The sequence below is a fragment of the Manihot esculenta genome, chromosome 10, assembly GCF_001659605.2.
Source record: "Manihot esculenta cultivar AM560-2 chromosome 10, M.esculenta_v8, whole genome shotgun sequence".
Classification (NCBI taxonomy): Eukaryota; Viridiplantae; Streptophyta; class Magnoliopsida; order Malpighiales; family Euphorbiaceae; genus Manihot; species Manihot esculenta.
This window is the reverse complement of record NC_035170.2, coordinates 9,289,848-9,361,936: the sequence shown is the minus strand read 5'-3', so window position 1 is coordinate 9,361,936 and position 72,089 is coordinate 9,289,848. Positions and strand designations below refer to the sequence as shown.

Genomic DNA, 72,089 nt, shown 5'->3' with positions numbered 1-72,089 from the left:
TGTATTATTGGTTGTAAGTCATTATACATATGATCCTTTTTGAAAAATGTTCTATTCATTGGTGGTCTTTCAGACTCATAATATTGATCACTTGGTTCTCCTATATCATTTACTTTGTTCCATTTATGTATTTTCTTTTCTAAAACATTTAATCTATTTTCATGAAAATATTTTAAGTATGTAAAAAATGGTATGTTTGTTTCTACTTGTTCTAAGAATTTAAAATATTTTTTCTTAATTAGACTTTGTTCTTTTCTTGAATATGTGTGTAAAAATACATCCCTTTTCCCCCGGTTTTGATCTGACATATAGTCAGCTTGAATTTGGTCTTTATCAATAGTAAAACTATGTATCAGAGTATTCAAAGTAAAATTACTATCTTTATATGGTTGACTAAACTGTCCTTGTCTAAAAATGCCTTCTTGTATTTTTATACCTTTTGTTGTAGTTTGTGGTTTAGTCTGTTGGTCAAAGGTTTCTTCTATAGGTTTGGTACCAGATGTTTCTCCAAAAAAGGGTCCTTGGTATGGGGGAACAGTTGATTCCTCTGAAATACTAGTATCGATTTTTATCTCTATATTTTGTCGTCGTCTTGAGGATTCTAAAGAATGTCTAGAAGGTTGGTAAAGGTTTGGATTGGTTTGCCTAAAAGAATTTGATCTTTTAAATTTTAATTTTACTGAACCATCTTCATTTTGTATAATGTAATCTATTTCTTTATTTTCTTTGAAAGGTACTTAGGTATTGTCTTTACTGGATATTTCCAACTTTCTGGTAAACTTACATCTTTCCATTGTATAGTTTTAGGAATTGTTATATTTGCTTTAGATTGAATAATGATAAATTAATTTTTAATTAAGAATATTAAAATAATTATAATAATATTAAATTAATATGGAACAAGTCTAAAGTTAAAAAATTAAAATTATAAAATAATAATTAAATTGATTATAATAATTTTAAGAATCAACTATCAACTATATATAAAATTTTTTCAACAATTTTAAAACTTCTTTTATCTAATTATAAAAGATTAATAATTTTAATTGTATAAAATTATCATATAATACAATGAGTAGTTGCTTTATTTACAAGTGGATAATAATTTTTATTATCTCAATTTATTTAAATAATTAAATAAATAGTTAAATTATGATATATATATAAATATTAAAAAGGGTAAAAAAATTAAATTTATATCAGCACAAATTTATTTTTAATATGTTAAATTAAATTTCAAAATAATCAAAATAATTTATTTATTATTTTTATTATTTTCTATACATTTATTTATTCTAAAAATTTTTAATATAATATTTTAACTTATAAATATTAATTATTTTCATCATGATTTTATTTTGTTTATATTTTTATAATTAATTTTTAAATGACATTATTAATATAAAAAATAATAATTAATGTATAAAAATATTTTCTATACATTTATTTATTCTAAAAATTTTTAATATAATATTTTAACTTATAAATATTAATTATTTTCATCATGATTTTATTTTGTTTATATTTTTATAATTAATTTTTAAATGACATTATTAATATAAAAAAATAATAATTAATGTATAAAAATATTTTCTATACATTTATTTATTCTAAAAATTTTTAATATAATATTTTAACTTATAAATATTAATTATTTTCATCATGATTTTATTTTGTTTATATTTTTATAATTAATTTTTAAATGACATTATTAATATAAAAAAATAATAATTAATGTATAAATTATTTTTATCAATAATTTGTAATTTTGACTAAAAAACTATAAAACTACTAAATTTTATTATTATTTCGATTATATGATTTAAAAATAGATCCAGTCAATTAAAAAAAATTAATATTAACTAATTTTAAAGTAAATATTATATTTTATTATAAATTATATTTTCATATATTTTATATTTATTTGATTATTATAGATTTTATAACAATTACTAAATTTTATTATTATTTCGCTTATATGATTTAAAAATAGATCCAGTCAATTAAAAAAATTAATATTAACTAATTTTAAAGTAAATATTATATTTTATTATAAATTATATTTTCATATATTTTATATTTATTTTATTATTTTATTTTGTTTATATTTTTATAATTAATTTTTAAATGACATTATTAATATAAAAAAATAATAATTAATGTATAAAAATATTTTCTATACATTTATTTATTCTAAAATTTTTTAATATAATATTTTAGCTTATAAATATTAATTATTTTCATCATGATTTTATTTTGTTTATATTTTTATAATTAATTTTTAAATGACATTATTAATATAAAAAATAATAATTAATGCATAAATTATTTTTATCAATAATTTGTAATTTTGACTAAAAAACTATAAAACTACTAAATTTTATTATTATTTCGATTATATGATTTAAAAATAGATCCAGTCAATTAAAAAAAATTAATATTAACTAATTTTAAAGTAAATATTATATTTTATAATAAATTATATTTTCATATATTTTATATTTATTTTATTATTATAGATTTTATAACAATTACTAAATTTTATTATTATTTCGCTTATATGATTTAAAAATAGATCCAGTCAATTAAAAAAATTAATATTAACTAATTTTAAAGTAAATATTATATTTTATTATAAATTATATTTTCATATATTTTATATTTATTTTATAAATTGTGGTTACTGATTTTTTGTTTTTAAACATTTGTTCAATATCTTCAAATTTTGTTGGAGGTTCAGTTTCTTATTTTATTTCTTCATTGATTAATTTGGTTAATTTTTTAAACATTTTACGTTTCATATTAGAATCTTGCACTTGTTCTATTTGTTCTATTACTTGATGGTATTCTGTTAAGACATTTATTTTATTATTGCAATTGCAAATTTCTCCTTTACAACTATGGTTACTCTCTGTACTGTTTATTGTGTCTGATGAGTTGTCACTATTATATTCATCATCTAGTTCGGAAGAAGATAATTTAATCTGGTCAATTTTTTCTAATAATTGATCTATATTGTCAATTTTTAATTCTAAACCTAATTCATATATTTTCTTTTTAGCAGGACATTCTTTTGCATAGTGTCCTTTCTGATTGCATAAATAACATGTTATATTATTTTTATTATTTAGTCTTTTAAAATTATTTTTTCTAGTATAATTAGTTCTTTTAAATTGTTTTCTTCTAAAGGGTTTCTTATCTATTTGTTTATTATATCTTTTATGTTTGTAATTGTATTTTTTATAAATCTTATCAGTCTTAAAAGATCTATATCTCTTCTGTTTATGTTTCTTTATAGATCCGAAACCAAATTGTTCACACCAGTTTCCTAGTTCTTTTCTAGATTGTCTATTTTCTATTTTTAATTTCTGATGTAATTTCATATCCCTACATAATCTTATTCCTGTTAAATTTACACATGTTATTAGGTCTCCATATGTTAAATCATCGTATGATATTTGGCCAAATTTTTGTTCAATTGTCTCTTTTACTTTTGTTGCAAATAACCTTGGTAGTCCTGTTAAAAACTTTTCTTTCCAATGATATGCATTAGGGTCTGCTAGAGCATAAACTCTTTTGAGAAAATTATCTTTATACCATCTAAAATTTTCTAGTTTTCTGCATTTTAAATTTTGTAGTATTTCACTGTTTCTTTCTGTATATAAATCTAAATCTCCTATAAAATGTGATATAATATTATAGACTAGATATGCTAAGGTAAAAGATTGTGGTTGTCCTGTTGTTGGGTCAATAACTGGTTCTCCTGTCATACTATCAATTCTTCTTGCTGTTAATATATTAGTTTTTATGTCATTACTTAATAATTTGTCCCACCAAGTTCTAAGTTCTCCTGTGAATCCTAATATTAAATTTTCAGCGGCATCTCTTTCAGTAATGCCAACCCTTTGTTTATAAATATTTCCTACGATGACCATTTCTTTTGTTATTTGTATTATTTCTGTTTCTGATAAATCATCTATGTTCCATTCGTAAATATTTTTTGCATTATATTGTTTTTGTTTTCTATCTAATATTTTTAAATCATCTGGTCTGTTATTTTGTCTTTCTATGGTATTTATAGGAACAGTAATATCTTGGTCAGAATCAGAGTCTGATGCTTCTAAGGGATTGTATATGGTTTCATTATCTGAAGAAGAAGAAGTTTCATTATATTCAGTAAGGATGGTTATTTTTCCTTTATCTTTAGTAGTACTTGGTTCTTCTATTTTTATTCCTCCTGTTTTGTTAGTTTTTGGAGACATACTTTGTTATGTTATTTTTATTGTTGGATCTTCTAAAATTATTTTTCTTGTAAGTATTTCTTTTAAATGGTCTCTTGATAAATGGTTTTCTAGTAGGCTGTTTATCATATTGTTTCTTATAAAACTTCTTTCTAGGATACTTATATTGTCTATAGATTTTGTCTTTAAAAGGTTTATTTCTTTTATATTTTTGTTTCTTTATTGTTCCAAAACCAAATTGTTCGCACCAGTTTCCTAACTCCTTTCTAGATTGTCTATTTTCCATTTTTAATTTTTGTTGTAGTTTCATATCTCTGCATAATCTTATTCCGGTTAAATTTACACATGTGATTAAGTCTCCATAAGTTAAGTCATCATATGATATGTGTCCGAATTTTTGTTCAATTGTTTCTTTTACTTTTGTAGAAAATAATCTCGGTAGTCCTGTTAAAAATTTCTCTTTCCAATGATAGGCATTTGGGTCTGCTAATGCATAAACTCTTTTTAGGAAATTGTCTTTATACCATCTAAAATTTTCTAACTTTCTACACTTAAGATTTTGTAATATTTCACTATTGCGTTCTGTATATAAATCTAAGTCGCCTATAAAATGTTAGATAAGATTATAGACTAAATAAGCTAATGTGAAGGATTGTGCTTGTCCTGTTGTTGGGTCAATAACTGGTTCACCGGTGGTACTATCTATTCTTCTTGCTGTCAATATATTAGTTTTTATTTCATTACTTAATAATTTGTCCCACCAAGTTCTTAATTCTCCTGTGAATCCTAATATTATATTTTCAGCTGCTTCTCGTTCAGTAACTCCAACTCTTTGTTTATATATATTTCCTACAATTACCATCTCCTTGGTTATTTGTATAATTTCAATTTCAGACATATCATCTATATTCCATTCGTAAATATTTTTTGCATTATATTGTTTTTGTTTTCTATCTAAGATTTTTAAATCATCTGGTCTATTAGTTTGCCTTTCTATGATATTTATAGGAACATTAATGTCTTGGTCAGAGTCTGATACCTCTAAGGGGTTGTATATGGTTTCATTATCTGAGGATGAAGAAGTTTCATTACATTCGGGTAAAATAGTTATTTTATTTTTATCTTTACTGGTACTTTCACTTGGTATATTACTTGGAGTTTGTATGGGTTCATTTATTTTAATACCTCCTGACAGTTTAGATTTTGGTGAATTATTTTGTTCGCTTATAATCTTTTGTAATAATTTTGACATATTATTTAACTCTGTTTTTGGTTTTAAAGTTGTTATATCTATGGGGTTTTTCGAAGGTGGTATCATTTTTGTAAAAGGTTTGTTTACTTGCTTTTTAGAGGGGTCTATATCATATGGTTTTGCATTACTATATCTTTGAGATAAATATATAGTATTTGGTTTAGATGTTATAGGTGATGGTGCTTGTGGTGTTTCTATATGTTCTATATTTATAATTTCTTCATGATTTCTATCTATTTTTTCTTTCATTCTATCTAATTGTTGTCCTATAATATGTAATGAGACATTGGTCCAATTATTTTGTAAGATCATATTTTTCTGTTCACCATCCGGTATATGTGTAGTATTTACTATTGGTTGCATTCCATGAGCAATTTGGTTCTTCTTAAAGAATATTCTATCCATTGGTGGTCTTTCACTCTCATGACATAGATCACTAGGTTCTCCTGCATTATTCACTTTGTGCCATTTATGTATTTTCTTTTCTAATATATTTAACTTCTTTTCATGGAAATATTTTAAATATGTAAAGAATGGTATAGTTGTCTCTACTTGTTCACAAAATGCAAAGAATTGTTTTTTAAATAAACTTTGTTCTTTTCTTAAATATGTTTGCAAAAATATGTCCCTATTCCCCCGGTTTTGATCGGACATGTAGTCAGCTTGAATTTGGTCTTTATCAAGAGTAAAAGTCTGGGTTAAGGTATTAATAGAATAATCACTATCTTCATATGGTTGACTAAATTGGCCTTGTCTAAAGACACCTTCTTGTATTTTGATACCTTTGGTAGGTTGTGGAATGGTTTGGTGATTAAATGTTTCTTCAACAGGTTTAGTTCCTGAGGTTTCTCCTACAAATGGTCCTTGGTATACAGGAATAGTGGATTCTTCAGAAATACTTGTCTCTGTCTGTATATCAATATTATGTCGTCGCCTAGAGGCTTCTAAGGAATGTCGAGATGGTTGGTATATACTAGGAGTAGTTTGTCTAAAAGAATTGGATCTTTTAAATTTTAATTCTACTGTTCCATCATTATTTTGTATAATATAATCTATTTCTGTGTTTTCCTTAGCAGGTAAACTTGGCATGGTTTTGACTGGATATTTCCATGTTTCTGGTAGACTGACATCTTTCCATTGTATGGCCTTAGGTATATTTATATTAGCTTTGGTTTGGTCAATTTCCCAAAAAATTGTTTCTCCTGTTTGTCTATTATGATTAATGGCATTAGGACATAATCCTGTATTCATGATTTTATAGTTTAATCGATAAAATACTTCATAAATATGAGATCCTTTTAACATATTATAATTATGTGTTAAGATATCTAATGTTAATATTTTCATTATATGAGGATCAGTTAATGAAATTGTGAAATTAGGGAAACAGTTTGAATAAATTGGTCCATTTGTTAAACTAGTTTCAAATAATCCTAGTAAAGAGTCTTTGTAATTAAGATGTCTACAGTCTCTTAATGCTACATGCATACTAGTATTTAATCCTTCTACCGTTAATGGTTTTATTGCAATTTGTACTAATCCTATATGCATGAATTTATATCCTTGACCTATATATTTTAATATTGTTTTCTTACTTAGTAAACTCATTGATTGGTTTTCAGAATATAATGGAACTACTTTTTCTTTAGTTTTAATTGCTCTAGCTGCTTTAAAATCTAATATACCTGTTTTATATATTATATCTATTGGTGTTTTGGGAGGTTTCCAATTTGTTAATTGTTGACTATTCCAAATACTTTCTCTAGATAGAATTGTTTTACTAGAATCTGTATTAATATTTAAATCATTTATAAGTTCGTCGTCTGGTTGTCTGGACCTAGAAGATCTAATTCTCCTAAACATATTCATTTTAAAATTCTAGGGTTCACATACACTTCCTTCTCTACTCACACTGCAGGCCTTACCTCTCTGCCTGACTTACGGTTTTCGTGACACAGTTACAATCCTAAATTTCTAATTTGAATAGTTTAAAATTCCTAGAGACTTCACAGGCTCTGATACCATTTTTCGAACCCAGGTATGATTTAAATATTTTATGATTAAACAGTATATCTAGATGTTATTATCAGCAAAATACCAATAATTGAAACATAATTCATAAAGTATACATACAATGGTCCATACATACAGCATACCAGATAAATATAAAAATACATACATGGTAGTATACATGATTTAAAAATTATTATTTTGTAATAATACGTCCAAATACATGATCATACAATTAAATAATTCTAATGTTCTTTGTGTTTCTCTACAATCACAGAATTCATTAGTATGGTTTGATACATGCCAATCCATAACATAAGTTCCTTGTTGAATTAAACAATTTTTAAAACTTATTACTTCTTGTCTATTGGTTAAATCAATTAGACTTAAATTTTCTAATGCTGATTTTATAAATCTCATCTTTGTTTAATTAATATATTCGTAATGAGCATATATAATAACATATTCTGTTCTTGTTGAAATATAATATTTAAGGATATATCCATTTGGTAATTCAATATGATCAAATAAAATAACAAACATATTTTTATTATTTATGCAATATTTAGAGTACAGTAAGGATCAATAATATTAACAGTGTAAAAACATTTACATTCATAACAATAGTATTCAATATAAAATTGGTTACAAATATAACAATAGAATATTCCTAGTTCAATTATCATGGTGAAGACAATTTCTGATGTGCCAGATCAGTTGATACTGCAAGCACAGAGCATACTTATGTTGGTCAAGGTTCTTGCAACGTTAACCTGGATCTCAGAGTTAACTCAGATTGAAGAGCGAAGAGAGAAAGAAATAGTTGCCGTCAACACGGACTTATACAGTAACAAGTGTATGAAATACTTTGTATTAAAGTACTAAATAGAATACAACTTACTTTGTACAATTAAAATATAAAAACTGCTACGTTCCAGTTGTAGTAAACTTGGAACTCCTTAAATTGTAAAGATAAAAGCTAAGCTAAACATTGAGAGAGAAATTTTCTTTGCAAAATTTTCGGTGTGTCTTCTTCAATGGTCTTCGTCCCTTTTTATAGCCTCGGACGCCAAATATTATGAAATGGCGTTGAGCGGTCCGGACTTGAAGAATTCTTTGTATTCAATTGAGCGGTCAGTGCTTCATGGGTCCCATACCTTCGGTCTTTGTCTGCCACTGATCATTTGTGCGAGGTGAGTCATTTGTCTCTTAGTGGTCCGTGAATTTTGAGTGAATGGTGGGTCCTTGTGTCTGTGTCGGTGTCGGCCATTTGTCTGAATGTGTCTTTTCTGCTTGCGTCGGTTATTTTGATGTTTGTAAAACCTTGTCATGTAGGGTCTGTGTAGGGCCTACATTTCTGCTTGTGTGAAGAAGTCATCATTATCATCTGCAAGATCAATTGGTGATGGTGAAGCCGTTGAACTCCTAGTTTCTTTCAGTTCTTCTACTAATTTGTCATACTCTTTTTCAGAGGTACAGGCTGCCATTTGTGCCATTAACTGTTGTTTTCGGGCTAGGAAAATCTCATGTTTGGTTATAGTAGATGGGCTTGGGGCCTTGCTGTATTGTGGATGGTCAAGGAAAAATTGTTCTATGGCTTTTGGGCCGCAGGCCAGCAGATTGGTTTTATTCCACCATTTAATTTTATATCTGCGAATCAAAATTGGGATCTGGAAATTGTCAAGAGTTTGGTCTTTTATTTGATATTCTATCATGAGGATCCACGGGATATGGAAATAGTGGCAATAAATAGCCCATTGGGGTGAATATATAATTGTATCAGGTAATTGGTTTTGCTCAAAAAATTGGGTTTTTGCTATCTTAACTTGGTCAGGAATTATTTCTTCATTTATTCCAAATTTGTTCCACCATTGATGGAACCAATATGGTAATGGATATGTGAAAGTGTCTGCAAAAAAGAAAAAGAAAGAAACTGATAATTGGTCGTTTTGCTTCAAGAAAGTCCTTTCCCAAGCAATTTGGTAATCATAATAATTGTATTTAATATTTTGTCGCATTTGTCCGTTTGTCTTGACCATCTCTCTGGTTTTATGGGGCTCTTGTCCCCAATCTGTGAGAGTCCATATTTTTAATATTCTTAACTTACAATATCTCAATTTATTTGGGATTTGGGGATCAAAATTATTATAGATAATAAGAGAATTGGTATTAACTAGAATGGCTTCATAAAATTGTTGGGATTTATGGAAGTTATCTGGTATATAAAAGTGAGTTTTAGGAAAGATAGTATCACAAAGTTGGTATTCATTAAGGTTAGGATTCTGAGCCCAATACTCAGGTTCAATGGTGAGAATATAGTCTTCAATGGTTTTGTACTTGTAATCTGTCTGGGATTGGTCTTGAGACATTATTGGGCTTGGATTAGATGAAGAAGATCCTGTAACTGCTTGTTTAAAAGTAGAGGGAGTTATGAGGGCAGGAGGAGTCTTTAGTGGAGTGAGTGGACTGAATTTGTTTAGTGAAACAAAATTGGGTCTTGGTGACCTGGGCCTTGGGTAAGTTGGTTGAACAATTAAAGCACTAGAGATTGGACTCATTGGTCTATGCATAATGCTTGAAGTACTGGTGTATAATGGTCTAGTAATAGAAGTTTGTCCAGAAGTAAATAATTTTGCATTTGTCAGATTTGTTTTCGGAATATTTGTTTGAGATCTTAAAGAGATCTTTTCAGGCTCCTTTCCTTTGTCAGTCATTTTTCCTGCAAAAATTCTCTGATTAGAAAATCAGCAATAGAATTATCCTTACCTTTAATATGTATTATTTCAAAATCAAATATTGATAAAAATGCCTGCTATCTTGCAAAAATATGTTTTGCTGCTAAATTTTTTACATCTTTTGTTAAAACATCTTTTGCAGCTTTACAGTCAACATGAATGGTAAATTTTTGATTTAATAAATCACTTTGAAATTTTGTTACACATAAGACTATTGCTAAAATTTCTTTTTTAATGGTAGAATATTTTTCTTGTGTAGGGTTCCATATACCAGAGTAATACCTAATAATATGGTTTTTATTATTAATATGTTGTTTCAATATGCCACCAAAACCTTGGTCTGAAGCGTCTGTTTCAACAATTTTAGGAATGTTTGGATTACAAATATTTAAACAAGGTAAAGTTTTCACATGTCTCTTTATTTCTTGTATTATTCTAGTATGTTCATCTGTCCATGGTTTATGATTCTTTTTTAATCTATTGTACAATGGTTTACATAGTATTCTTAAATTTGGTAGAAAATCAGCAACATAATTTAAAGAACCTAAAAATCTCTGTAATTGATTTTTATCTTTGATTTCATCGGGAAACTTATTAGCAAATTCTATACTCCTTTGAATGGGTACAATAGTATTTTGATAAATCTCATGACCTAAAAATCTAATCTTTGTTTGAAATAATTTCATTTTTGGTTTTGATAAAACTAAGCCATTTCTTTTTACAGCTTTATAAAAAATATTTAAATATTTAATGTGTTGGTCTATATTTTCACTAAAAATCAAAACATCATCAATATACGTGATTATAAAATTATATGGATTAAAAATATCGTTCATTATTTTTTGAAATTCACTTGGTGCATTTTTTAGTCCAAAAGGCATAATATTCCATTCATATTGTCCAAAAGGTACTGTGAAAGCAGTTTTGTATTTATCTTGTTCAGCTATTTGAATTTGCCAAAATCCTGATTTCATGTCAAATTTTGAGAATATTTGTGCTTTGTATAATCTATTTAATAAATCTTGTTTATTTGGTATATGATATCTTATCCATTGTAAAGCTGTATTTAAGGGTTTATAATTTATGACTAATCGGGGTGCTCCCCTTTCAATCTCTGCATTTTTCATTACATAAAAAGCTGCGCATGACCATGGTGATTTACTTGGTCTGATTAATTTTTTAGCTAATAAATCTTGGATTTCCTTTTTGCAGAATTCTAACATTTCTTGGTTCATCTGGATAGGTCTAGCTTTAGTTGGGATATTTTGTTCATTAAATTCTGGCTCGTATGGTAGGGTTACTATATGTTGTTTTCGATCCCAAAAGGCTGTTGGTAAATCTGAACATAAATCTATTTCAAATTTTTCTTGAATTTCTTTTATTTGTTGTTGAATAATTGGTTTTTCTAATTGTTCTTCTATTTTGATAGAATGTAAATCACTTTTTAAAAATTTTATCTGATTTTTTAAATTATTTATTTTACTTACATTTGTTTGTTGAAATACATTTACATCATGATAATTAATTGGTGTTATAAATTGAAAAATAATATCTTGTCCTAACACATTTGTTTCTAATTCTGATTGAGTGACCTTAAATGGATACAACATTTGTAAAAATGGATTTCCTAAAATAATTTGTGTATTAAGATTTTTTATTAACATAAAAGTAGTTTTAAAACAAATTCCATTATTACATCTATGTGCACTTGGTATTTTGTAATCTATTTTTACCTTTGTTGAATTTGCGGCGGACAAAGTTTGTTTCGTTTTATGAAAATATTTACTTGGTATTATGCCTTGGTCTATACAATTCATGTCTGCCCCTGAATCTAACATGGCTATGGTTTCTAATGTAAAGTCTTTAATTGTTAAATTAATTTTTACATACCATTTTTGATACTTAATTCTAGTAATATCATTAAACTTTAATGGTTGTTCTTCTTCTGTGTCTTTTTCTATTATTTCTTCTACTTTTGTCTTATATTTTCCTGAACTCTGTCCTATACTTTGATTTTGTTGCATGTGTTGATTTTGTTCTAAATAATCACACCTTAGTTTTAATTGTCTTACTTCTAGTTTTAATGGTCTTATTTCAGATTGTAAGTCCATGGAAGAAATTGTTGTCACTGATTTTTTATTTTTAAACATTTGTTCAATATCTTCAAATTTAGTTGGTGGTGCAGTTTCTTATTTTATTTCTTCATTAATTAATTTTGTTAATTTTTTAAACATTTTTCGTTTTATATTAGAATCTTGTACTTGCTCTATTTGTTCCAACACTTGTTGATATTCTGTTAAGACATTTACTTTATTGTTACAATGACAAATTTCTCCTTGACAATTATGATTACTATCTGTACTATCTATTGTATCTGATGAATTGTCACTACTGTATTCATCCTCTAATTCTGAAGAAAATAATTTAATTTGATCAATTTTATCTAATAATTGATCTATATTATCAATTTTTAATTCTAAACCTAATTCATGTATTTTCTTTCTTGCAGGACATTCTTTGGCATAATGCCCCTTTTGGTTACATAATATTTACGAATGGAATATAGATGATATGTCTGAAATTGAAATTATACAAATAACCAAGGAGATGGTAATTATAGGAAATATATATAAACAAAGAGTTGGAGTTACTGAACGAGAAGCAGCTGAAAATATAATATTAGGATTCACAGGAGAATTAAGAACTTGGTGGAACAAATTATTAAGTAATGAAATAAAAACTAATATATTGACATCAAGAAGAATAGATAGTACCACCGGTGAACCAGTTATTGACCCAACAACAGGACAAGCACAATCCTTCACATTAGCTTATTTAGTCTATAATCTTATCTCACATTTTATAGGCGACTTAGATTTATATACAGAACGCAATAGTGAAATATTACAAAATCTTAAGTGTAGAAAGTTAGAAAATTTTAGATGGTATAAAGACAATTTCCTAAAAAGAGTTTATGCATTAGCAGACCCAAATGCCTATCATTGGAAAGAGAAATTTATAACAGGACTACCGAGATTATTTTCTACAAAAGTAAAAGAAACAATTGAACAAAAATTCGGACACATATCATATGATGACTTAACTTATGGAGACTTAATCACATGTGTAAATTTAACCGGAATAAGATTATGCAGAGATATGAAACTACAACAAAAATTAAAAATGGAAAATAGACAATCTAGAAAGGAGTTAGGAAACTGGTGCGAACAATTTGGTTTTGGAACAATAAAGAAACAAAAATATAAAAGAAATAAACCTTTTAAAGACAAAATCTATAGACAATATAAGTATCCTAGAAAGAAGTTTTATAAGAAACAATATGATAAACAGCCTACTAGAAAACCATTTATCAAGAGACCATTTAAAAGAAATACTTACAAGAAAAATAATTTTAGAAGATCCAACAATAAAAATAACATAACATGTTATTTATGTAACCAAAAGGGGCATTATGCCAAAGAATGTCCTGCAAGAAAGAAAATACATGAATTAGGTTTAGAATTAAAAATTGATAATATAGATCAATTATTAGATAAGATTGACCAAATTAAATTATCTTCTTCAGAATTAAAGGATGAATACAGTAGTGACAATTCATCAGATACAATAGATAGTACAGATAGTAATCATAATTGTCAAGGAGAAATTTGTCATTGTAACAATAAAGTAAATGTCTTAACAGAATATCAATAAGTGTTGGAACAAATAGAGCAAGTACAAGATTCTAATATAAAACGAAAAATGTTTAAAAAATTAACAAAATTAATTAATGAAGAAATAAAATAAGAAACTGCACCACCAACTAAATTTGAAGATATTGAACAAATGTTTAAAAATAAAAAATCAGTGACAACAATTTCTTCCATGGACTTACAATCTGAAATAAGACAATTAAAACTAGAAGTAAGACAATTAAAACTAAGGTGTGATTATTTAGAACAAAATCAACACATGCAACAAAATCAAAGTATAGGACAGAGTTCAGGAAAAGATAAGACAAAAGTAGAAGAAATAATAGAAACAGACACAGAAGAAGAACAACCATTAAAGTTTAATGATATTACTAGAATTAAGTATCAAAAATGGTATGTAAAAATTAATTTAACAATTAAAGACTTTACATTAGAAACCATAGCCATGTTAGACTCAGAGGCAGACATGAATTGTATAGACCAAGGCATAATACCAAGTAAATATTTTCATAAAACGAAACAAACTTTGTCCGCCGCAAATTCAACAAAGGTAAAAATAGATTACAAAATACCAAGTGCACATATATGTAATAATGGAATTTGTTTTAAAACTACTTTTATGTTAATAAAAAATCTTAATACACAAATTATTTTAGGAAACCCATTTTTACAAATGTTGTATCCATTTAAGGTCACTCAATCAGGATTAGAAACAAATGTGTTAGGACAAGATATTATTTTTCAATTTATAACACCAATTAATTATCATGATGTAAATGTATTTCAACAAACAAATGTAAGTAAAATAAATAATTTAAAAAATCAGATAAAATTTTTAAAAAGTGATTTACATTCTATCAAAATAGAAGAACAATTAGAAAAACCAATTATTCAACAACAAATAAAAGAAATTCAAGAAAAATTTGAAAAAGATTTATGTTCAGATTTACCAACAGCCTTTTGGGATCGAAAACAACATATAGTAACCCTACCATACGAGCCAGAATTTAATGAACAAAATATTCCAACTAAAGCTAGACCTATCCAGATGAACCAAGAAATGTTAGAATTCTGCAAAAAGGAAATCCAAGATTTATTAGCTAAAAAATTAATCAGACCAAGTAAATCACCATGGTCATGCGCAGCTTTTTATGTAATGAAAAATGCAGAGATTGAAAGGGGAGCACCCCGATTAGTCATAAATTATAAACCCTTAAATACAGCTTTACAATAAATAAGATATCCTATACCAAATAAACAAGATTTATTAAATAGATTATACAAAGCACAAATATTCTCAAAATTTGACATGAAATCAGGATTTTGGCAATTTATCTTTACAATTTAAGGAGTTCCAAGTTTACTACAACTGGAACGTAGCAGTTTTTATATTTTAATTGTACAAAGTAAGTTGTATTCTATTTAGTACATTAATACAAAGTATTTCATACACTTGTTACTATATAAGTCCGTGTTGACGACAACTATTTCTTTCTCTCTTCGCTCTTCAATCTGAGTTAACTCTGGGATCCAGGTTAACGTTGCAGGAACCTTGACCAACATAAGTATGCTCTGTGCTTGCAGTATCAACTGATCTGGCACATCAGAAATTGTCTTCACCATGATAATTGAACTAGGAATATTCTATTGTCATATTTGTAACCAATTTTATATTGAATACTATTGTTATGAATGTAAATGTTTTTACACTGTTAATATTATTGATCCTTACTGTACTCTAAATATTGCATAAATAATAAAAATATGTTTGTTATGTTATTTGATCATAATGAATTACCAAATGGATATATCCTTAAATATTATATTTCAACAAGAACAGAATATGTTATTATATATGCTCATTACGAATATATTAATTAAACAAAGATGAGATTTATAAAATCAGCATTAGAAAATTTAAGTCTAATTGATTTAACAAAGGACAAGAAGTAATAAGTTTTAAAAATTGTTTAATTCAACAAGGAACTTATGTTATGGATTGGCATGTATCAAACCATACTAATGAATTCTGTGATTGTAGAGAAACACAAAGAACATTAGAATTATTTAATTGTATGATCATGTATTTGGACGTATTATTACAAAATAATAATTTTTAAATCATGTATACTACCATGTATGTATTTTTATATTTATCTGGTATGCTGTATGTATGGACCATTGTATGTATACTTTATGAATTATGTTTCAATTATTGGTATTTTGCTGATAATAACATCTAGATATACTGTTTAATCATAAAATATTTAAATCATACCTGGGTTCGAAAAATGGTATCAGAGCGTGTGAAGTCTCTAGTAATTTTAAACTATTCAAATTAGAAATTTAGGGTTGTAACTGTGTCACGAAAACCGTAAATCAGGCAGAGAGGTAAGACCTGCAGTGTGAGTAGAGAAGGAAGTGTATGTGAAAACCCTAGAATTTTAAAATGAATATGTTTAGGAGAACTAGATCTTCTAGGTCCAGACAACCAGACGACGAACTTATAAATGATTTAAATATTAATACAGATTCTAGTAAAACAATTCTATCTAGAGAAAGTATTTGGAATAGTCAACAATTAACAAATTGGAAACCTCCCAAAACACCAATAGATATAATATATAAAACAGGTATATTAGATTTTAAAGCAGCTAGAGCAATTAAAACCAAAGAAAAAGTAGTTCCATTATATTCTGAAAACCAATCAATGAGTTTACTAAGTAAGAAAACAATATTAAAATATATAGGTCAAGGATATAAATTCATGCATATAGGATTAGTACAAATTGCAATAAAACCATTAACGGTAGAAGGATTAAATACTAGTATGCATGTAGCATTAAGAGACTGTAGACATCTTAATTACAAAGACTCTTTACTAGGATTATTTGAAACTAGTTTAACAAATGGACCAATTTATTCAAACTGTTTCCCTAATTTCACAATTTCATTAACTGATCCTCATATAATGAAAATATTAACATTAGATATCTTAACACATAATTATAATATGTTAAAAGGATCTCATATTTATGAAGTATTTTATCGATTAAACTATAAAATCATGAATACAGGATTATGTCCTAATGCCATTAATCATAATAGACAAACAGGAGAAACAATTTTTTGGGAAATTGACCAAACCAAAGCTAATATAAATATACCTAAGGCCATACAATGGAAAGATGTCAGTCTACCAGAAACATGGAAATATCCAGTCAAAACCATGCCAAGTTTACCTGCTAAGGAAAACACAGAAATATATTATATTATACAAAATAATGATGGAACAGTAGAATTAAAATTTAAAAGATCCAATTCTTTTAGACAAACTACTCCTAGTATATACCAACCATCTCGACATTCCTTAGAAGCCTCTAGGCGACGACATAATATTGATATACAGACAGAGACAAGTATTTCTGAAGAATCCACTATTCCTGTATACCAAGGACCATTTGTAGGAGAAACCTCAGGAACTAAACCTGTTGAAGAAACATTTAATCACCAAACCATTCCACAACCTACCAAAGGTATCAAAATACAAGAAGGTGTCTTTAGACAAGGCCAGAGTCTGATGCTTCTAAGGGATTGTATATGGTTTCATTATCTGAAGAAGAAGTTTCATTATATTCAGTAAGGATGGTTATTTTTCCTTTATCTTTAGTAGTACTTGGTTCTTCTATTTTTATTCCTCCTGTTTTGTTAGTTTTTGGAGACATACTTTGTTCACTTATTATCTTTTGTAATAATTTTGACATATCATTTAATTCTGTCTTTGGACTTATTGTTACTGTATCAATTGGGTTTTGTGAAGGTGGTATCATTTTTGTGAATGGTTTATTAGTTTGTTTCTTTGCTGGATCTATATCATATGGTTTTGGATTACTATATCTTTGGGATAAATATGTAGTATTTGGTCTAATATTTACAGGTGATGGTGCTTGTGGTGTTTCTATATGTTCTATATTTGTGATTGCTTCATGGTTTTTATCGATTTTTTCTTTCATCCTATCTAATTGTTGTCCTATAATATGTAGTGATACATTGGTCCAATTATTTTGTAAATTGATACCTCTTATTTCATTACTCTGTATATTTTTTGTATCTACTATTGGTTGCATTCCATGAGCTATTTGGTTCTTTTTAAAGAATACTCTATCCATTGGTGGTCTCTCACACTCATGACATATATCACTAGGTTCTCCTGCATTATTCACTTTGTGCCATTTATTATTTTCTTTTCTAATATATTTAACTTCTTTTCATGGAAATATTTTAAATATGTAAAGAATGGTATAGTTGTCTCTACTTGTTCACAAAATGCAAAGAATTGTTTCTTGATTAAACTTTGTTCTTTTCTGGAATAGGTTTGTGATTAAACTTTGTTCTTTTCTGGAATAGGTTTGTAAAAATATGTCCATTTCCCCCCGGTTTTGATCAGACATGTAATCGGTTTGAATTTGGTTTTTATTAATTTCAAAGGTGTGAGTTAAGGTATCAAGGGTAAAATTACTATCTTCATAAGGTTGACTAAATTGTCCTTGTCTAAAAACCCCTTCTTGGATGTTGATACCTGTGGTAGATTTTGGTATTGTTTGTTGATTAAAGGTTTCTTCAACAGGTTTGGTTCCTGAGGTTTCACCTACAAATGGTCCTTGGTATTGAGGAATTTGAGGAATAGTGGATTCTTCAGAAATAATTGTATCTGTCTGTATATCTATGGTATGTCTTCTACGGGAGGATTCTAAGGAATGTCTAGATGGTTGATATATACTAGGAGTGGTTTGTCTAAAAGAATTAGATCTTTTAAATTTTAATTCTACCGTTCCATCATTATTTTGAATAATATAATCTATTTCTGTATTTTCCTTAGCAGGTAAACTTGGCATGGTTTTGACTGGATATTTTCATGTTTCTGGTAGACTGACATCTTTCCATTGTATTACTTTTGGTATGTTTATATTAGCTTTGGTTTGATCAATTTCCCAAAAAATTGTTTCTCCTGTTTGTCTATTATGATCAATGGCATTAGGACATAATCCTGTGTTCATGATTTTATAATTTAGTCGATAAAATACTTCATAAATATGGGATCCTTTTAACATATTATAATTATGTGTTAATATGTTTAATGTCAATATTTTCATTATATGCGGGTCAGTTAATGAAATTGTAAAATTAGGGAAACAGTTTGAATATATTGGTCCATTTGTTAAACTAGTTTCAAATAATCCTAGTAAAGAATCTTTGTAATTAAGATGTCTACAATCTCTTAATGCTACATGCATACTAGTATTTAATCCTTCTACTGTTAATGGTTTTATGGCAATTTGTACTAATCCTATATGCATGAATTTATATCCTTGATTAATATATTTTAATATAGTCTTTTTACTTAACAGACTCATAGATTGATTTTCAGAATATAAAGGTACTACTTTTTCTTTTGTTTTAATAGCTCTGGCTGATTTAAAGTCTAATATACCTGTTTTATATATTGTATCTATTGGTGTCTTGGGAGGTTTCCAATTTGTTAATTGTTGATTATTCCAGATACTTTCTCTAGATAATATTGTTTTATTATTATCTGTATTAATAGTTAAATCATTTATAAGTTCATCATCTGGTTGTCGGGACCTAGAAGATCTATTTCTACTAAATAAACTCATCTTAAACGTCTAGGGTTTTCGCATACACTTCCTTCTCTACTCGTTCTGCAGGACTTACACCTTTTGCTTGACTTATGACTTTCGTGACACAGTTCCAACCCTAACAGTTTAATTTAAATTTATCCAAGAAAAATAAAGCCTTCACTGGCTCTGATACCATAAATTCGAACCCAGGTTTGATTTATATTATTGTTATTTAAAAATTATTATTTCTTAATAATTGATCTAAATAGGTTATAATGCAATTAAATAAATCTAACGTTCTTTGTGTTTCTCGACAGTCACAAAATTGGTTATGATTGGTTATATGCCACTCGTACATATGTGTTCCTTGTCTTACTAAACAATGTCTAAAAATTTCTACTTCACTTTTATTTGTTAAGTCTATTAAGCTTAATTGTTCTAATGCGCTTATTATAAATCTCATTTTAGTGATGGTATATTATAATGTCTAAGACGGAATGGTAAAGTAGATAAAGAGATATGCCATAATAAACATGGTATTCAGTAACATAGCCATTCTCAGATTCATAAACATAAATGAGAATTAAATATTCCATTAATGGAATTATACAATATTAAGGGTACAATATGGGTCATTTATATTTATAGTATAAAAACATTTACATTTATAGCAGTAATATTCAATATAGAATTGATCACAAAGATGACAATAAAATATTCCTATTTCAACAATCATGATTTCTGATGTGCCAGATCAGTTTGAACTGCAAGCACAGAGCATACTTATAATGGTCAGGGTTCCTGCAACGTTAACCTGGAATCCCAGAGTTAACCTGGAATCCCAGAGTTAACTCAGATTGGTAAACGAAGAGAGAGAGAGAAGATTGCCGTCAAAACGGACTTACACAGAAGCAATTGTATAATACAGATTGTATAAAATATGAAATAAAAGTACAACTATAAACTTACTTTGTAGATACAAACTATTTTAAACAAATACTGCTACGTCTTGGTTGTAGTAAACCATAGACTCCTTACAGATTGAACATAAAACTATTCTAGAATACATGAGAGAATTTGGTAGAGAATTTTCTTCTGAATGTTTCGGTGTGTCCTTCAACTGGTTTGAAGCTTGTTATTTATAGTGTGCGAGCGGACTTCAAATTGTTATACAATAGGGTTGAGCGGTCCGGACGCCAAGAGGAAATTCATTCTGATTAAGTAGTCTTTCGAGGTGAGTGCTTTTGTGGGTCCCTTGTCTGCCATGAGTATCTGTCCTTTTGTCCGTTGAGTGTGTTGTTGAATCATTGTGGGCCATAATGTCGAGCATTGTGTCTGCCAGTTGTTGAGAAAATGCTGTGTGACGTCATTGCTTGCGTCGCTATTTTTATCTTTATTGGTCTTGGTCAAATTGTAGGTCTATGTGGGTCCTACATTTCTGCTTGTGTAAAGAAATCGTCATTGTCATCTGACAGGTCTACTGGTGAAGCTGTTGAGTTTTTGGTCTCATTCAATTCTTCTATTAATTTCTCATACTCTACTTCAGAAGTACAAGCTGCTAATTGAGATATGATCAATTGTCTTTTTGCCAAAAATGTCTCATGTTTGGTTATATGAACTGGGCTTGGGTTTTGACATAATTGTGGATATTTTAAGAAAAATGGGTCTAAAGCTTCTGGGCCACAAGCCTTCAAATCGGTCTTGGACCACCATTTGGTTTTGTATCTTCTCACAAGGATTGGTACCTGGAAATTATCAATAGTTTGGTCTTTAATGTGGTATTCTACCATCAAGATCCAGGGTATGTGGAAATAATGGCTATAAATCAACCATTTTGGAGAACAATTTATAGTGTCTGGTAATTTGGTTTTTTCAAAAAATTGAATATGTGCAGTTTGGACTTGTTCTGGAATTATATCATTGTGGATGCCAAATTTATTCCACCATTGGTGAAACCAATATGGAGTAGGGTATTTGAAATTGTCAGCAATATAAAGGAAAAATGAAATAGACATATGGTCATTTTGCTTTAGGAATGTTCGTTCTATTTTGTTTATATTTTTATAATTAATTTTTAAATGACATTATTAATATAAAAAAATAATAATTAATGTATAAATTATTTTTATCAATAATTTGTAATTTTGACTAAAAAACTATAAAACTACTAAATTTTATTATTATTTCGATTATATAATTTAAAAATAGATCCAGTCAATTAAAAAAAATTAATATTAACTAATTTTAAAGTAAATATTATATTTTATTATAAATTATATTTTCATATATTTTATATTTATTTTATTATTATAGATTTTATAACAATTACTAAATTTTATTATTATTTCGCTTATATGATTTAAAAATAGATCCAGTCAATTAAAAAAATTAATATTAACTAATTTTAAAGTAAATATTATATTTTATTATAAATTATATTTTAATATATTTTATATTTATTTTATTATTATAGATTTTATAACAATTTATTTTTTTATGGAGAGTAGAATTAAAATTTATATATTTAAATATTTATTTGAAAAAACAAATAATAAATACTACTTATTTTAAGATTTACAAAAAGTTTAAATTAATTATGATTTTACGTTATTTTATATTAATATTAATATTTTATTGATTATTTTTTATTTTTTTATAATTTTAATAATATTTAAAAATTATTTCATATAAAAATATAATAAATATATAAAAAATTACTATTACGTATTAACATTAACTGATGCTAGTGGACTATAAAAGCTAAAGCAATCAGACTTTTTTTCCGGTCCTTTTATTTCCGTAGAAGGATAACAATGGATAAGGGCCTTTTGGTAATTCTAAGTTAAAAAGGACTTTGTTTTAAAATCACTTGGAAGCGCCCGGGAGTTCCTGTTCTGCAGACAAAACCAGTGATAAACCCTAAAACCTGAGCGTTTTTCTTGCTCTTCATGGCATGACTCCTTATTCTTGCATACTCTCAAACCCCAATTCTATGGCTCTGTCTTCTACTCTTCGCTTATCTTCTTCTTTCCTCCGTTACCACCTCCCGCTCGCCCAAACCCGCTTCTCTGGCCTCCGCTACCGCTTTTCTGAACTCCGCTTCTTATCAACATTCTCTCCTTCCTGTACCCGCCTCCTGCCGGTGCAAGCGCGCCGCAGAGATTACTCAGGTAGAGAGGAGAGGGAAACTGAAGAGCATAATGGGAGTTTGTTGGTTAAGGATTCGGATGGGGGCAGCGACGGAAGGGTTGTGCCTACAGAGCTTCACAAAGAGGCCACCGAGGCCTATATGGCCTACGCCATGTCGGTTTTGCTTGGAAGGGCTTTGCCAGATGTAAGGGATGGGTTGAAGCCTGTGCACCGGAGGATATTGTGAGTAATAGTTGGGGGCTAAGTTTTTGTTTTCTCTAATGTGACTTTTTAGTGGGTGAGAGAAACTAGTTTTTTTTTACTACTATTGGTTTTACTTCAAATTTTCTACTCTTTTATGTCCTTATCCTTCTCCTTTCTTGCTTTTCGCTCCTAATGGCTGAAGTTTAGAAGAAAACAGACTGTGGTTTAGGACTTCAATTAGTATTTGTTGAGTTATTCTTGTTTTCTTGCCTTCTTTTTGCACTGTGTGGTTGCCTAGAAAATATGGGCAACGGGAGCCCCTTTAAAAGTTGCTTTGCATGGTTCTGGTTTATACTTTGATGTTTTAAGCATTCAACCTGTAATATTCTGATTATTAATTTTATATCCTTTCCCTGTCTTTTTCTTTTAATTGACTATTAGCTTTTGCAGCCAGCTGAGATTGTTTTAGAATGATTAATTGATGTTGCTTTTATATCTGCATAGGATGGTATGCATGTGTATTGCCTGCAGTTTCATAATTGCGTTGTGAAAACAAATATGTAATTAGTCCCATCTCAAAATTTTGACTACAGATTTGCAATGCATGAATTGGGCCTTTCCTCTAGAAAGCCATTCAAAAAATGTGCTAGAGTTGTTGGTGAGGTTAGAACTTCTTTAAATTTAATTTAGTTATTGTTCTCCTTTTTTCCCCTCGGCTGATAACTCCATTGTTTAATATGCTTAATGTCTCTATTTCAGGTTCTTGGGAAGTTTCATCCCCATGGAGACACTGCTGTCTATGATGCATTGGTGCGAATGGCACAGGTAAAAGCGTGAGAAGGAATTTTTCCATATGTTCTTTGTTTCTGAATGCATTATCAATTGCTCTGTTCTTCACTGCCTTTGGGTTCTACTACCTGCCATAATTTCCTAAAAAAGTTCTAGCAATGTTACAGACTCAAAGGCTTAGGATAATCCAGATTTGCTATATACATTATTATACTTTCACTAATTGCATTCTGGTTATGCTTTGGAGTTACCTTAGGTTTGGCAATCAGCCTTCAGGCATGAAAGCTTGGTACGAACATTGTGTTGGTCTTCCCTCACCCTACAAAAAAGAAGAAAATTACAAATTCATGAATTCATGTCTGGTTCTTTTCTCTAGAATGCTTATGCCACGAATTCTTCGCGTATAATGTGCACATACTGGACAGATGGCTTACCATATGCTTGTCCTCAAATCTAGTTTTAATTGATGTGGCTTTGCTTTTCCAATTTTATCTGCCAGGATTTGTTCATGAGTATCATGACTTCTTAAACTTCTAGTCTGCCATAAAGTTTTACTTATTTTGATAATCTTTCTTGCAGGATTTTTCTTTAAGAAGTCCACTTATTCAGGGTCATGGCAATTTTGGTTCGATAGATGCAGATCCTCCTGCTGCCATGCGTTATACAGAGTGCAGGCTGGAAGTATGCTGTCATATCCAGTTTCCATTTGAACGCATAAATATCTGACTATAAGCTTCTATGTTTTTATTCTGTTGCCTATAAGTAGCCAAAACTGTTTCCAATACACAGCCCCTGCCCCATCATGCCAGGTCAGTCTGCATGTTTCAGAGTTGCTATTTCTTTGGGTAAATTTCACCTATCATCCTTGAATTTAGAGCGTTGTAACAACATGGTCAATGAACTGTAATTTAGTTAATGTAAAAGTCCGTTTCACCTGTTATTGCAAGTTTACCGGTTAAAAACAATAATTTTAAATATTTTAAATTAATAAAAAAAGAAAAAGACTTATATAGCCTTTTTGTCTATTAACCTTTCACCTGCCATTGATCTCTCCCTCAACCGACTATTTATTTCTCCATTTCACTTGAATTATTCATTAGTGACAACCATAAAAAATGCACAAATGGAGTTCCAGCTATGGCTTCTGTTGCCTCCTCATCCACCACAAATAAGAGGCCAGTGAAAGAAAGTTGTGGTGGCTTAGGTGGTACCATGACGTACTGTGGAGTTCGTCTGAGACCTTGGGGTCACTATGGAGATGAGATTAGGGACCCTCACTCCAAATTTGGATTCTAGGGCAAATCAAAGATGGATACATCTGTTGTGGAAGCTACAAATGGGAAGGATATATAGAGAATTAACTGGGAAAGGCTTAATTTCACTAGAGATAACTGCAACGAAACTACATTTACGAGAACCTCTCAAAGAAGAGCTTGACAAGGTTAGTTTGCTTTAAAATTCCTAAAGCTATATTTGAATTAATAATGGCCTCAAAAAGATTCATCTATAATATGATTATCATGCCATTATTCTTTTAATGGCTTTAAAATTTGTAAAGCTATTTTTAAAATTCATGAGCAGGCTAAGCTTTCTTCAACTTTTTTCCTTTTTATCCATTTGAACTCTTTTTGTTTTAGTAGTTTTTTTTTCTAAAAATCCTTTACTCCAGTTTACAGGGTTACACCAGATTGTTGATTTAATAAAGTTGGAGTTGATGTATTATTTTTAGGAATTATTGTTAAGCATATTTTATTCACAGGAGTGCTTGCAATTGGAGAAGTGGGAAGACCTTTTATGAGGTCCAATTCAATACAAGGCTTGTCAAACCCACAATTTTTCATTTGCAGGAAGAACTTTAAACTCCATCTGTGGTCATTGATTCTACTAGGATTATCTTACTAGGGTTACCAACCATCAATCATTGAAGGAGCCTTTAATTTTGCGAAGTAGCTTTTGCAATTACTTACTACCCAATGACACCTTTAGCATTGAGTACATGACTATGCTTGATGTTTGCAATTAGCTTCAGGTGAGACACTGTCAACATAGTCGATGCCCTTGGACTCATAGACTTTCCCAAATTGATATGCACAGTGATGTTTGGATATGGGGAAATTTGATTTTGAGAGTGTGAGGAGACGGATAACTAGATTAAAGTTCAGGGAGTTTTATGTTACAAATTAAAGTTTTGGGACAACGCTGTTACAACTTACAACGCTCTAAATTCAAGGACAATTAGTGAAATGTATCCCTATTTCTTTCTGTTGGGGCTGCAAAGCTGCAAAGCCAAGTTGGGTTTCCCCTGTTCTAGTTTGGCTCAGTTTGCTTGTTATCTAGGCATAAATTAACTGAACTTGGATATGCTATTTTTCAAGCCTTGTTTTTGCACTCAGTTTGATTTTGGTTTCTTAAGCTGGGTCTTCATAACCAAGCCACTAAAGCAGTAAAGCACTTGAACTCTTGAACTTTATTTCGGCTTTCCAATTTGAAAAACCCTAGAGGCTACTGGCTAGATAAAAAAATGTTTTGTAGGTCTGTATGAGCTACAGAGAAATAGACTACGATGAGTGCGATATTGTTTTCTTCTCAATAATATATTTTTGTTGGTGTATAATCCTTAGTCTATGCCTAAGAACTACTGGTAATATATTTTTGCTGATTGAGTGTGATTTAATTAAGTGTTTTCCTGTTGGTAATATATTTTTGTTGATGCATCTTCATTAATCTATGCCTTTATTATTGGCTACTTCACTTTCCTATAGTACCGTTTCTTATGCTGACTACTGAAAGTTCAGTTGTGTTATTATGTTGCAGACACCTATTTTTGGTACCTTTTGGACCAACTCTTTGCCATAGATATTATTTACTTCACATGGATGCATGAAGAACTGTACCATGTTATTGTATGGTGAGAAATTCATTTCATTCTTGCAGGCACTCACAGAAGCAGTTTTGTTGGCCGATCTTGAACTAGATACTGTAAGAGCTATTCATTGATACATATCAATCTTCCTTTGTTGTTTCATGTCATCCAATAAATCTTCCTGCATTATTTCTTTTTCTTGCAGGTTGATTTTGTTCCTAATTTTGATAATTCTCAAAGGGAACCTTCACTTTTGCCTGCTCGGCTTCCAACATTATTGTTAAATGGTTCATCTGGGATTGCGGTAATATTATAGCTACTTTTGTTCTCTAAGGTGGTTTATTAACATGTTCTCCCCCTGTTTTCTCCCTTCTTATATGCTAAACATTATTTTATAGCATGGGGCATTCAATATAAAATCATTTGATATTTTCTCAGGTCGGCATGGCAACCAACATTCCTCCTCATAATCTTGGAGAGCTAGTTGATGTGCTATGTGCATTAATCCACAATCCAGATGCCACTGTAAGTGCTGGAAAAATTGATTCATTAAAGGACTGGATGTATTATGAATTTTTAGCCTCTGTTATTTTGCTAGTTGAGAACTGACTTTGTTAATTTATAATTACATAGATTTGTAATGTGAAAAGGAGCTGCATCTCTTTTACTGATAATTATTATATTAGAGCAAGATGAGATTATGTGTTATGGACTCTTTTCTAGTATTTGATTTATTTTAGGATTAGATTGCTAAGTATTTGATTTATTTTAGGATTAGATTGCTTTATCTTATTTCTTTATTTTCTTATTTCTTAGGGCTCCTATCTCAATAGAATTGTGTTAAACAGCAATACTATTCCTTATATCTATTGCTGGAAAATCAAAAATAAAATAAGGAGATTTATTTCAACTAAATTGAGATCTGAACTCTCTCGTAAATGAGTTCAAAAGGTCAGAGCTCCATTCACTGATTTCACAACAACAACACCAATTGGGAGAGAAAAGAATCAAGGAAAATCAACAGCTTTGGCCTTGGACACGTGACGCGATCTGTATCCAGGGGTCATAACATTATGCTGTTGGTTGGTTAAAGAGATGAGAATGTTTGGAGACGTTGGACTGATTTTGAGAATTTGATATTGCTGGAGAATTTTATGACAACATCCATATGAGATTTCTTTGTAGATAGCTTTGTGAAAAGATATGGATTCTCTGAGCTGAGATAATTTGACAAAATTCGAAGTGCCATTGTCTCTAGCAAGTTTTGGTTAAATGATGTCTTAGTTTTATTTGGATTAAAACAATTGCATTTCCTCCAAATTAGAGCACTGGTAGCGTGCGAAAATAGATGAACGTTTACGTAAGTTTGGTATAATGCTCGCTTTTCCCAAAAAAAGTGCTTAGTTGCAGGAACTACAATTCCCAAATTAGTGTTCATAATTGGAATTTGGGATGTTACTTTTGTACATTTAGCTTATGTTAGATAACAAAATTTATTAGTAAAGCTACGCTAGTCTATTTTACATGATGCCGCGTGCTTTAGTTTTGGGCATATTGTTCAAATGTTCAATCTCAAAGTTTATAAGAAATCAATTGAGCCAAATTTGGACCTAATTGACATTTGGGGTAAAGTTAGAAGGCTGATTGTTTTGGATAAACCTTGTTCAAGATCAAACTATTCTAACTCCCATTATAAAGCCCTTTAAAATGATGTTCTTGGAACATGTGGAAACTTGGATTGTCAATAGTTACAAAATTTCATATTAACAAACGTTTATCCCAGGGAGTGCCCTTGTGTTGTACTGTTAGAGTCTCCTGTAAAGTATAGATACTTAAATAATTGCTTTTGAGTATGACAGTCACAAATTCCTACTCCTTCCTCTTTTTTCTTAGATTCTTAACTCCACCCTTGGATCTGTTGCAATCTTGTATGCTATTTTGTTTGTTTCAATGCAATCACAAATTTCGTGTAGTAGTAGCTTGTGATGCGGAACCCCAGCGCATCAGCTTGTGTGTGAAGTAAAATTCTTAAAGGTTTTCTAGCTCCAATTTCCTTGGCATGTTGTACAGGTTTGAAAGTCTTGATAATGGCATTTCAATGGGACGATGGGACATATGAAGTTATTGAGAGAGGCCCTTTTACTTGGGCGTGAAGAAGTTGAAAGGGGGATTTATTGCATATTTGAAGGTTGTTGTGGATTTGGAGTATTGGAGGTACTTAAGAGTCTAAAATTTAAACATAAAATCTCTATGGCAATTATTTTAAAACAATTTGGTGTAACCTTTTAAACTTGATATGAAATTCATTTATTAGTAAATAAATTGGTAAGAGAAATAGAAATACAAAGGGGTCACTTAGAGTTCATCTTATTCTTAGTGTTTATTTGTAAGAAAATGTCTCTGGGCTAATATGCTGATTTAAAAATCTATGAAAATATGTTTTCATTATTAGGAATAATTGAAGGAAATTCAGAATGAGAAAGGGTTGTTCACTTGTTGCTTGGGTTTTTGTAAGCTTAAGACTGATTGTCAACATTTATTAAAATATAAAGAGAAACAAAGTGAAATTTGAAATAGGAATATTGTTGTTGGGTTTTTATCATATAAACCAATATGTCAAAAAATGGTCAAGGTCAAGTCCACTTTGACTGGTATTTATTTTTGGTTTATTCAAAAGAAAAATGGAGAAGAATCTGAACTAGTTTTCAAAGGTTAGGTTGGATTTGGAAAATTGTTCTCTTATCTCCATTTGGATAACTTCTAAAACTAAATAAGAAACTCCATTTTGCAGTTTTGCTAGAATAATTTCTGGATAACATGTTCTGTTTTCCAATTAAAACTGGGGTCTAGGTTTTTGCCTCCAGAATACTTCAATTCAACCAAGAATATAATATCCCTGTGGGCTAATAGCTTGTATAGAGAAACAAAATGGGAAGTTTCTAAATTTTTAAGAAAAATCTCCGCAATGATGTTATGGGAATCAGTATTGATTAGGTAGGTTGTGTATGGCTATAAATATGCTTTCTTCCTATTTAGGAATTTCTCTAGTTTATTTAAACTGCCATAGCTTATGGGAATAGTTGAGTTACTATTTCACAAATTCATCCTTCCTCTTCCTTTTTTTTCACTTCTTCCTTTCACATGGTGTCAAAGCCTACATTTGCCTTGACTTTGGGCCAACTTGCAGATGTTATCCCTGCAAATTGCTCTAATTTTCATGCCTGAGCGTGAGGGATGTTGTTTGACATCGTTTGGGATAAGGAAATAGTGATAAAGATAAAGACTCCTGTAATCCTTCCATCTTGAGCTATCTTTTGCTATTGAGTTAAGCTTGGTCAATTTCTTTAACAACTAACAAAATATAAGATTACTTGTGTGGGCTCCTACTATTGAAAAGAAGCATAATAGTTGCAAAAAGGTGCTTCTCTTCGTGTGTCATGGTTGCAGTTTGCGCTATGCCTATGGGGAGGATTTCTAAACTAAATTAGGTATCCTTATGATTGTTGCATGATAATTCACCTTTTTTCAAAGTATGTGTCCAAATTGGGATCGTGCCCACTATCATAATTTGCAATTATGTGAAGATAAACGGGACTATTGTGGCCACGGCACAATGTAACAACCTATCCCTAAGGCCTACACACCTTTTTTAAGAATAAATTGCAAAATATAGGAGAATCAACTAAATTAACGGATTTAACTAGCTAATAAACATAATAACACTAAATTAGGATGTTGCGTCCATGATTTATTTTCTTTATTAACAAATGTTTTAATTAACTAGCATAAAATAGAGTAGCAGATAGACATCTAACCTTAACTGATAACTTCTTAGACCTCTCTACATGATATAACATCTAACCTTAACTAATAACTTCTTAGACCTTTCTACATGATATATCGCCTCTGCAGTTAAAACATGAAATTATTTTGAAGTAGATTAAAGAAATGAAATCTAGCAACTCAATGCGATGTTTTTAAAGAATAGGTGCTGGCAGCTTGGGTGGAGTTCCACTTGCCCCAAAAAAAAGGTTCCATATGGTAATGGCTGTAATGATTATTACTCAATTGAAATATTATTGATAGTGGCCTTTACCTTTATGTACTGCTGGTAATGGCAAGTACTGTAGCAATAGAATTTTGTCCTTGACATAATGGTGATAATGGTAAAGGTATCCCCCAAAAACCTTTATATAATGGATGTTATACTTCAAAGCATCTCATTTAATCATAATTGTGTATGAGCAAACAAAATGAACATGAACACATACACTATCTATTTTGTCCTTTGATGAAATGGAGAAGCTTGCTTTGTTCTCATACCCATTTCTTGTAAATTGTTTTTTATTGGATAAATTATTTTGTAGTTTCTAAGTTTTAGCATAATTAATGGATATCTCTGTATTTTTTAAATCGAATGCTTTAGTTCTTGAGTTTTAAGTCTGTCCAACTTGAAGACCTTTAATCCATAAAGTGAGTTTAACATTAAAAGGAAAGAGAAATATTTTGAATTCTAAAAACACCATCATTCTCTACAGCCTCACCATCACTGTCATATTTCATTTTTTTTTCCGCTCCTTTCAGCATTAAAGAATGACCAGGTTCTCATCTCTAGAGGAAACCAATCACTACTTCCATCACACTCATGGTTTTAAATAACAGCCATTACGTTACGTAACCACCGTTATTTCAATGTTTTCCAAGGAGCCATTACCGCTAAGGCCGTTATTATGGCGATTAAAAATTGTGTTGGTAATGGCCGTTACGGCAGTGACCGCTGCGAGTTAACAACCATAAAGGCCGTTACCTTCATTTGATGGGTAGAAATCATTAGAACTGCTGCTAGAAACCACTTGTAGTGTAGTGTATGAATTATTGGAGGTAGAAGACACCTTTTTCTTCACATTTGAAGCCCTTCCACTTTCCTCCCAAGTCAAAATTTACCCCTTCTTTTTTTTTAATTTCTCTCAAGTTTCTCTAAATTTTCTATCAACTTTAGGACTCTTCAAGTGCCTATTAATCAACTTCTCTAGAAATTCTTGTATTGAAGAGCTCAAATCATCTAAGATACTAAGCGGTTTTGAAGTGCTATTGAGCAAAAAGTTAGTTCTTATTATTTCACAGTAATTTTTAGATATTTTTAATCATTTTATAACTTATATGAGAAATTCAGGACATAGGTTTTTATTATTTTTTCAACAAGTTTTTAGATATTTTTAAATTATTTTTTAGTGAATGCATAATTAAAAATAATTAGAAGTTAGCATGCTAGATTAGAAATGTAGAACTTTAAAAGTTCAGAATTATAATCTAAAATCATTAATACTAATTATTAAATAAGTTTTATGCTTTTACAAGTTATAATAAATGATAACTAAGTATTAAGTATAAAATATAAATATAAAATTTACAAGATTAAAAATTTATGAAAAATACGTAGTAAGTATAAAAAAGAACATGACTTTAAATTAAAATGTAGTTTTTTCAAATATTTTAAATTATTTTGCATAATGTAAATACTAAACGCTCACTCTAGTAGTAATTGAGTTTAGTTATTATATATGATGTTTGAAACTTATAGATTTGTGTTTATTAGATATATTTATGCTTATTAAGTTGTATAACTTACTTTTGATTATATCTTTACATATGTGCTAATTTCATAAACTATGCAAATTTCTCAAAAAAATTTGCATAGCGACAAACCGTTACCATTAGGTCATGAACGATAGAGCCCTGTTTCCATTACCCGTGACCACGACCACGATTTGAAACCATGATCACACCCTTCACTGCAACATCAATCTGATTTACAACTACTTTTCTCTTCCCTCTACTTACATTTCTTGTAAATAGAAATTCTTTTACAAAACAATTGTAGAGGAGTTGCAAAGATCTCATCTAGTTTCTCTTTCATTTTTGATTAGAAACTAGAAAGAGATTAGCTTTAAGTAAATAAAATAAAATTGGACAACCTTATTCATCACGCCTTCCTCAAGCAATCTTGCTCAGGTGCCTTTTTGAATGAATTAGTGGTACCACATGCATAAGTGAAACCTGCCCCTCGAATCACAACTTTTCTCAGAATATGCCAGAACTACATGATAGATCATTTCCGTTCAGCATTGTCACTGTTAAAAAAACTACTAGAGGGCAACAATCATTGCTGAATCCACAAAAGGGGAATTGTTTCCAAGCTTAGTTGCAGAGAGAGATTGTAATGGATGGGGAGGGGTAGCTAGGTTAGGGATTTCACTTAAATTAAAATATCATTAATTTAATTGTGGATAAGACATCCATTTTGTGTGGTACTAATGGCACTAGTAAAGGACCTCTAATTTGGATGAATTTAAAACTCAAAGACTAAGGCATTCGATGTTGAAAAAAGCAGGACATATTTGTTAATTATGTCAAAGCTCAGGGACTAAAGTGTAATTTATCTTTTTTTATTTATGTATGTCTCTTATATTTTCATTTTTATGGGTACAGTTGCAGGAGTTGCTGGAATATATGCCTGGACCTGACTTTCCAACTGGGGGATTAATTATGGGAAATCTTGGGTAAGTTAAATTGTAATTACAAATTTATTTTGCATCAATCAAGCATGATAGTGAATCTTAAACCATAAATGAATAATCATAATACGTTAATGCCTTGTCTAGTTGTCTTGACACAAGTGTGGCTGTACATAATATTTGTAATGTTGCTTTTCTGTTTCAAAAGCTAAGCCTGCATATCACATATCTTTCACTGTTCTGTGCAACTGAACGTCATTTACGAAGTTCAAAACTATAACAGATTATTGCAGTAGTTGCAGGAAGATTTTGGTGAAATCTTGGAGGATTATGTACACTTGAATTTATTTACCATTACTGCAACAATTATTGTTGCTTTTTTATGTGCGGCAGCATGTTAACTGCCATAGCTACAAATTGGTTATCACTTCCTTTGGAAGTTGAAGACCAGTTTGTGGTCCCTGCATTAGTGTTAGGAAAAACATTTGGTTCAAGATGTGTTATCTGCCTTTTGATAACAAGGTCTGTAGAGCTCTTCAAGTTCAAGCATGTGTCTTCTTTTACTGGGTGGTTTTTGAATCTTTTTCTTTTCTGGTTTTCTGTGGTGGGGGTTGTGGTAGCAGTTGTGCTTGTTCTTTTGTTTTATGTTGTCCAATTTTGGAAATTTATTTTTTGGAAAACAAGTTGATGAAACTTGGAAAGCCAATCACATTGGTTTTCCTATGTTGTATTGTACAACCTGCTTTCTTTTTAAAAAACAAAAATAAGAAATAAATATCTTCTAGTATAAAAATTATAAATTGCTCTGACAATTGTACAACAAAAACCAAAACTAGAATGAAGACCAAACTGGCCCTTAATAGTTTCATCTCGAATGCTCTATTCTTTTAATTTGCTAAATCTATGATATGATTTTCCTTTCATGATTTTGGAAGAGTTACAGTTCTTTTTTGGGACCTCTCATGATGTGGTACTTTAGTGTTGCTATTTGACAATAGATCATTTGTTAAAGCATTTGGACTCTTTATATAGTTTTGACTATACTGTTTTAAAAACTAAACCAGGCTGACTGGTTGTACTGGTTTGATTGGTAGCTGGTTTAGTGACTGGTTCGGCTTTTGTTTATTTATTTTTAATGTCTAAAAATGTCTAAAATTATATGACTGGTTTTTGACTGGGTCAAATCAGTTCAACTGGTCAGCAGGCTGCAGACCAGTTCACTGACCTGTTCAGCTCTAAGAGTAAGAGCACTGCTAATCTTTCAGAAAAAAAGGAAATGATTGCTAAAAACTAGTAATTATGAGAACTGGGATTTGTTGTGCTTAGGGTGTTGGGACCCTATAGATAAATATAAATTCTTTCATTTGTTGGAACTTCGAAAGGGAAAATCACTAGAAGTATGCAGCTTCATGGTTTATTTGCAGTTATGCTTTTCTTTTCATTCATGTCCTAATAAATTAGAACTTTCCAAAACTCTTATACTCTTAGGCCCTGATTTTATTACTAGTGACACCCATTTTTAATCAGCAGATGACATTTTTGGATCAAAGTGTATAATAATCCTTTGATCTTAGTATAATAATTGGAAGATTTCTACTGCTATCTTGCATGAACATATGGAAATTCAAACATTTGTGATAATACCACTTACACTTCTCTGTACAACCTATGATAGCTTGGCCTCAGGTGTCTACTCTTGAACCTGTTTACGGATTCACATATTTAGGAGTATTGAGAAAAATTGGTTCCCTTCGGGTTGGTTTTAGAAATTTATAGGATGGAAAGGCAAAACACCTGCTACATGTTGGACAAGATTTCTTATGTTGGCACATTGATCACATTTTGCTGGTGTATACATTTTAATTAGATGTATAAAGATCCTGATTTTTGTCTATTATCTCAAGGATCTTAGAGGCATATCGGAATGGGCGAGGACGCATCATTGTCAGGGGAAAGACAGATGTTGAAGTGATTGACTCAAAAACCAAGCGAACTGCAGTTATCATAAAAGAGGTGATCGTAGTTAATTCTAGGTCTTGTTTTGTTTGATGTGTATAATTATTATCAGGAAGTTTGTGGAATGGGATAATGATTTTCCAATGGTACAGATTCCTTATCAAACCAACAAGGCATCGCTTGTGGAAAAGATTGCTGAACTTGTGGAGAATAAGGTATTTTAATATTATTTGAATTTGAAATAGTTAAATAACTATGTTCTCCTCAACAGCAATGTGGAAAACTGTTAAGTTCTGTATTGCTAGAGTGCAGGACAAACGACTTACATTTATCTTTTTTGAATTACTATTTCTTGTGTGATGGGGCTGGATTACCAACTTGATGCGGTATAAATCTTGCATCACTACTACTTGAGGGACATAGAAAGTTGATCACTTGCATTTCACAAATTTTTATTCATTATTTGGCTTTCATGAAAAGTGCAAAAAATGGAGAGGGAAGAGGTAATGACTGGAAAGGAAGAAGAATGGTATGACTAGAAATATATCAGTCAGGCTGGAGTTTTGGATAAATAGGCTTACCTTTCGATTGGAGATCAGAATTTTAGAGATTTTGCAGAAAATTATTGGATTGATTAGATTAATGAACCTGTTTAGATTCATGAATGTGGATAAAGACTTCAATCTGAATGTGGATCTGAAATACCCTCAAAGGGCATGTTTTCATATCCATGTCAAAAAATTCAACACCATGCATCAATCTAATTGATAAAAAGTGGGCTAAATTTCATTCAAACCATTAAAATTTAAAACTAAAATCATTTCGAAATCACTAATTTGGAATTCTTCCACCAAACATAGTGTAGAGTAAGATGGTATCCCACTCTGAAGAAAAAATCAAAAGTGAGTAGAATTGCAAACAAGAGGATAATGTTATTAACAAGGAAAGAATTTACAGGGGTATGCAATTGGTCGGTTCGATTCCAAATCGAACTGAATTTGAAAAACCAAAAAGAGAATTTTTAAAGACCGAAACTGAACTGAATATAGATGGAACCGAGTCAAACTGTACCGATTTTTTTTCGGTTTGGTTTGGTTCGGTGCATCAATTTACTCGAAATTTCAAAAAACGCTGCAATACCATTACTTTCAGAGCAAAAGATGCCCAATATCAAGCAGCAATAATTCATTTCACAAATCATCCACAACAAAATTTCATTTCATATATTCAGTAAATACCCAAATCATATTATAAATTCAAATAAACAATTACCATTACTGGAGATCAATAACAATCAAATTTTTAAGAACAACATATAAAAGTAAAAACCCCATAAATTTACAAAGAAATGTGAAGTTTTTGAATCTACTAAAATCTGAATCGAACCATTCAAAGTTTGCTTGTAGATCTAGAAGCTTGAAGAACAAAAGAAGCAGCGCAAGAAAGTGAGGGTCTCTGTGTGTGTGTGTGTGTAGAAGAACTGAATCAAAAGTGTCGTTCACTTCCTTGAGGTCTGAGGGTCTTGTTTACAGGAAGAATTAACAATGCCGTTCCCTTTGTTTTTATGGAAAGAAGACAAATAATGGTGAACAACCATCCCCTTGCAAACGGAACTGAGGGAGAGCAGAATACGGGAAGAAGCTTGGGTAAGGATGGGTCTCTTGTGTCATTCAGAGAGAGAGATGGAGAGAATAGGAGAGGAAGGGGCGGCTACACAAATTGAGGGGGTTAGGGTTTCTTTAAGGTGGATATATATACTCATACGATTGGTTCAGTTTTCTCCTTTGATTTTGGTTAATTAACCGAAATGAAAACCGAAAATTCTTAAAAATAATAACCGAATCAAATTGAATGAACCAAATAACTGAACCGAGCGGTTTGGTTTGGTTCGGTTAAAGCCAAAAAGTGCACACCCCTAACAAGGATTATCATCATAGCTAACTCTTCAGTGTTTTGTGGTAACAACACTTTAGTTATTGAAGCTTGGATGGCCATTATACTGAAGTCAGAGTTGAATTACTCTATACATATATATATATTTTTCCCTTTATTGTAGGACGAACAGAAATTGTGGCCATTTCACTATAATGGCAAGTAAACAGGTTGCTGCATGTGACTTAAATTGAGAGAAAATACTGATTGTGCTAGCTGAAAAATATTATTTATATGGATTCTAGGCTAGAATAACATAATTCCTAAAGGTGGTGTCTAGAAAGGCGGAAAATGCAAGAATTTGGTGTATGGTTAATTTTCATGTCTGTGAACTGGAAAGTATATAATTGATAGAGTTCAATTCTTTCAACTTAAAAAAGAGAGGTCACTTTGAAAGAAAAGAAACAAGTCTATAAGTGATATCGTTTTTCAAGAATTCAATTCATTTAATAACGTTACTATGGAAAATCTTAATAGCCCATGACTAAAGTAAGTGAATATATATATTTTTACTTCTCATTTTTATTTTTGGGCGTAGAAGAGTGTTTATAGGGGCTATCCACTTCAATCAATTATCCAAGGTTTTGACTGGATATGAAACCAAATGGTGTTCAATCTATTGGTTTGTTTATGGGGATTGAAATGGATTCTATCACTTCAAAACTTTATTACAATCCCATGAATATTTTAATAAAATCATTTGAAGTGAGTTGTATTAGTGAATTGATTTCTTTGCTAACATTTCAAAGAGGATAAAAGGGAATAGGAAAAGGATAGTCAGAAGTGCGACACAATAAAGGTCGTGAATTGACTAAATTAACATAAATAAAAAATAAATATCACATTCTTAAGCAAATTTTCCACCAGCTAAATAACAATGGCCGGCTGTTCAAATGAGCAATCAAGGGGTTGTTTACAAATTGTATGGGTGCAAAGTTAGCTGTTTGGTTGTTTCCGAATTGTAAAATTAGGAGCTTTTATGTTCTTGGAAGTGTTAAAGTTCTTAAATTGGTTTCTGAAAATGGGAGATTGAGTTTTTTTTGCTTATATTTTTTTTCTTAATTGTTTTGTAACTTATTTTGAGTGAGATTTTTATGAATTGGCAAATGGGATGAATAGTGATAAGGCGGCTAGTGCTATTAGATCGAAGCATTCTGTTACTGGACAATAGAGGAGAAGCAAGATCAGAAGCAAGATCAGTAAGGGAGAAGAGAGAAAAGGATTTAGGTATAATTAATTAATAATTAATTAAAAATAATCAATAAAATTAATTAATTTATGTATTCTTTTTCTTATTAATAATATTCTGTACAACAATATAAGTTTTTTTATGATATTTTTTTTGAATTTAATATATGTAGAGTCATATCCTTGTTCATTGGGTCGGGTGGCCACCCGGTCCGGTGCAGCCCGCCTGCATATTTTGAGGTTTTGGGCATTAATATTTTGCTATGTAACTGGCCCGACCCGAACCCGTTAAAGAAGTCCGTTTTCTTCATGAGTGGGCTTGGACTTTAATATATTTTACGGGCTCGGCCTGCACATTCTATAAAGCACATATATTGTATTATGGATATAAAAAAAAAACAGTAATTAATCTATAAATAAATAGTTTATCTAAATTTAATTTATAACTTTAAATTTTTTTGCATATTATATTGTATAATTATACAAGAATTTGAATGAATTAATAATTTTAAAGTCAATGGTATTATACTATTATTATCTAACCGTTGACCGCCAATTGCTGACAGCTAACCGTTGGCTGTTGACAGTTAAAAGTTGACAGCTGTCTTCTAAGTGCTGACTGATAACCGCCGACCATTGACTGCAACTGTTCAATCAAACAAGTCCTTAATGTTTCAATAAATCAAAGGTTGAGGACTTGATGTGTGAAAAAAATGTAGTAGGGATATAATATTGAAAACAGTAAAAGGTTATGGACTGAATAATTGGTTTTGTTTTTTTCTTTTTTCCAAATCTAACTTTAAGTTGATTTATTCGAATTTGACTTCGAATCGAAATCGGATTGAGTCATCAATTTAAACTCAAGACTGACATTTCTATATATATTTATGATGTAATTCAAAATTTAACCACTTTACCAATTATGGATTATGATGTAAATCATGCAATTTTTATGAATTTTTAAGAAGATATAAAGATTATTATAGTGTTATATAAATGTATATTTATATATAAAATAAAATTAATATATATATATATTGCAAAAAAAAGTAATATAAAGGGATTTTTTGATTGATTACTAATAAAAAAAGTGGACAAAAAACTTCTAAATTTTGTTCATTTAAAAACGATTACTCAATAACAAATTTTGGGATTTTTATTTTCTAACTTGATATTAAAAAAAGAAAATAGAATTTTTTTTTGTAATTTCTTACTATTCTAATAAGTCCTTTTTAAAATTATAAATATAATTAAGCAAAATCGATAATGATATCTTAATTTTTTTGTGTGTGATGAACTTCACATTAAATTCTGTTATCTCTATCACCTGCCCTAGCAGCACGTCCTATTTATAGAGTTTTACAACCTAATCTTAGTGGAAGAAGGGAAACTTAACTAATCCAACATGAACAAGGAAATTCTACCCTTATCCTATTAATGCATCGCAAACTGAACAAAATCTCTTCTGGGCCAAATGTAAATGTTTTGGGCCACAAATCAAACTTAACAAAAAACTCTTCTTGGCTGAATGTAAATGTTTCGGGCTGCAAAATTCAAGTCCAACCCCGGTCCTAAAGAAATTAAACACGGGCTTGAAAGGAATAACATGGCTTGCAGCAGAAGAGGCCATGTAACTGTCTCCTAGGCTGTGTTTTCGGCTGTTCTTCCTTTCCGAGCATTTCCAACTAGAATACCTCTTGGGGTGCTTGTCTAGAACGCGGGGCAGACTTGTGGAAACCATAATGACCCGTGTTATTGGTTGTTTCTTGCGTTTTGGTGCGTTTCATTGGTGTCATGTCATGTACAACCTTCCTTGAATGCTCCCATGCTTTCCAAACTTGATATTCATCTCGAACAATGTTATTAAAGCGAGAGGTGACACTTAGGTGATGAGTACCCTATGGCCTTAGGCGAGGCGAGAGACCCTTTTTGAAGTGAGTGCCAAACTTAAATGTATTTTGCAGCATATTTTGTGTGTGTGGATATTATAGATACATATTGTATTTCTTCCTTCTTAATTAGTTAGCATAATCATAAAGATATGTATATAGTCCTAGCTATTTAATTGTAGGCATACTTATGTATAAATATATAATCTTTTTTTAACATTGGAATATACTTAAATATTGGAAGTCAACTATGTGTAGCTTATATTAATTTTCTAATTAGTTAGTATAAGTACACACACACACATAAATACCTAATTGCTTAGCATTTATCCCCAAGTAGTTAACATAATTATAAGGTACTTATCTAATTAATTAGCCTAATTATAAGATATACATCCCTAATTAATTTGCATAATTAATTAGCCAGCTTTGAGTTCCATGACCTGTAAATCTAGAGATGCTACTACTCCTCCATGCTTAAGTTGGTAAAAATTTCCAACCCCTATGCCTGCATTTGCTATGTTCTTCAATTGTCTAAAATGAATGATTGATCTCCCAAATTTTTGTACTACTATCATAGTTTTTGTTAATGGAACTGGCTAGTTATCATTAGATCTCAAATATATTTATTTTTGTTTCTGATGATGCCTTTGATTACATGAGTATTTGATCTGTTGTAGGTCCACTTTAGTCAATTTGTCATTTGAACTCAAACTCTCTAAGTTTCTCAACTAAGGTAAATAAGTTGTTTCTTTAATCTGTGTGAGACAGAGTTTAGATGGCATCAGTGATATTCGTGATGAAAGTGATCGCTCAGGAATGCGGATAGTGATTGAGGTATTAAAATTGTAAATATATACAAATGCTTTGCGTATATTGGATAGGTATTTTATTTTGAGTAATGAATTTTCTTTTGAATATTTAATTTTGACTAATGGATTTTCTTTCATGTTACAGCTGAAACGGGGATCAGATCCATCAATAGTGTTAAATAACCTTTATCGTCTTACTCCTCTTCAGTCTAGCTTTAGCTGCAATATGGTGGGGTAAGTGGTTTCAACTCAGTATCCTTCCTGATTCTTGAATCTGGATAAAAAATTTTAGGATTCTGCATGTCTATTACATTGCTTGAAGGTTGGGCCAATCTGATATTGCTTTTCAAGTTGTGGTTTGTGAATGAAGATTTTTCCCTTTTTTCATCCTTTTTTCCCCTATGTTCATCCTTTTTTCCCCCATGTGCTATTGCATGTTATATTTGGTTCTTTGGAATACTTTTCATTTTAGTTCATTGTTTCCTTAATACACTATTGATATTTATTTTCAACTTGTAAATTGAATTTGCAAATGAGGTTTGATATAATTTGGCCTTCTAAGAAGTAGATCACTGTTAGAAATGCTTTAGAAGGGGAATTAGTTTTGCTCTCATAAGATTCTTGGATTTGTATTTCTATTCACATGTGTGCATATATAGAGTAGCTAAACTTGATCTAAAATTTTCCTACCAAATTGTTAGGGTCTTTAGAAATGGATCGAGTTATGGGTCTATTGCTGGAATTTCCTGGGGACAAAATTTTCTTTTTGCGACCTATGGTTGTAAGGGAATAGGTTTCTTAGAGAGAATCTGAAAATCTCTTGAGTTGAAGCACTCAAAATCTTTGTATTTTTTTCTCATATTTCTTTTTTTGAGTTGCTGCACTTAACTACAAGTGGGAGACATTACTATCTCCTAAAAACAAGGAATCATTATCTCTAAGAAAAAGCAAAAACTAAGTTGCACTATCCATGATGTTAACCACTAAGAACATGACTCTTGAAAATAGGACAAAAATTAACAACTTAGAAAATGACAATTGAAACCTGGCAGCAACACTGAAATTTCAGCAAGACGGGGCAGCATCAGCTGTCACTTGTAGCTGGGTCTGTAACATACACCCTACTGTAATGGAAACATTACTGGATGTTAATTTTGTGGTTTTGCAGTGGGAAATTGATGTGAAATACACTGTAGTTATAGTAGAATGAGAGTTTCTAAACTTCCTATTTCGTGGCATTGTTGTGTGTGCTGACCCAAAATAAGTGGAGGCTAAACTGTTACTGTAGAGTGTAAATAAATACCAGAAAATAAAAAGAAAATGATTTTGTCCCGTTAGACTGGCAACAGAAAACAGAATTGCTAGTGAAGGGAACCTACTAAAACAATTGATGTCTAAATGAACTTGACATTTCCTACTCTTTTAATAAAAAATATCTGGAATAGTCCAGTTGTTTCAGAAAGATTCTGTTAATTGGTTGCGGCCGAGTATCCTGAGCTTTATTTCATTGATTTTTCCCTTAGATGAAAAGCTGAGATGGCCTGTTTAGGATCTAAAACTTAATTCTGTTGGTGATTTTATGCCGTGGAATGGAACACACATGGCATAAGTAGTTGTATTCTCTTGTCAGTCCAACAACATTACATAATCTGCTGCAACCCTATCTGCTTGGCCTGGGTTATATATGTATATTGCTCATACAGAGCTCATATATTTCCACATTATAATCAAATAAGGTTCAAATTGAAATTCCAATGCTGACAATAAGTTTATGTAAAAGAAGAAACACGTCTCTACTCACTTGTCTCATGCACAGTTGTACTTCTACAGTTTCGCTAATCACTACTTTTCATGCACCATTACACAATTTATATGTGCTCACATTTCACACTCATATTTTATTGCTTATTTTATTGCTGCAATTCTTTTCACTTTTCACTAGTTTCACGATTGATACTAGTACTCCTCACTAATTTTTCATGGTTCATGCTGTTCATTGCTGCAATTCTTTTCACTTTACAAAATTGCTTGCTCTTCAATTTTTGTCCCTGTTTATTCCTTCTGGCTTCTGCCTGTAATAAGCCTGCAAAATGACAATATTTTATTAACGATTATGGTTTTATAGCCTTTGCACTTGCGCCATGCAGGCAGATAGTTCTGTTGGAGATGCCTGTGTGTGTGTATTGTACACACAGTACACACCCACGAACATTAACACTTGGGTGTTCTACTTCTATGTTCTCATAAAAATTGATTGTTGGCAACATTCAAAAAACCAAGTAATAGCTATATTTATATCTAGAGTGTTGAATCCCACATCAGTTGTGGAAATGGGTAATGTGCCCCCTTATATGAGTCATAGGCACTCCTCCCTCTTGGGCTACTTTTGGGGTGAGTTAGGCCTGACCTAAATTTAACATGGTATCAGAGCCTCCCATCTGATTTTAGGCCTCCCATAAATATGTCACGCACCAATAAAAATTCTGGGTGTGAGGGGGTGTGTTGAATCCCACATCGGTAAGGGGTAATGTGCCCCTTATATGAGTCATAGGCACTCCTCCCCCTTGAGCTAGCTTTTGGGGTGGGTTAGGCCTGGCCCAAATTTAATATAGAGAAAGGGGTGGGGACTAAAATAAAATATGAGATGGGGAGAACAAAGCAGAAAAAGGAAAAAAGAAGTAAGAATTAATGGAAGGGCACAGGAGCGTATGAGTGGAAAAGAAGAAAATTACAAAAGAAGAACTAGGTTAGAGAAAACTGAGAGTGTGTGTGGGAGAGAGAATTGAGATGCCTGCTAAAAGATGCATTTCTTCTATTTCCCTAACGCAAGGGATCTTTGCTGGATTATTCCTTTCAACAACTGACACCGCTTTCTCAAATCTCAATACTTGTGGCCCGCATTTTCTAATCTGTTTGTTATTGTTCTTATGCTTTTGATTTGGTGTTACTGAGAAAATGATAAGCTCTATTAGCTGTCAATTTAGTTGTCATATCATATCATTTTTTTCTTAAAACTAAAGCTGAAAGTGGTTGAGGTGCAATGAGTCACCCAGCTGGAGTATGTAGCCTACCTTTGGCAGGCCAAGGTGCTGGCTTGCATCTTTAATAACTGTAGCCTGTTTAGTACACCTGTGGGTAAGTTACTTCATTAATGTCTCATAATCCTTGCTGTAGTACTTTAGCAATATCCTATGTTTCTTCTTTATTCTTAGGAACTGTACTGCTTAAAATTTATATACAGAAAACTGCTTCCTAGTGATTCAACAATTCATTGACTGTGACTTGTTCTATGTTGCAGCATTCTTGAAGGACGACCCAAACAGATGGGTCTAAAAGATTTACTTCAGGTGAATAGTTGCACATGATCATGTTGAAATGCACTAAGCAATTTGTGTCTTTCTATTTTTCAAAACATCAATATGCATCTCTCATGCAATTATTAGTTTACTAAGATCTTTTTAATTTTGTTTACTCATAATTCCAATAACTTAAAATTATATGGAATGGACAGCTCATCTCTCTCTCTTTCTCCTCATTTGCTAGGCATTCTTGGATTTTAGATGCTCTGTTGTTGAGAGACGTGCCAGGTTCAAGCTTTCACAAGCACAGGAGAGAAGACATATTGTTGAGGTATGTTATGGTAATTGCTTATAACAGAATTGCTTGTTGAATCTGATTGAATTACTTGCTGCTACTTTGACACTACTATTGCTAAATTAGCAAATCAACTGGAATCAACATCATATCAAGAGTTAATAGTGAATACCATATTAACCTTGTAGATCTAAAAGTTCATAGAAAAGAAATCAATGTTTCAAAGAACAAAAGAAAATCACAAGTCAAAGAAATTATTTATTGCAAAAAAATAATAAAAAACTCTACTTTTATATGAATAGCTCTTGAAGTGCATGCACTGTCGATGCGTCTTTTAACAATTAATATGTATTTTTTTATTATAAATACTAAATAGCATTCTTTTTATATCACTAATATTGTAGTAGTATTAGACATTGTTAAAAAAATATTAGAATAAATTAATTACTAAGTATCTCATGTGGTTGGTCAGACTTATAGTATAAATACAAAGACAAATAACACACACAACGCAGAAATCTATGCAAATCAAGTGCAAAATCAGCCTAATCATAATTACAATCTATCCCATGTGGTTGAGAAATTAATTATGTTAACTAATTTATTGTTCCTTGTAAATAATAAACTTAACCATGTACTTCTTTGTTTGCCCAGTGTCTCCCCTTCACCTATACACTTATGGATATCATAGAAAGTTTGGAAACTGTCTTGCTAAATTATTAGAACGCATTAATACAAAAGGTAACAATAAAGGTTGATCATCAGAAGAGAAAAAATTTATAGATTTTGTGTTACAAATGATGACCTTGTAAATCCAGGACAAAGCTAAATTATTACTCCCACTTTATACATTGTCCGTGTTTTTATATATTTAATAAAAAAAAAATAAAAAATTGGAAATTTGGATAGAGGCCTCCCTCTTGTTCAAGTGTGCATCCAATCGTCCTCCCATTCCCTCCAACATTTTTTGTTCTTCTTTTCCAACTCCTTTGCTGGCCATTATAACCTCATATTCTCTTCGTGTCATGGATGTTGTGCTTGATATTCTGCCAATTTGATGTGAATTCAAAATCCTAAACCCATTGGAAGAAATTTCAGATGGTTGATGGCCAATATTTAATGTACCAACTAATTTTTGAAACTCTTCACTGCAAAAGTGGGTGGGCGGCATGGTTTTAAATCGCGGTCGCAGCCACGTTCGCGGTCGTGGTCGCGGGTAACGGAAACAGACCTATAACGGCCGTAACGTAATGGTAACGGCCTAGCACTACGCAAATTTTTTAAAAAAATTTGCAAATTTCATAAATAAAATGATATTGATTAGATTTAATTTAGAACAATGTATACAAATGCATAATAAACATAAATATATAAAATATAAATTATTTAACTTAAGTTAAACATCATATAGTTTAAAATAAGAAAAATCAACATAATCTTTATAGATCGAGTAAACTAATAGCTCAAAGTATAATTTTAACTCAAAAATAACACTTTAATCCACAAAAACTTACAAAAAAAAGGAAAAAAAACAGCAGTTAAAAACTAAAATAGATAAAATTTAACTAACTTTTTAGAAGAAATAAGCTTGGAAATAGAGTAGTTTATAATGGATCTAAGTTTATATGAGAAATATGCAGGGAAGATTGAAATTTGAAAGAGAAAGGGAAGAGAAAACTTAAAAAATATAGTCTCTAAAGCTGCTGAAAAGTGTAGAAACTAATGAAAATGAGAATAGGGAGCAAAAAATAAAAGATATAAAAGAATTTTTATTATTGGTAACGGCCGTTACCGTTACGTAATGGCAGTAACGGCCGTTACGCCTGCAAATCAGGAGGGGCCGTTATATAACGGGATAACGGGTAATGGCCCCCCAAAACCCGTTACATAACGGCCGTTACGTAACGTAACGGCCGTTATTTAAAACCATGGTGGGCGGTGGTGAGGTAGGTAGCTAGGTATGGATTTCTAGATTCACATGCATGGTTGGTGCATATTTTCTAACCCTTGTAAGTTCATGATAAAAAATAAACAAGTCGGCTTGTAGATGGCCAACATGTGTCTGTGTTGGTCCCTGGCATAAGCAATGATATGACCTAGAAGGCTGCAAGAGATAATATAAACCAAGGCTGTCTAAGGCAACACTGTAAACAAACTAGTTGGCCCTTTACATCATCAAGGGGTCATTTGTATAACACATAAGGAGGTATGACCATAAGAAGCACGACCAACCAATGATTTATAATCCTTGATGATTCATGGGCCATGACAATGCTAGACTTTCATTAATGAGGAGATGAAACTTGGGCCTATGTAACAAATATCATGATTTTCACTGAATCTCTTGTTTGACATCATCTCTGGCCCATTAACTTCGAACAAGTTGACCATCCTTATTCAAGGGTTGGAGCCCTACTCTTCCTTCAGATATCAGGCATAATATGATATCATAGAAACCCTAATGGAGGGTTTCAGTAACCTCAGAATTAGAAGAAAAGGAGAAGAGTTGAGAGAGAGAGAGAGAGATAGAATTAAGAGAAGAGAAGAGAGAAGAGAGAAATATTAGAGAGAGAATTATATCTTCATTGATATGAAAAGATGCCTAATACAACTCAGCTATAGAATCTTATACTCCAGTTGGAATTAGTTGTCCTCAACTAACTGTAACTGCCTACAACTACCCTTTAATAGCCTTTCCCTCCAATTCCTTACACTTCCTAGACCTTATTTTCTTATATGTAACAATACCCTTCCCCTAAGGACCTTCTTGTCCCCAAGAAGGTGGAAATTCTGGAAATTGGCTTGAATAAAGCTCTTATCTTCTCAAATTGTAGCTTCAGGTGGCAAATTTTTCCACTTGATTAGACCTTGAAAAACACTCATGGAGGCATCATTTTCACTCTTCTTGTTTTCTTCTTTCAGCATTTTAATGTACAGATCCTCCCTTGACAAAATGGCATTTTCTGCTTTTGCCTCCTCCTCATTTCAAATGCATCCTCTTTGAGTATTATATGCCTACATGATCTGGCTCAAGCATACTATTCCCATAATTCCAAGACTCTTTTCTATACCCTTCTTCTTCATAAACTTTCATGTCCTCTCTTTGATTTGATATGTTCTTAACAAAAACACCATCACTTCAAAAATTCCAACAGTAGGAAGGTTATCTTCGACATTTTCTTCGGTTATAGAATGAATCCCAATTTTTGTCTTTGAAGAAGACATCTTCTTCCAAGTGTTGCAATTAGCAAGTGTCACCCTTTTTCCTTGTTTTCCTTCAGTGATATTTCCAAGCTCTTGTTCTTGAGATCTTGAATTTACAAGGGAAGCTTCAAAGATGTTTTCATGGTCAAAACCTTGAATATTCTCATCATATGTACCATTGAGATTATTAGGTTCTTTGCCCTCAAACACAATCAGTTCTATCTTTTGCAAAATAGATTCAACAAGGTAGATTATAGAATCACCTTCATCTTTGGTTTGTTACTTTTATTGATTGTTGCACTCACTTGATTTGGTTTAGTTGGTAAAGGCAAAGAGTGATATAGTTTTTTGCTTTTAATCTTTTCACAAAATGATTTGTACTTAATTTGATGCCAAGATAATAATTGTGAGAATTGATAATGGCATAAAGTAAATGGATGGTCATTTTTCCTACTTATTTGGAGTCTACTAAGATAGTACATCAAACTAGTTGTTTTTACGCTAGTGTCCAAAATAGTGTTGCTCAAAGGAAAAATAGAATGCTTCTCAAAGTTCTTGCCTTTAAAATCCCTTTAGAGGTGCCATAAGGGAAAAATGCTTATATTATTTCACCAAAGGTGGTTGGGTGCATGTGTTTTGTTTATACCAGGATAGGTAGGATAGGTGGGAAACTTGATCTGAGGGCTCTTAAATGTGTGTTTGTTTGGTATTCTTCTATATAGAAGGGTCTATTTAGAAAATATTTTGTGTGTGGATGTTATGTTTAGTGAGACTGAACCTTGTCTCGGCACTACCCTATCATCTCTTTAGAGAGAGGACAATGAGAGAGAAAAGATGATTCCTACTCTTATAATGTTATAACTTCAGAGCGTTCTACTCAGGAGGAGACTACTATACAGGCAAAGGCTATTGGTGATCAGGAAAAGATAATTGGGCGTTTGGATAAATTAGATTTAAGAGATGTTCAAAAAGAGATACGGCAGAAGCAAAAAAAGTCATTGTGCAGCCTGTGAGTCAACTTTAAATCTTGAGCCCATTGATGATCTAAATAAACCAATTACTCAAAGAAAATGAGTTAGATCTTGCACAAAACACTTTATTTTTTAATTTTCTCTCTTATGATTCTTTATTTCCATTCTATAGAGCTTTTTCTTTGTCTATTTCCTCTATGTTTATCCCACGGGATTGGGAGAAAGTTCTCAAAGATGCTAATTGGAAGGGAGAAATGATGGAAGAAATGAAAACATTGGCTAAAAATGAGACTTGGGAGTTTGTGTCTCTTCCACTTTGAAAAAAACTAAATGGCTACAAATGGGTTTTCACTGTGAAAAATAAAGCAGATGGATCAATTGAAAAATTCAAGACCAGACTAGTTGCTAAGGGGTGCATTCAAACCTATGGGAGTAGATTAGCAGGAGACATTGCCCCTATTGCCAAAATGAATTCAATTAGTGCTTTGCTATCTTGCACTGCCAATCTCGACTAGAATCTATAATAATTTGATGTGAAAAATGCATTCCTCCTTGGACACTTAGAGGAGGAAGTGTATTTGGAAATGTGCATGCTAAAGAAGGCTTTGAATGGGTTGACGCAGTCACCCATAGTTTGATTTGATCGGTTCAGCAGAGTTATGATTTTCTTTGGCTATCAACAGAGCAATGCTGAGCATACTCTTTTTATCAGACATTGTAAGGGTAAAATTACTCTTTTGATAGTCTATGTTGATGTTGATGACATAGTAATGACAAGAGATTACACTGAAAGATGATTCGGCTGAAAAACCTTTTAGCTTAGTTTGAAACTAAAGATCTAGGAACATTTTAATATTTTTTGGGAATCGAGATTTCCAGATCAAAGAAGGAAATCTTTATTTCTGAGTAAATACATTCTGGGTTTTTTAAAAGAAATTGGTATGTTAGGCTGCAAAACAGCAGATACTCCCATTGGAAGTAATCACAAGCTATAGGCAGGGATTGACGAATCAGATATCACAGATTGGTAGGCAGACTGATTTATTTTTTGCATACACAACTCGACAAAACATAGCATATGCAGTCAGTTTAGTCGGTCGGTTTATGCATGATCCTTGTGAGCCTCACATGTAAGTTGTTTTTTGCATTGTGCGATAGTTTAAGTTTTCTCTTAGAAAAGGTGTCCTATTCTCTAAATACGGTCGTCTTCGCATATATGCATTCACATATGCAGATTGGGTTGGATCTCTTGATGATAGGAGGTCGAATAGTGGTTATTGCACACTTGTGTGAGAAAAATCTTGTCACTCATAGAAGTAAAAAGCAAAGTGTTGTCACTCAATCCAGTGCTGGAGCGGATTATAGAGCGATGACATAAGGTTTTTGTGAACTCTTATGGTTGTAGAGATTATTGGAGGAAGTTAAATTATTGGAGAGGGACAAACTGATTTTGTACTGTAGCAACAAAGTTGCCATTAGTATTGCTCATAATTCAATTCAATATGACCGAACAAAGCATATAGAGATTGATGGACATTTTATTAAAGAGAAGTTAATAAATGATGTCATGAGGTTAGATAATTTGACTTATGGTGAACAAGCTAGCTGATGTGTTTATCGAAGGGATCAGTAACAAGAACTATTACATTATGGTTTGCAAGTTGGGCACGAGTGATATTTATACAGCAACTTGAGAGAAAGTGTTGACCAACATTGAAGTTCCTAATTAAGAGAATTCAGATTTTTGGGATTCTAATTAGGTTTTATTATAGTGATCCTAATTATGCTTAATTTTAGGAATTTTATTTTTATTGCAAATATTTCTGTATTAGATTGATTTTTTGTGTATAAATACTCAAAACTTATAAAGATCAATTCAGTTGGAATATAGCTAAAAATTCCTCTCAAAATTCTTCAAATGCGTAGGTTCTTATCTTAGTTATTTATTTTCAGAAATTAAATAGGTAATTCTTTCCTATCTACATGATTATTTGGTTTTTATTTGATATATTTCTACTTATTATTTAGTTGGATATCCTAATCTTAATTAAATATTTGTATATTTATTACTTTCATGAACTTTGCAATATTTTCAAGAGAGTTTGTACAGCGACTGGACATTACCCACTATGTTAGGGTAGTTACAAGCCTATTTCTGTTATCCATGACTGTGATGCGGCTGTGACTGCATTAAAACCATGATTGTAGTAGAGGTCGTATACCTTGCAGAGAACTTGGATTATTCACCTACTCACTTCAATATCCACGTGTCATTCATCTAACCTAGTTCTCATTTCCACATTCATCAGTTGGGCTCAAGCTCTCTCCCTCCCTCTCTCTCTCTCTCTCTCTCTCTCTCTCTCTCTTTTCCCCCAATTTTTTTCCACAACTCTTGTTGTTATTATGTTTTAATGCCATGAAGTACCTCCAGTTGACAAAGTGGAATGTTCTATTCTGAAAAGAATATGGATTGACTTCACTTTCAAAGGAGATCCAAACTCCCACTAATTTTTCTGATTTATTATTTACCTAATTCTTTTGTATTTTTATTAAGGGTATCGTGGTGGGGCTTGATAACTTGGATGGAGTAATTCAAACAATTAAGGAGGCTTCAAGCAATGCATCTGCATCTGCGAGTCTGATGAATGGTAAGCTTCCTTTTACAATTTGTATTTGTTACTCCATGTTCCTTTGGTTACTGCATCGTTTTATTCTAATTTTAGAAATAACTAGACAGTTTTTATCATAATAATGATGAATATTTTAGCATATGCATGAATACATTTATAATGAGTCTGGTAGATCTTAGAATGATTGTCTACATGTGGGAGATACAAAATAATTGAGAATGCTGATTGCTGACAAATGCCTAAAATTTTGAAGCATGCTCAATGAAAATTAAAGCATATTTTCTGCAGTAGTTGGTTTGTTGTCCATTTCATTAATTTTTTTGTTTTGTCCAGTAAATTATGTTCTATACTTATATTTGAAAATTTTGTTTCACTAGTTATTAACCATTAACTAGTTATAAAAACGCTGAAACAGCCAGCTTTCTAGCCCATTCAGTTATCTGATTTTTAAGAGCAGGTTACTTGTCATTTGTTACCTGTCATTTGGTTGATCATGTTTTGTTTTGTCCTAAGAAGTAATCTAATTGATTTTGCTAATTACTTTGCATATTCGTCAATGCAGAATTTAATCTTTCTGAGAAGCAGGCTGAGGCTATATTGGACATAAGCCTAAGAAGACTTACGCTCCTTGAGGTGATCAATATTGTGCTTCATGTTATTCTGTTTCCTCAAACAGATTCAATATTTCACATGAGATTACAAGCTTCCAATTTGAATACAATGTGATATGAAAGAGATATATCTGTTGCACAGAGAAAGAAGTTTATTGATGAAAGTAAATTATTGATGGAACAAATCTCAAGGCTAGAGGAACTATTATCCAGTAGGAAAAACATATTACAGGTAACATGCTTCAGAAAATGCTGCTGCTTTCCTTAATTATTTAAGCAGTAGGTGCAATAAGTTTTGACTTTTTGGTCTGGTGCATCTTATGTGTTCTCATATACTAGTCTCTGTTTGCATAGCCATCTTGTTAATTGCTGGCCTTCTTTGTCACTTTATCTATGGTTTAACTCGACTTTTTTTTATCTATGGTTTAACTCGACTTTTAAATGTATTACACGATGTTCTTGTTGCTGTACTGTTTACCATAGTGAAATATGTTTTAGATGATTGTGGCTTAAACTTAAAGTTGTTTTGTATAATTGCAAATTCATCAGTACAATCGTTTTTGTAGCAGTATGGAGATAACTACTTATTTAATTACAACATCAATTATTTATGAGACTACTTCTGTGTAGTCTTGCCCATGTTATTGATGAGATGACAATGTCAATTATTTGTTTCGTGACTAACAATGCTGAAACTTTATCACATGGATTTAAATCACAGTCATAACCACATTTGCGGTCGCAGTCATAGTCACTGGTAATAGAAACAAGCTGGTAACGGCCGTAACATAACGGTAACGACCTATCGCTATGCAAATATTTTAAAAAAATTTGCATGAATTAAAAGATATTCCAATCAAACAATAAGCATTAATACATCAAATAAAGACATTCAATCCATCATTATTAGACATCTTTGACAATAATTAATTAATAGCTAAAATAACAATATAGATAACACGGATAGTAAAAAATAATTCTTCATAGTACAAATTTGACAAAAAAAACTGGACAGCCAACATTTTTTTTAACAAATAAGCAAAACAAAGATAAAGAAATCAAATTTATAAGGTATTTGTCTAGAATTAGAAAGATAGTTGATTTTAGTTTAAGAGAAAAGAAGCGAGACATTTGTAGAAGATAGTTAACTTTCGATAGAAATTTGAGAAAAATGAGATGCAATAATATAAAACTTCCCAACCTAAGCAAAATAAATTGAGTTGTTGCTCCCCATATGGCTTTAAAAAAATTAGGTATTAGACCATTATGTCAATAACGACCATTACAGTTATACAATGGCTGTAATGGCCATGACAAGAACGGATTTCTTTTTGCCTTCTAAATAAGTAACATAACAGGAGGGTCAAAAACCTATACATAAAGGCCTTCATTTAAAACGATGCTTTATGGACACTCGTTATTTATGAATATCTATCCAATATTATATCTTTTTTAGCTATGCTTTGGTGTCCTAGATACGTAGGGTCATCAATGCTCACACCGCAGTCCTTGCCCAATCTAATTGAGAAGGTTAAAAAAGCTATGGTGGTGGGGTAGGTTATATCAGATATATTTACTGGGTCATTGTTACTATGAAAAGAAAATGATGATTCTGAAAATGAATTTTGAAATACTTCCCATCATATGTTTTGATCCATATCCGGACTAACGCCTTAATTTCGAGCTATAGTTAATTGAACAAGAAGCTGTTGAGTTGAAGAATAAGTTTTCCAATCCAAGGCGTTCATTGTTGGAGGACTCAGATACTGGTGAAGTTGAAGATATAGATGTTATTCCAAATGATGAAATGCTTTTGGTATGTGTCATTGTCCCCTAAGCGAGTGTGTTTGCATCATATTTAAATATTGCATGTATACTTTTGTTTTTCTTGGACTCAAACGATCTCTTTTGAACATTTTAATTTAATTTTCAGGCCATTAGTGAAAAAGGTTATGTGAAGCGAATGAAGCCTGATACCTTTAATCTTCAAAACCGTGGAACAGTTGGTAAATCTGTTGGAAAGCTGAGAGTCAATGATGCAATGTCCGACTCTGTTGTCTGTCATGCACATGACCATGTGCTATATTTTAGGTATCTATTCCGTTCTTTGTCTATTCTATTTTTGTTTTGTAACAAGACAATGAACAATTGAGCAATTTCATTATATTTTCTCTACTGAAGTAAGTGTGTTTATATACAGATTACATCCTGTATCAATCAATTAGTCTATAATTATGTAATATCCTTTAATTATGTATAGATTATGTTCGCACTTTAACACTCTCCCTCAGGATGTTTATTATGTCCAACTTGCTAGAAATGTATCCTATTTGAGGCCCATTTAAAGTTTTGGTGAGTAGATCACCTAATTGTTCTCATGTCTTCACATAACTAGTGGAGATTAAATTTTTTTGAATCTTCCACCGATGAAATGATAATTGTTATAAGTTATAGAAAATAAATATGTTAATATAGGAAGTAAATATTGATAGATGGGTTAGTTGCTTAATCTTAGGGATTGTATAATCATAGGCTTGATTTTCCTTCCTGTTTAGATACCGTCTCTCGTGTATAAATAGGTTGTAATCTCTATTGTGAAATATAACAAATATTATCCTTCTACAATAATCAACTTCAATATGTTTAGTTCGGTGGTAGTATACTAGATTGAAAGTAATGTGAAGAACAACTTGATTATCACACCAACTTTTTTCGACAGATGATTTATTCACAAAATCTCACAAGTGGATTGAGCCATGACCCTGTATTCTGACTCTACGCTGAATTTGGATATCATATTTTGCTTCTTACTTTTTTAAGACACTAGGTTTCCTCCAACAAATACACAGTAGTTTGTAGTTGACCTTGTATCACTTTTGGATCCCGCTAATTAGTATTAGAAAACCACTCAAGTGTAGTATGTCCATTGTACAGTATACCGAGTCCAGAGGTAGAGTATACTGAGTCCAGGAGTTCCTTTTAGATGACATAGAATTTGCCCAATTAACATCAGAAAAACACTGAAGTATTAGAAAAATACTGAGTCCAGGGGTCCCTTTTAGATAACATAGAATTTTTTCTAGAGCGGCCCAATGTCTCACCGTAGGTGCAGATATGAACTGGCTTATAATGCATACTGCAAAAACAATATCTGGCTGAGTCATCACCATAAGGTAGTTCAGCTTTCCAACCAACCTCCCGTATCTCTCTGGATTATCATAAGGGTCTCCATCATCTTTTGTGAGACATATATTAAGAATTATTGATGTGCTATATGGTTTAGCTCCCATCTTCCCAGTTTCTACAAGTAAGTCAAGGATGTACTTCCTTTGAGACATAAAAGTTTCCTTTTTACCCCATACTTTGACTCCCAAGAAATACTTAAGCTAACCCAAGTCTTTAGTATGAAAATTCACATGCAAGTAGTTTTTTAGAGAAGAGATCCATGTACTATCATTCTCTATAATGATTATGTCATCAACATGCACAATAAGGAGAATAATACTTGTATATGAATTTCTACAAAAGACTATGGTCACACTTGCTTTTTTCAACCCAAAATTTTAAACTTCACTGAACTTGCCAAACTATGCATGGGGACTCTGCTTCAAACCGTACAAAGATTTTTTCAAACGGCAAGTTTTTCCATACTTCCCCTGAGCAACAAACTCTGGTGGTTGCTCCATATACACCTCCTCTTAGAGTTCACTGTGTAAAAATGCATTCTTAATATCTAGCTGGTGTAAAAGCCTTGATTAAGTGATTGGCAAAAATGATTCTGACATATATTTTTTAGTATTGTCGCTTTGCAAAATTTGCATAGAAATATTAAATTGAGTCTTGATTTCAGTACAAAAGGTAAAAAAATGAGAAAACACTTCCAAACGATGCTTCATTAAATAAATCCAAGTTATTCTAGAGTAATCATCCACAAAAGTGATAAAACATCTTAATCTAGTCTTAGATCCAACCGGACATGGCTCCAAACATCTGAATGAACTAATTCAGAATCAAACTCAGTTCGTTTATTGACTCTAGGACTTAAAGAGCTTCGATGATGTTTTTCACACGACTCACATTCCAGTGAAGATATCTCATGAATTTGAGGGCATAGCTTCTTTAAAACCGGTAAAGAAAGATGTTCCAACCGACAAGGAGACACGACATTAGAGCCGACAACAGACTGAGGCACCCATGTATTCAAAATGTAGATCCAACCGGACATGGCTCCAAACATCTGAATGAACTAATTCAGAATCAAACTCAGTTCGTTTATTGACTCTAGGACTTAAAGAGCTTCGATGATGTTTTTCACACGACTCACATTCCAGTGAAGATATCTCATGAATTTGAGGGCATAGCTTCTTTAAAACCGGTAAAGAAAGATGTTCCAACCGACAAGGAGACACGACATTAGAGCCGACAACAGACTGAGGCACCCATGTATTCAAAATGTAGAGACTCCCAAATACATGTCCTTTACCAATAATATGCTTTGTCACAATATCCTGAATTGAATGAGACAATGATCCGGAAAAAAGGAACACAATAATTTAGGTTTTTGGTAAGTTTATTCACAGAGATTAAATTAATGGAAGATTAGATAAACTTAGCACATATGATAAAGTAATAGAAAGAGTAAATTTAATAGTCCTAAAACTCTCCATATTATGGGTTGACCTATCGGTTATAGTAATAGTAGAAGATGCTTTATGAGATCGAAAGCCGGTAAAAATATGAGGATTACCTATCATGTGATCCGTGGCACTAGAATCAATGACCCATTTATATGAAGAAAAAATAAGACAAGTTTTACCTATTTTGGCCACTATTGGAGACGTTGGATAATTTTGATAATACGAGTCTTAATGTCAAAAACCATTTCAACCAAAACCTTGTACTCTTATACCTTCAAATGAATGAAAGGAAGACAACAGAACCTAAACAATAACCCAGTGAACAATAGGCCGCCACTAAAGAACACTTCATTGGAGTTCCACCGGAGACGAGCCAAAAATGACTGAGCGATTGTTGGGGAAGAAATCAGAGGACAAACAGATGCTACATGTGCTCCCACGCACCGCCATATGAAACTGGAGTCGGAACTTGGATCGGCGCGTGAGCACCACTCGCAGAAGGTCCGATCGTTGCTTTTTGGGGAACGGCCGGAAATGAGGCGCACCTTGTATCGGCGGTGAGACCAAATGGACACCCAAACTTGGTGACCCAACAACTAGTTTCTCAACCCGAAAAACCCGAAAAACCAGACACCCAAAATTAGCTCGAAGACTCTGATATCATGTAATAAGACAAGGAGCAATTGGGCAATTTCAGTGTGTTTCTCTGGTGAAGTAAGTGTGTTTATATATAGATTACAAGATTTTGTTAAGGCAACTCATAAGAATCCTAGATCAATCAATTAGCTTATGATTATATAATCTTCTTTAATTATGTACATATTATGTTTACGCTCTAACATGTTTGTTCTTAACATGTTCATGAATTGTATTTATCATGTACATTGGTTTAGCCATTTTGCTTCTTTCTTGCTTTCTTTTTTAAGTTTCTTTGGTAGTTGATGTTAATTGAGTTTTTGTCTATCCTTGGTCTCATTGATATTATAAAATGTGAAATTATGTATGTAGTATTATTATGATGAATGCATTAAAATATAAATCGACTTAAAATTGATTCTTTGCATTGATAACAATTTGGTCTTTAGTCAATTCAAACATTGATCTCATAGAGATATATTTACATAAATTTTAATTGGTTGAATACATATTTACACCTCTATACTAATTCCAATTAACGTATCCAACACTTTTAACTTATAAAAATCATAACAATTAACATAAATTAGTCATATTCTCAGTAATTTATCGGGAGAAAAGTAAAAATTGAATACACATATTATTGACTGTATTCTAAACCTTACTAACTGTGTTTTAAAATTGATAAAGCTAGATAAGTATAATTTTGTCATTTTATAAAAATTTATAGTTCAGTTTGTAAAATTTCGAGTATAGTTAGAAGCAAGCCGAATGATTTTTGATTTCTTTTTATAAATCATCAATGATATGGTTAATTTGTATTTAATTGCTACAATTTTTGTAAGTTTAGGTCTTTAATAGGTTACAATTTTAATTGAGGTGTTTAACGGGCTCATATGAAATAGTATAAGTATATATTTGGCCAATTTGACATACATAAAAAGATCATAAAGTTCTTGTTGTTGTGACAATCTATAATATTCGTTCATGAAGGCTTAAGGAAAAAAACTCCGTAATCATATTTATTATTTATCAATCATATGCTAATTGAAGTTTAAGTGTGTCTTAAAATATTATAATTGTATTGCCGTTTCTATATTTACTTAAAGTGCTATTGACTTTCACACACAGTTGGATATTTTTATGGAATCTAGAATCATTACAAATATAAACAAACATTAAATTGTGAACCATAAAAAAAATTATCTCTAGCAATGAACATAAACTAGAATCTTGCAATCATAATTAAAATATGCATCATGAAGTGATTTTGAAAAAGGAGGAAAATTATTTCATGACGTAATATTAGCAATTGCTACGGTATCATATCACACAACTTTTGTTCTCTACTTAGTAGCAAAGTTTGGTTATGTTATTTTGTTGTATGAATGGTTAACTATATCTTTTCTTTTTATTTATTTTTTTTCAATATATGTAGTTCAAAAATTATGTCTTAAGGATTGTCTATTGGTATAAAATATTTAGGAAGTCATCCTTTTTTCCAATAGTTAACTGTACCTTTTCTTTGTGCTTTCATATTTACCTATTATAAGATTATTATTTGAACACATACTGTCTTTTATATTTATATTTCTCAAGGACTTTGCTTATCTGGATAAAGGTATATGTTTGTGGTTCTCCATTTTGGCATGCGTGTGTTAGATTCTGTTGTGGCCAGGCTACAACCCTAACAAGGAGAACAGAGGAAAGGGGAAATAAATGGATGAAAAGGGAGGGGATGAAAGAGTTGAGAGGGAGAACGCTTTAGAATAATCCAGCCTATATATAGAAGATCATACTTCTTGGCCACAAGGTGAGCTTTCAATCGTGCCACATATCCATCAGGATTGGTTTTCACTATAAACACCCATTTGCAACTAATAGCTTTCTTGTCAGCTGGTAATGGCATTATGTTCCAAGTACCATTAGCATTTAAAGGCTCCATCTCCTCTTTCAACATAACACAACAGTCAGGATAAGACAATATCTCAACAACCATTTTAGAGACAGAGATAGAATCTAGAGAGGTAACAAAGGCCATGACAAAGCAGAGATGTAATTCGAGAACACAAAAGAAGCAATAGGACAAGTGCCGGTGCATATACCTTTCGAAGGGGCAATGTGGAGATCTGAGTCTGAATCATGATCATAGGCAGGAACTGGAGCTACCAAGGAAGAAAAAGCTGGTAGAGACCGTAAAGGTGGTGTAGCAGCTGAAGGAATGGAATCTGGTAACAGTGAAGGAATAATGTAGCTATAGACCAAGAGATCGGTTGTTCTCCCCTTGATTTGCATAAACAAGTGATGGAGAGAAAAACGGAGTATACTGAAAGAATGTATTTTGCAAACACAATAGCAGTAAGGAGTTGGATAATATTACACAGTAAACAATATTAATGAATAGTACCACGATTACAGTATTGATGAATGCTACCTGTAAACAGTAAAAATGAATGGTACCCATGAACAATGATGATGAATAGTACTGCAAACAGTAACGATGAGCAGTGTTAAAGCATTAAAGAGTGGAAAGCTCTAATGCTATGTGAAGGAAACTCAAGTAGTCTTAATTTCTTACATCATCTGAGAATATAATAGAAGTATATTTATATGTAGTTGATCCTATCTATTTAGGAAGGTCATCCCTGAAATTATGCCTCTAATTAGGAATGCAAGCAGTAATTAGGAATACAATGAATCTATATTCACAGGACCCCTTGGCGCCTTGAGCCTTTAATAACTATGCTTGTAATATGCAGAATGGAAATAGTGACTATTGCTTTCAATGGTGGAAGAGGAATAAAAAGGCGATTGAGAATCATGGGTAAGAATCAGTAGCTTGACAAGACAACTATAAAGCTGGAGGTACTCAGGAGAAGAGGACTTGAGGGATGGCTATGGCCGATAGGGCAACTAGGGAACAAGAAGAACAAAAGGATGACTATTGTAGAGATGAGGACTAAGGGAGAGCTATGGCAGAGAGGGGGATTGTGGAGGTGATGAGGGGGGCTAAAAGACGATCGAGAGGGGGTGCTGAGGAGTTGGGGATTAGGAAAATGGGTGTTACTCGCAATAGACCTAGGTCAAAGGGGCGTTAATCTCATAATTGTAAAGATAGAAGTCGAATGTGTGTATTGGATAATATTGGTTTGATTTTTTACTGAGTTTATTGATTTACCATGTAAATTGACCTGAATAACTAAGTTAATTCAGTTTGGTTAGTTTTTTCAATTTAAATGGAGTAGTACTTGGCTGCTTGCCTTTGGTAATCCCTCAGTATCAGTTTGCTCTAATCTTTATATTGATCTCATTTGTGCCTTTTTTTTTTCTTTACTGGTTTCCTCCTTTTCAGAGATTTGCATTGAAAAGTCTAGTAAAAACCATTATGCTTCAGCTGAAATTGCATGGTGATAAAGAATTGTTGTTTTTTTGTTTACTTCTCTGTTGCCTCCATTTGGGTATCTCATCAACTATTACTGTGATTATTTTGTAGTCTTTTGGCTCATTGTCCCATGCCATGTAGCGCTGTTAGTTAAAACTGCATATTTCAAATTCCTTTTAGATGACATGTGAACTTCCCCAGGTGCATACAGCCTAAACTAGACTGCATTTTGGGATTGATTTCTCAAAAATTTTGCCTTTCTTGTTTTTAGCAAAGGACTTGCTGATAACTTATATTTTGCATATTGATAGCCACCCTGATTTTGTCTTTTTTTTTTTTTTTTGAAATAGCACTGATCACTTTGATATTGCACCTGTGATCTGCCATTTAAAAGTTATACCATTAACATTTAAGACTGCTATTTATTGTTAGATTAGGAATTCTCATCACAGCATTTGGTTGTAGTTTATCTGACAACTTATTCCTGCAGTGATAGGGGAATAGTGTACTCGGCCCGTGCTTACAAAATCCCTGAATGCACCAGGACTGCTGCTGGCACGCCATTGGTCCAGGTATTTATTATTCCCCACTCTCTCTTTCTCTTTTGTATTATTAATTCATCTCTTCAGGTTGCCAATGCCAATCTACGTTCCATGCTGGAGACAGATCTTGTCTTTATCTGATGGTGAAAGAATAACTTCCATTATTCCCGTGAGTGATTTTGCTGGAGATCAGTTTCTGTTAATGCTCACAGTCAATGGTTACATCAAGAAAGTGTCTCTGAATATGTTTTCAGCCATACGTTCAACAGGAATCATAGCAATTCAATTGGTTTGTCCTCTATTTTCTTGCATTGGAGTTTCAATATGTTACATTGGTATTAGACTTCAAAATCTTGACTTTGCAGGTTCCTGGTGATGAACTAAAATGGGTTCGCTGTTGTACAAATGATGATATTGTTGCAATGGCTTCACAAAATGGAATGGTCATCCTAACATCCTGTGAGAATGTATGTCATCTGAAACTGTTCATTATGCATTTCAAATTTACATGGAAAAATTTACCTGTTTTGGCACGGTCCAGAAAAGATCATTCTTTTCCTTGTTACGAGACTTCTTACTTCTTTCCTTTGCTTCCTGGCTGAGTGTGTGTGGAAGAATTGCACAAAACAATTGAAAATGTAAATGACATGAAATTGATTGCCCATCAGATTACTCATGGAAGTGGAATGCATCATTATGCTTCCTTTTCACAAATTTTTCTGTTGCTTATGGTTATTAAAAAAAATATAAACCAATTTCTGATGAATAGTCATTTCGATAAAATATTTGGAAAGCTAAGGTACCTCATAAGGTAAGTGCTTTTGTTTGAGCTTCAATTCTTCATAATCTAAAGCCAGTGATGATTGATCCTTTATATTTCCCAAACATGGTCAATGTCATTGTCAACTGTTTTTACATTGAGGCATCATATGGTATTTGGAATTATCTGTGGATGTTTTTTAGGAGAGTTGGGTATTCCTGATGGCTGTGTATCTGGACACAAACCATGGACGTTTAACACTTTCAAAATTCCTTGTTTGTTATTTTGTATCCTTTTAATTAGTCAAGTTATTGTTGTTGTTTTCAACTTTTTGAACTCAGATCCGATCACTAAGCCGAAATACCAGAGGTGGAGTGGCCATGAGACTAAAGAAAGGAGATAAGATGGCAAGCATGGACATAATACCAGCTACCATGCGAAGAGACTTGGAGAGGGCGTTTGAAGATCCTAGGAGCCAGTAATTTCTTAAAACATCCTGGATATTTATTTGCATAATAGGCTTCAATTGGTTAGCCAGACTCATTGAGTAGAGAGTAAATTTGTAAGCACGTACTTGAATTCATATGAGCATGAATTTGTAATACATGCTAAGAGAGTGTTTAGTTTGATGATTGGTTTGGCTTTTCAGTTAGATAAACTTATTTAAAATAAGTAAGAAATCATAATAAGGTACCCTTATGACTTATTTACTTATTTCAGAAGTACTCTTTGACCAAGTAAAAAACTACATTATCATAATTTTTTTCTTTAAATATCAACATTGTCTTATTTTTAATAACTGTAATACTAATATTATCATTTTTGGTCATTGTAATTAAATCACTTTTAAGCACCTTTTAACCAAACACTTAAATCTAGTTAAAAATTAGTGATTTTACATTACCAAACAATTTGCTTGCTTATTTTTAAATTAATTTATAAATTGACAATAACATTTCAAGTCAAAAGTTAAAAGTAAGCAGCTAAACTAAACATACTCTAAAAAGATGTAATGTAGAATGCAGACTATAATGCTTGAATTAACCATATATTTTTATATCTTTGATGTAAATCTAAATTTCTTTTGATATTATTATACTAAAAAGTCAAATAAATCTTAGGTTTGAAATCTCTTTATCCATATTTAGCCTTATGTTGATTTGTCTTCTGTAATATCCTGTGGTTTATTGTATTTGCTTTTACTGTTATAAATGCAATGTTCATGATAATATGGTACTCTCCTTCCTCCACATTTTAAAGGTTTGTTTCTCATTTTATGACAGCAGCAACAAGGGCAATGGTCCATGGTTGTTATTTGTGTCTGAGAGTGGTTATGGGAAGCGGGTTCCACTTAGTAGTTTTCGACTGTCACCTTTAAATAGGGTTGGTTTAATTGGTTGCAAGGTATGATGGCCATCATGTCATCTGCTATCTCTCTTTCCCATGTCTTGTTCTCTTAAATCAGAGTTACTTATTTTCCCAACTAAGTTGTTCTGCAGTTTGACATTTTCTAGCTTTTCTTTTGCAGTTTTCTGCAGAGGACCGCTTGACGGCTGTTTTTGTGGTTGGATATTCATTGGCAGGTGTCATCACATACTGATGCTTTAACAAGTATTTTTAGTCGCCTCTTTAATTGATTTTCATGCTGATTTCTTTCTCTTTGTTTCTCTTTCAGAAGATGGCGAAAGTGATGAACAATTGGTTCTAGTAAGCCAAAGTGGTACCGTAAACAGAATTAAAGTTCGGGATATTTCAATACAGTCCCGCTTTGCAAGGTACACTAGTGTGTTTGTGTATGTGTGCTTCTGTATATATATATATTTGCTTACTTGTGCCCATCACTCTGGTTTTTGTTTTTTAATCTGTTGTTGATTTATACTTCATACAAACATGGGCCACATAAATTCCTGGCATGGATCAATGTCAGCATACTCCATAACGCCTCCATATTTGCTCTGCTAGCGGCATCACTACCAATAACAGATGAGCACATGTTGTGCTTCTGGAATATTTATTTTGTCCCTCTCCCAAACTATTTACTTGATATTACATTTTCTCAGGCATTATCAATTTTTTTAATGAGCAAACACTTTAATCCTATCTGGACGTTTTGGGATAAAGCTATTAGATCCTGGGAGCACCTCACTATCAGATTCTGTAATGATTTTCTGGATCTGAAAATTGTTAGTTTTGCTTTCAGCATCAAACTATTGATATGCATCCATTGATATCTGATAACATTAACATGCAACTCAATTGAGTTCAATCCCGCAGAAGCTTGAGTTGGTCCAAGTATATCTGTTCTTTGTTTAGGGCAAAGTCAGCATACTTCTTGTGAAGTTCATATAACTAAATTGCAATGAAGAAGATAATAATTGAAATCTGAATTGCTAATGTTCTAGTGATTTCTCAACAGTTTTTGAGTCTCCTGTTCCGTGATTTTGAGCCACAATATGATTGCGTTTTTTGATTTTGGCTGTGAATTTGAAACTTTCTTAATTGCTTACCGAGTATATCAGGGGGGTTATTCTGATGCGCCTTGAGCATGCTGGGAAGATTCAATCTGCATCTCTAATATCTGCAACAGAGTCCGAGGCCAAGGAACCAATTGCCAATACAACATCAGAGATAGCAGCAACAGAAACTGAAGCACCTGATATCCTTTCCCAGGCATCATAGCAAATTTTGGGGATCCTTGTACATGCCTTTGTAAAATGTCTTGTGCTATTCAAAATTACTTGCTGGTATTCTATGAGAATACAAATCTAATCTGGAGTAAATTTTGTTGGAACTAGGAGCAACTTTCTTCCTAGATAAGGGTGCTGATCCCAGGTGTAGATTAGGAAATTCTGGTAAGGAATCAAGTAAAGATGTAGATCCCTGCTGTAGCTTATTTATTTTTCAGTCATTCTGAACTTTTCTTATTCGGATGTTTACTGTTTCTTGTAGCTGATTTCATTCATTGAACAATAAGACAAGCTACTCCCATTTCCCAATAGTTCTCTAATGCAGAGAAATTTTTTAATATTACTTTTCCATGAGATATCTTTTGATCTAAATGTCTAGAACTACTGTCATTTTGATACCATCGAGGAATGAACAGCTACAAATCTTGATCCAGGATGCTATAAGTGTTAATATTGATTGAGAAGATGTCCCTGGATGATGAAGCTCATAAATAGGCTCTAGCAAATTCCCCAAATCAATGTACTGTTTCGTAAGTCTTTCCTGAAGCCCAATCGAAAACGGCTCTACGAGCTCCAAACTGGTCCAGGATGGACGCAAAAGACAGCAATAAGACTCGGGTTATTTCACTGAATCTTCCTTCGAGACAGTCTCCTACCTTTTTAGTTCCGAAACTTAAATTGTTACATCTTTCGTGTGGGAAAGAACTTACTCGACATGGAATTTCGTTACATTAGAACCATTAAAATTACGATCGTTGTTCCTTGGGTACCTCCAGAGTCTTACGGTTTTGCTTTAGTCTAATTATTTTGCTCTTTAAATTTATATTTATTTAAATTTTTGAAATGACGTTAAAAATTTACTGTGAATTTCGGAATTTTGGAAAAAATTTACAAATTAAGAACCTATTTGATATTTTTTAATTTTAAAATAGTTACTCAAAAATTTATACATACAAATCATTTGTAAAAAATGCTTGAAATGCTGAGAATAGTTTACTTTTTTCCGAGTAAATTATTTGTGGAAATGCTTGAAATATGATAAAAAATTATCTAGAAATAGTTTATTAACTAAGAACATTTATTCTTTAGCCTAAAATAGTCGCAAGTTTTTACTCCAATCATTTGTAAAAATACTTAAATAGCAACACAATTTTACTTTTATAAAAGTGGATCTTTAAGTTTTGAAAAAAATTTACCAATTATGGATATATGTGATATTTTTCAGCCTTAAAATAGCCACTCTTAAGTTTTTATGTGCAAATCATTTATGAGAATGCTCGAAATGACGATAAAAATTGATCTTTATAAAAGTGGATTTCAGAGTTTCAAAAAAAATTTATCAACTAAGGACATATTTGATATTTACTAGTTTCAAAATAGCTGCTTGCAAGTTTTTATGCTTAAATAATTTGTGAAATTGCTCGAAATGGAGATAAAAGTTTACCCTTAAAAATCCTAGACTCCGTATAAAGTTTACCAATTAATGACATATTTGACATTCTTCAATCCTAAAATAGTCACTCGCAGATTATTTGTCAGAGTGCTCAAAATGAAGATAAAAGTTTACATTTACTAATGTGGAACCTCAAGGATATCATATCTCGAAACTCCAACCACACAAGTAATAGAGAATAAAAAGATGTACATTCCCACCCTATTCAACTTCTAAATGACTAATGCAAATGCAAATTCACTAGCATGTAAATACCTTGATGAAAATTAATTTTTGATGCAATAGAGGTTCAATTCAAACTTTGAAGAAGAGTATCAAGCTCAATCAAATTGTTTTTGTTTAGAAAGCAACTGCCTTCACATTTTTGGAAGGGTAGTTATATCCCTTCATGTTCTTTTAATATAGACAATCAGATTGGGCTTTACACCGAAATTAAAAATATATTAAAAAATCTTAAAACAATCCAAAACTAAGCTATTTAAATAAGTCTAAGATCAAATAAAGCCCATCCTATCAAAACAAGCCCAAATATTAATTTAAGACTTATTACATAAAGAACATCTTAATTAACTAAAAACAAGCCCATATGTAAAAATATACTTAGTGGATTGGCTGCCCAACTATTTACACTTCCAACTTGAAATAATTGATTAAATATGAGTTGGATCATTCTTGCAAATTTAGCCCAATTTGATTAGATGAAACTCCATTAGCCTTAAATACATCTTGTGCTTCCATTCTCTCTAACATTCTATTAATATGAGTTTGAAGTGATTTTTTGAACTTTTTGGCTCTCAATCTTGTAATTGCAGTAATGCTAGCTCTTCATTTACTCTTCTTCTCTTATTATCCATACTTGTGCTCACATCATTACCTCCCTCTTCAAAATGATTTATCCTCGAATATAAATCAAATTCAAAAGGAGAAAGATAAGAAACAGTAAATGTAATAATTACATTATATTCACCTAGCAAGTCTATCTTCTATGCATTGTTGTTGATGCGGTTCAACACTTGGAATGATCCATCACTCCTTACATCAAGCTTTGACTTCCTTTGCTGGGGAAACCTTTCCTTTTGCATGTGCACCCAAATCCAATCTCCTAACTTAAAGATAACCTGCTTTCAGCCTTTATTAGCCCATAGTACATACATACGGTTCTTCTTCTGAATCTGCTCACATGCTTTCTCATGTATCATTTTAAATATTTCAGCCTTCTTTTTATCTAAACTAGTAACTTCACTCAAAGCATAGACATCAAATCTAACATAGTTAATAGATTAAAACCATAGACAATTTCAAATGGTGAAAAAATTGTGGAAGAATGTACAACACAATTATATGCAAATTCAATGAATGGCAATTAATCCTCCCAAGTTCGTAAGTGTAATACCCGGCTAGACTCCGGTATCGGAATTCCTACCGTCCGGTGGAATCTCGGATGTCGGAAGCCTCTAGTAGGGTAGAAACATGTTTTCATAAAATGTTTTAAGGTATTTCATGGTTTTAACTAAAATGGAAATGAGTTTTTGCATAAAAACAACCTTGGAGGAAAATTCAGGTTCGGCCGCCGAACATGCATGCCTTCAGGAGCGCCTTTAGGCCCCCGAAAGCATAAGTGAGGAAAGTCCAGGTTCGGCCGCCGAACCTCAAGTTCGGCCGCCGAACATGGCATGCATGCGGAGGCACGTTCGGCCCCCGAACGTGGCCTGGCCAGCCACTATAAAAGGGTCCCTTAGCCGAAAACGGGCGAGCTTTTTCCCCATTTTCGGCCAAGGTGAGCTCTCCGCCGTCCCTCACCGATCTTGAGTTATTTCCTTCCAATCCTACTCGATTTTCATGAGTTTTTACTTTGTTTTGAAGATTTTCAAGCTTTGACCAAAGTTTTGGAGCTTTGAGGTTCAAGGGAACTCAACCCCTCCCCTCTCCGAGTTTAGGTCGTCTCTCTCGATCTCCACGAGGTAAGAGCCGATCTTAAGCTCATTTCATGTTTTAAGTAAGTTTTAAGTCGATCTATGGGGTAGAATGCATGTTTAGCTCATGGTTAGGTTTATGGGTTTTATATGTGTTTATGAACAATGTGAGTTGCTTGTGTGCTGTAGTTGGGGTTTTTGATGGTTTGATGCCCCTAGGAACTTGTATGCTTGTTTGTGTATGTTTGGGAATGTTGTAGAATAGGTTTATGCTTGATTGGATAGTTTTGGAGGCAAATGTGCATAGAAGAGCTGAGTTTCTGCCACTAAGGGAGAAACCAAGTTCGGCAGCCGAAGGAACTTTCGGCCGCCGAACATGCTTGTGGAGGCAGCCTTCGGCTGCCGAAGCTTGCCCCCGAAAGAAGACTTTCGTCTCTGTCTGGGAGTTTCGGCCGCCGAAAGTGCCGCCGAACATGCATGAGTTTCGCCTCTGTCTGGGAGTTTCGGCCGCCGAAGGTGCCGCCGAACCTGCCTGACTTTCGGCTCTGGAGGGACTTTCGGCCGCCGAACTTGCCGCCGAAAGTGCCCTGTCTAGCCCTCTCTTGCATGTTTTTCTATGATTGTTTCATGATGTTTTAGGGGGTTTTTGGGGAGTAGTTTAGAGTTATGTTCATGTTTGTTTGGTCCCTCATTTGAGTCCACCTGTGTAGGTTCGGACCCGAGGAACCGAGGACCCCAGCAGTGAGTCAGCTGCTCCAGTGTCTGGTCAGAGCTACCCAGAGGTGAGTGGAATATCTCATTATGTTTTAAAGCAAATGATGGACTTTTTAGCATGATTCACGCATCATGAATGCCATGAGATGTACTAGGTTGTTTGCATTAGAATTCACGAATATGTTGCATTGCACATTTTATTGTTGATGTGGATGAATGTTGGATGATCCATAGCCCTCGATCTATGATGTGACGATGTGATGTGTACGGTATGGAATGTAAGACCAGTAGGACCCATTCTACATTCGCTGGCACTATGTAAGAGAAAGACCAGGACCCATTCTACGTTCTGGCACAGTTGGACCATGTTATGTTATGCTATGTAAGAGAAAGACCAGGACCCATTCTACGTTCTGGCACAGTTGGACTATGCAGAGGGCTAATGGTGACAAGTTCATCCTTGATGTGATTAGCTGTGATGTGATGCATTTCATGTTATCATATGTTTTAAATGTTTTATTATTCTGCTCACTGGGCTCTAGTAGCTCACCCCTCTCCCATTTTCCCCAGGATTGCAAGTACAGGGTAGACCAGGAGGTCCGTGAGAGTAATGAAGTCATGTGTATGTAATAGATAGTGTGGACATGATAAATGTATTAATGTTATGTAAAAGTACAGTTTTAGGTATGGAATGACTTTGAGGATTAGAGGTTGTGCTTGACTATATGTATAAGATATCCCTTTTAATACATGATCTTAAATATTTTATGATGTTTATGCAAACCAACTCAACGTATGATGTATCGCCCCTTTGGGGCATTGATGAGATCCCACTGAGAGGTCATGACTATGATTATGATTATGTTTATGAACAGTGCATGCACAGGTTGAGTTTGGTGTATGAATGAAAGAAAAGTTTAAATTTTTATGTATGTTGTTGATCATGTATGGGATTAAACAGGTTTTCAGATTGCATGTCAGGCTTGCTACGGGTCCCGGCGGCCTTAAGCCGACCTGGGTCCTAGCGCCGGTAGCGGTCCGATTTTCGGGTCGTTACAGAATGGTATCAGAGCCCTAGGTTTTTAGGATCGGACCTAGAGTGTCGGGCTCATAGATGTTATAGAAGGTCAAGGACAATAGGAAAGATCATGTCCACTAGGATAGGATGTGGAGTCCTGTCTTGTATGATGATGTGAAATGCCATGATTATATACATGTGCATTGATGCTATGATATGAATGATGTATATGTGATGAGGGTTCATGTGTGCCCACATGAACCATATGATGCTAATGTTTTTGTAATGTGTATTGTTTTTCAGAAATAGGATGAGAGGAACCCGTCGATCTGCAAGATTGACTGGAGTACCACCTGAGGATGAGGGCACGAGCGCTCGTCCTCCTACATTGCCTAGGGCAATGTCTTGTAGAGCCAACAGAGAAAGAGTGTTAAGGGACCCTGATCAAGCATAATTTAGCCACATTTTTATCATATCTCTTACTGTTTATTTACACATTTTTCTAGCTTAATTTGTGTTTTTGTTATGTTTTTGCAGAAAAGGAAGAAATTGGAAAGTTGGAGAAAAAGTGAAGAAAAAGCTGGAAAAGTGATTGGGTCTGAGTGATTTGGCCAAATCACTCGCAGGAACTGGCCAAATCACTCGCAGAGACAGAGACAGAAACTGGACTGAACCCCAGGAAGCGATTGGGGCAAAATGAGCAAGTGATTTGCCCAAATCACTCGCAGGATTTGCCCAAATCACTTTAATAGCAGAAAATACAGCAGAGGCGGGAAAAGAGCAGAAATTAGAAATTCAAAGAAAAGAAGTCCAAGTCCACTTCAAACACCACAAGATCAGTCCCAAGAGCCACGCCCTTCACTTAGAGAGTTCCATTCTCAATCAAATACAAAAACCAAAGAGGAATCAAAGACTACAAAGAAGACCAAATCAAATTGAGATTCCAAAACCCTAATCAAATTGGAATTGGGATTCTCCAGCTATATAAGGGCAACATCCAAACCAGCATATTATCTCATCTTCAGCAATTCTGCAGAAAAATACAGCAGCTTGTCTCCTTCTTTTCTTCTTCTTTTCTTTTGTGATTTTGTCCACCATGAGTGGCTAAACACTTGCCTTTTCTAGTTGAAGTTGGTGAATTTCAGATTTGTGATGAATTGGGAGATTTAAATCTCCATTATTAAACTTCTATTTATTTTCAATATTTATGCAATTTGATCTTTCTATAATTGTTGCTTTGCTTTTAGAATCAATTTAGGCCTATTGCTTTTAATTGCTTAAGTAACAATTGTTTGAATAATTTAGGTCCGTAATTGCTTAGATTATTTAAACACACATTTAATCAAGTTGCATAATCTAAACTTGACCACGCGGTTGGCAAGGTTAGAATTAGGTTTCTCTAAGTCTTAATGCAGTTGACAGTTGTTCGATGCTACAATGCCCCAAGGACGTTCCTTGGCAACTTGTTGATTAGTGTTTGATTAGCGAACGTTTCCTAATCAAACTAAAACTAAGGGGGAATTTGGATTGTGAGAAGCGTCTTCCACATCCTAAACTAATTTATTGAAATAAATAGGAGTATCGAAAAGATCAATGATCAATTCTAAACAAACTGAAATAGATCCATTCTTCAACTAGAATTCTTCTCCTATTGAAATTCTCATCTATTTAAATTATCGCTTTCTCTTGCTATTTAGTTTTAATCATCAAAACAAAACCCCCCTCTTTTAATTTCTTATTATTCACTTGTCCAAGTCATTAGTAGGAAAATCCGTAGTGTCAAATCCCTGTGGTTCGACCCTATTGCCACTATCTACAAGTTAATTGTTGATTGTTTAATAGGTTTATTTTTGACGGCTTCGACAACCGCTTATCAAAAATTGGCGCCGTTGCCGGGGATTTGATCTAACTAACGTATTTTCCTTTTATGACCAGGGCTGATCGTAAAGAAGCTCTTCTTTACGATCCTAAAATTGAACGCACTACCAAGACTTACAAGCATAGCTACGGTAAGTATGTCTTTTCTCTCTTCTCAAATTTCTGAACTAACCTCTCTTGTGGATAGTTATGTCATAGGTCGAGCTCAACACTTTCAGCCACCAAGACCATGTAGGATATGTGGATATGTGGGACACCCAACTGATCAATGTCCCACACTTTATCAATATGACCAGCAAGTACATGCCTTTGGAGGATTCAATAGCCAGCCAAGACATGATCCCTATCTTGATACCTACAATCCATGTTGGAGGGACCACCCGAATTATGACTATGCAAGGGCTAACTACTACCAAAACTATCAAGCCCAAGCAGCACCTCAGAACTCCCTTATGGAACTTGAAGAACAGGTAAGGAAATTGGGAATTTCTGGAAAAATTCTCCAACAGCAAGTGGATCAAGCGGTCAACTCACTGAACGCGCACATATTAAGAAGAGAGGAAGAGCTTCAAGATCTATGGGACGATGACGA

At 32.2% G+C, this 72,089-nt stretch overlaps 1 protein-coding gene and 1 long non-coding RNA gene across 6 annotated transcripts; both read left to right on the top strand.

The window, feature by feature from the left end:
• Positions 1–4,085: 4,085 nt before the first annotated feature.
• On the top strand, positions 4,086–6,743 carry LOC110624650. Its single transcript, XR_002489457.2, has 2 exons — positions 4,086–4,185; positions 6,570–6,743. It is a non-coding gene; the product is annotated as an uncharacterized LOC110624650 (long non-coding RNA).
• Positions 6,744–22,462: 15,719 nt separating this feature from the next.
• LOC110624645 (DNA gyrase subunit A, chloroplastic/mitochondrial) lies at positions 22,463–64,830 on the top strand. 5 transcript variants are annotated; one of them, XM_021769865.2, is made up of 27 exons: positions 22,463–22,962; positions 23,517–23,586; positions 23,683–23,748; positions 24,292–24,393; positions 26,647–26,691; positions 26,781–26,879; positions 27,014–27,100; positions 33,065–33,135; positions 34,995–35,103; positions 35,199–35,261; positions 40,827–40,892; positions 41,013–41,101; positions 44,166–44,214; positions 44,411–44,497; positions 51,191–51,284; positions 51,829–51,899; positions 52,020–52,109; positions 53,568–53,693; positions 53,811–53,968; positions 61,023–61,104; positions 61,199–61,363; positions 61,440–61,541; positions 62,176–62,312; positions 63,118–63,238; positions 63,363–63,417; positions 63,513–63,609; positions 64,354–64,830. In XM_021769865.2, exons 1-27 carry the CDS (start codon positions 22,544–22,546, stop codon positions 64,511–64,513), a joined length of 2,880 nt encoding a protein of 959 aa, XP_021625557.1. In that variant the 5' UTR covers positions 22,463–22,543; the 3' UTR covers positions 64,514–64,830. The 5 variants fall into 5 exon arrangements, with proteins under 5 accessions (XP_021625557.1, XP_021625556.1, XP_021625555.1 ...); XM_021769864.2 differs by having other exon boundaries at positions 22,464–22,962; positions 63,121–63,238; positions 63,510–63,609; XM_021769863.2 differs by having other exon boundaries at positions 22,465–22,962; positions 63,510–63,609.
• The last annotated feature ends 7,259 nt before the right edge of the window (positions 64,831–72,089 follow it).

What these genes read in the sequence shown, in the direction of transcription:
- LOC110624645 (XM_021769863.2), top strand. Translation starts at nt 22,544, where the DNA reads ATGACTCCTTATTCTTGCATACTCTCAAACCCCAATTCTATGGCTCTG. An exon ending in GTCTAAAAGATTTACTTCAG is followed by an intron (nt 44,215 to 44,410) that starts GTGAATAGTTGC and finishes CTCATTTGCTAG; the next exon opens with GCATTCTTGGATTTTAGATG. An exon ending in GGTTGGATATTCATTGGCAG is followed by an intron (nt 63,418 to 63,509) that starts GTGTCATCACAT and finishes TTTCTCTTTCAG; the next exon opens with AAGATGGCGAAAGTGATGAA.